Genomic DNA, 63,513 nt, shown 5'->3' on the forward strand with positions numbered 1-63,513 from the left:
GTCTAAAGGTGGAAATTTTGTAATTGCCTCCCATTACAAATTAATGATTCAAGAAGACCCTTACGTCTGTATTATTTGCAGGATGAGGCTTTGAAAATACTGTAGATAGCAGATTAGATTAAAAAAAGAAACAAAGCCTGTGTTATCCAAGAGAAGGATCATAAGGACCATGAAGTTGTAAGCTTTGAATTGTGTTTATTTGTTACTTTTGAAACTGGGTAATTTCACAGACTTAGCATAGCACACTTTCTTTATCATTCTTTGGAGAAAAGAAATGGCATGTTTCACAGGTATTGCTTATGTCTTAGGACAAATCTCCAGGAATATAATCTCTGGGGTAAATGTAGATACTGCTTTTGTAAGGCACTGCTGCAGATTCTTTCCATTCCTAGAAAATACACATTAATATAATATTTCAGGTACACACCAATGGCAAAATTCTATAATGTTGGAAAATTGAATTTGGGCCTTTTTGGCAGTTGATATAAGATGGGACTGGCATAAAGAAAACTTTTATTCCTTGAAAAGTGTTTGGTACTTGTCTGCTGTGTTTAGTTGCTGTCAGTCAGCATAAGATAAGGCAGTCTTTGGTTAGTAGTTCAGATGTAAATTAGTTTCAAGAAAAGGTTTTACATCAGTTCTTCTATATTGTGTTCTATCTTCCAACCAGGAGACATCCTATATAGGCTTCCATGTAATAACCTCTGTAAAAAGTGTAACACAGTCTGGCAAGTGCTGTGTACATTTTAAACTATGCAATGTGTGTTATATGTCTAAGCCATGCAGAGGAGTCCTTCCTGACTGCAACAAGAACAGAAATATCTAGATATGAGGTTTGGTGTTAACAGAACTCTATGGCAGTCTTGCAATTTTGTGTCTGAAGGCTTTGACCTTAGGGGAGTCTGCACCTGAACTACAGTGCAAGGAAGACTGTGTTCAGAGTTCTGGAATGTAGTTTATAACATGCAAAAAAGGAGATGTATTGCATGTGTGCTGTTTAGGTAGTTCCAAGCAATGAAGTGCTCTGTCAAATAGAAACCTAAATAATTTAATGAAAATGTTTAGTACAGAGTCATTAGATTCTAAACAAAATAGTGGAGGATGCTGAATTAAGTTTTCTACGTTAAGTAATCAGGCACTGTGAATCTAGAACAGATTAGAACAGCACATAAATTACCCTAGCAGGCTACATCATGTGTTTCCCAAGTAGGCTTCCTTATGTAATGTTCCGCTGTTAGAATAATTTTACAGTCTGTTATTCAAACCCTTACATTTATGACAGCCAGTGAGGATTGCAAACCATGACAAAATTCAGTTACATTACTGCTACATTATTTCTGTACTTGTAGTTATAGCAAGTTTAGGATGATGTTTAACTTATCTCCAGTTATGTGCATATCATGAAAAGAGTACTGCATCATCAAAGAAATGCTATGATGCGAATCAGTCTCATTTGCTGACAGACCTAAGCCAGAAGGCCTGAGTTTGCTTACTGAGCACTGAAAAGGCCAGTTCCTGCTTCCTGGAATCCAGTTTTAAAACTTCGAAGAACTCTGAAAGGAATTCAGAGGGATTTCCAAGCAACCCAAAATGTGGTGTGCATCTTTGCTTTAAGTCACACAGTGGCTCCTACTGGTTCTGACCTTCTCCTGGGGCCTACCAGCAGCTTTTTGGCTGTGAGTTACTCTACTTTTTCTCCTTGTTTACAAGCTTTTGGGGTCAGATCCTATGGTACAGTCAGTCTGCCAAGCATATGTCGATGGAACAAACCTGAACAGTGCACATCTTTGCTCATGAAGTCTGCAGCAGGGTCTGCTCTTTATTTGGTTTTCTAACTTAAGGACCTGACAGCTGTGAGTCTGTGTGAGGTCATGCAGAGGGAAGTGCAGAGGCTATTTCCAGAAGAAAATGGTGGGGTATGTTCTTTCCCAAGATTTTCAGTTCTAGGCAAAAGTTCTTCTCTTTTGGATAACTTTGACAGCACGTGAGCTTTCTGTTTCCCTGACTCACCTAATTATTTTTTAAGAAAGTGTGATCTAGTATTGTGTTGTCTTTGTTATACCGTGTTGTATGTATACTCTTAGAGATGTGCTTGCACAATGTCAGAGATATCTAGTACTGAGATAGTGTAACTAGACCTGAGTGGAGAAAGCAAGGCAGAACTATATTTCATCAGAATACTTTTTCCTTTGAAATAAGAATACTCCAGGAAATTAGGTTCCTTTCTTTTCCTTTGAGTTCGCAAGACTTTTTAGAGAGAAGGTTGAAATGTTCTATTTTTATCACTTTGAAATTAGAATTTTCTGTGTTTGAGCTCATTTCAGTGTTTAAAAGCTTTGTATTACAGTATTAAAAAATAAAGTAGTGGAGACTGCTCTTTAAGAAATACAGTGTGCCAAATTATTTTCAAATCAATTTCTCCTTGAAGGAAAATTCAAATTTTTGGTTCTTGTTTTGATTCAATATGGAGCTGCGTTTTAAAGTTCCTTATCTCCTTGCAAAACCTTTTCGTAAGACCACTAATATAGTGACAGTGTTTCTGAGAATTATTCATGAATGTTTACATATGCATTTCCTTACATTACATCTATTGCATGATATGGTAACTGTCATAAAAAGCATTTCCTATGTTACCTACATCTAGACACCTGAGAAAGTGTCAGATTTTAACACTTCTAGCATTTACTTTTTTTCCCTCAAGATGTTGCAATATATAGCTCATGCTGCCTAATTTTCATTGCTTTTGTGACTGCTGAAGCTGTAAAGATGTTGGCCATTGTTCAGCTCTGATTTGCCTGCATACAATCACAATTCTTCTAGACATTCAAATTCAGATACGTTATCATGCAGTCAAACAAATCCTCTTGGCTTCAGTAAATAAGCAAGCAACTTTTGGATAAATAGAAGTTATTTCTAATACTCAAAGTAATATATACACCTTAAGATGTTTGTGTAATATCCTTGGGATGAAGTCATGTATTTGTTGGTATCACAAAAGCATTTCACGTGGCAAGACATGATGAACTTTGAGCTAATTGTACATGGTACAGTGCCTTTGGTTTACAGTAAGGAAAGGTAGGACAGGAAGACATTTTGTTGCTTTCTGAGTTTTCTAAGGGTTATGACGATGAGAACACTGTAAAGTTTCAAATGAGACATTAAAATGAGTGGCACTCTGTTTTGTTTCCTATCATGGTGAATACTTTTTTTGCATCTCGGTGAAATCTTGGCTTTAAATTTTAATTTAAAAGGCTAGTTAAAATCAGTGCCTAGAAATGGCAAGAAAGAGAACATATCTCATACCTTTAGCTACAAAACAATAACTTTTCAGATTTTTTCAGGACAGATCTTCTGAAGATACTCTCAATTCTTGATTCTCTCTGGCTTTGTTTTTCCTCCTATCAAAAGTGGTTGATTCTGGTAAAACTGCATGATTTCCAGCTTTAGAAATGAAAGAATAATTAGGTTCTTTTAGCCAAGTGATATAGCAGAAGTTTTACGTGTGTGACTATTGCAAGGTCACAGTTTTCTTGCTTGAAGTTTTTATAAAATGAAAACCTGCATCTTGCTGCCACTAGGAAGTTCAGATTGCTAGAGTCCTACTTCAAAGGTACATATGCTAGCAGATAATGTACAAGTGATTAAAAGCCTTCTGTATTGTTAATTGTGAACTGGGCTAGTGATAAGCAGCATTGCCTTTGATTTTGAGCTTCCCACTTTGTGATGGCTCAGTGTGAGGTGACTTACTATTGCTATTCTGAAGCAAGGTTTTTTTAAAAAGGTAAATTTGTTGTTTGTTTTCAACTGAAGCTGGATTTGAATACTTAGTTCTGTGTAAAAGATGCTTTCCCACTCAGTATTCCTAGGAACGAACAGGAGACTCACATCTGCTAGTTCTCTTCGATGCTCTTGGCATTGAGAAACTGCTTTCATAAATGAAATGTTTGTGCTTAGTTTGCTTAATATCCTTTACTAAATGAGTCAGTGGAGCATGTGTAGGTAAAAAGTTGATATTTTTAGCATTTATGCTGTTCATTTTGTCTAATTTCCACTCAGACGAACTGGTGAGGATATTACAAATTATTTCATCCTCAGAGTTTAGCTGGCCCATTTTACAATGCCTGTCAAATGGGTTTTGTTTCCTGCTTTATTGCTTTTTTTTATCGGTTCCCTCTATATTCTTTTGACTTGATTCTTGGTATTACCATGCTACTATGTATCATATGCGAAGGAGGACTGAAGCCAGGGCAGGGAGGAAAGACAGGAAAAACACTAACAAATGTGTTTCCTGCTCCCATATGAGCTTCTGATGTGTGAAAACTACTCATGGTAAGGAATGCTTTAGACCTCCTCTACTCCCTTTTAACAACTCCCTTGGTAGAAAGCAAATCCACCTTCTTGTGAAATGCGTGTAAATACATTATTGATTGCAATCCCAAACTATCATGTGGGGTCCTCTTCCTCTTATCTCTTAATGACACCAAATGATAAAATGGTTAGGACTTTGAAAGATAGCTTGCTGTGGAATAGAATGAGTCATTGCTAGTTAATAACTCATTTAACAAGGTTACAGAATTTTCAGCTTCACAGCTGCATTTACAGATTTTCTTCTTTTCAAATTCTCTCACTCTTCTGTAATGGAAGATGAAATGTAATATTCCACTGGACTTCTTTCTTGGGAAAACTAAGCTCTTACTCTGGACAGTAATTTTCATATTTTAATAACAACATGAGATTATCTTATTGAATTCATACACTTAAAGGCAAGCTTTAATTAACTTCAACTGAATATAGCAGTTAAATTAGGATGTGATAATAAATAACTGTTTACAGAGTATGAGAAATAAAAGCTTGGCATCTTCTCAGAATAGCCAGCTGTGGTTTTAGGTGTGTCTAATAGGTATTCTATTTAGAAGTTGTATTTTGATAAACTGGATTTTCAGTGTTTTGTTTTTAATTCTAAGATAAATGTTAGTTTTATAGGGAAAAAAAGGAGCTCTCAGTTAAGATTTCTCAAAAGTAAAATAATGGGGATAGGGGCAGGAGGACAGTGGAGTCACTTCAGAAATCTTTAAATATTAATCTTACAGAATTTTTAGTTCATCGTACCTGGCGTGCAGCAGTAACAGCTCTGCTTCTCTACCTGCTTCATCTCTCCCTTGAAGAGGAGAGGCTGCAGTTGCACTGTGGGAAGTGCAGGCAGGTCATGCTGAGCCAGGGGCGTGGTGGGTAGATACATTCTGATAATGAGAGAATTAATGCAATTAATACATTCAAAACATTGAATCCAAGAGGGACCACATGAATGTGATTGCATCAGATATGGGGACATTGCAACTAGCTGGGCTTTCTGATAGATGCTGTGGCTTGGTTCAAGATCCTCTTGATTGAAGAGACAAACTGTACTTTAGCTTTTTTTTTTCCATGGTATGTTAAAGCAGTCTAAGCTGTTAGGATATAAAGGCTCATAGCTTTAATTTTGCACTATTGGTGCTGTTTAAGCCAGCAGGAAGCATATATGTATCAATGATAATGAATTCTTAATGATTACTAAATAAGAACATTTTAATTATTAAGCTCTGTTCCAAAAAAGAAAAATGGACAATAAGCTTATAAAAAGTGCGTCAAATTCTGAAATGGAAAATCATGACTCTCTCCATTCCTTAGAATCAGGTCAGCAGGTAAACAGTCATTCCACTAGCTGACAGACAGGAAGACAACGGTTCGGACAGTAAATGAACATTACTTTTAATTTTGGTCAATTTTTCCAGTTAAGATTGTGTGTAGACACCTAATGTGGTGGGGTGTGTGTGTGTGTACCTGGGAGATGTTCCTATCCTTTTAGCCGTGCTCTTTCCAGCTGAGGCTCTTAAGTCCTTTGGAATGAAAGCACCCTTTCGAACATCTGGGCTATTGTGTTGATCACACTGATCTCTGAAATCGGGTAAGTAACCAAGGGTGTCCTTGCTTGATTCAGTGTCTTGCTGTGTGATTATACCTGCGGTCACTAGAAAACTCTGCTTCCTTTTGAGAAACCTGAAGAAGGCTGCAACTTTATTCCTGAGACATTTCAATGTTAACCAAAAGATAATGTGCTAATTGAAGAAAAAAATATCTGCAGAGAGGAGATGATTGATAAAAGGACTTCTTGTTTTCCAAATGTCAGTTCTCTGTAAATATTTCGCATAACTTCTACAACCACATTTATCCTTTTTTTGGCATTCCTGTCTCAGTGGTAAAAGTTCAGTATCTGAACATATGAAGATAGTAGTTAAGTGCGGGGGCGGAATGGATTTCTTCTGAATTTACTGTTTGGTAAAACTGGGAATGAGCACAGATGGAATCTAGGCTTTAAATTCTCCTTAGTGAAAGAATAGGGGGGGAAGGAGTAACTAACTGGGGCACGTGAAGTGAGGCTTTCTGTTTGCTGTACTCCAGGACGCAGTTTTGTGGGTTTTTCTTTTTTCTTTTTTCTTCCCAAAAGACTTCAGAAGAAATGAAGTCAGGATGTAAAAACTGAAGAAATCTAACTGAGATACTTCATTAGGTAAGAAAAAGCTACATGATCACATACTTTGCACTGTTAGAGATGGGATTTGAAGTTGCCACAAGAAAGATTGTGTTCCTTCTCTTAATATATGGACAAAGAAGGAGGAAAATGTTCCCAAGGTGTGCAGGGAGATTCCGCATGCCACATGGTAATAAACTACAGGTGAAAAACAGGTGTTGCATCAAAATATCTTTGCTTTTTATAATGCACTTCAGAAGCACTGACATCTAACTATGCACTTCTCTCTGGCAGCAAGCATCTACTGAATGGCTTTCCTTTAGTAAGTAAAACATTTAAGTACATAAAACTGATTATCTGATTAAAATGAAAAACAAAATATAATTGCAAGTAATCTCTATGAAGAATTTAAAGAATTCAAGAGTGCTATTGATCTGCTTCTTCATTTGAGATTTCTTGTATGGGTGGGTCTCTGGGAACAAACAAGAAGGAAGAATACTGACAGTGAGATATACTGCAAAATATTATTTTTTATACTGGTTTCTAAGAACTTTAAATATTTTTCTTTTTTTCATAATAGCGTTAAATAAAATACAGTAGAGTTGAAAGTAGGTGTTTTTATTTTTGGAGTTGCTGTCTTAGTATTCACATAAATTATGTCTATATATATCTTTAAGTAATTAACTACTGGCATGTGTATTAGGTATCCTGTAAGAGGACTTAACATATACAGTGTTATATTCCATTAAGTTTCCATATTAATATTGCTAGCTTAATATGCAGAACTGATAATGCTCCATGATACTGTATCTGAGTAATCTAGGATTTGATCTGTAGTATCTGAGCTTTAATGCTTCTTTACTAGTTTAGCAAATATTGAAGAATACATTAAGGAGGCATAAAGTACTTCTGTTAATACTGTATATAGTGTATGACTGGAAGCTCATGTGATTTCATGAAAACTAAGCAAAATAAATGGTAAAAGTAGGGAAATTAATCTGTATGTATTTTAAAATCGCAATGTCTCTGCATTTAAAGGAACTGCCTGAAGTGTGATATCAGTTTGGGCTGTTGAAGGGGAAAGTAAAGAGCAAGTTGGAAATTGGTTCCCTCAGTGTTTAAGTAGACTGGGAGAAGCATTTCAGGCATGGTGTCTCTGACCCTAAGAACAGGGAACATTGTGAGCCCTAATGCTGGGAGAGGATGTAGGGAGCAAGTAGAGACCACAGCCATTAGCAAGTGTGGAGATAGATAGTTACATAGCTATCTATGTAATAGCTATTGAGCTATCTTACTGTGCAACTGTAAGAGAGAGACTATGGTACAAAACTGAAATGATTACTTCACAGAGGAAAATCTAGCTCCTTGCTAAACTTGTAACTGAAGTTTGTGTGTAGGACTGTAGGTAGTCCTGGAAGCATGGTGATACTAATTCCTTTGAGTTTTTTACAAACAGTGCTTTGCTCTGAAAACTTTCACCATTATAGTTAGGGGAAAGTGAAACTCAGAAGAATTTAATGGCAGGGAGGTTATAACTAGATGATCTTTAAGATCCCTTCCAACCCAAGCCTTTCTATGTTTCTATGATTTACTGCCAGAAAGACTTTGTTTAACATGAATTGTTTGTGCACATAACATCTGTGAAGCACATTCTGGCTCTCCTTCTTGATTTCAGTCTTCAGGAAATTCTTTGCTTCAGACTCCATGCATGGGACACTGAGTCTTTTATTCCTTGAAATCTTCACCTGGTGATGCAGAATAGTTTAAATATTCTCCTGTTATGTTAGTGGCAGTGTGAGGTTTTCTATTAATGCTATTTGTGAGGGCAGCACTTTGTATGCACATGTGGCTTTTGCTTCACTGGGTGGACCATCTTTATCTCAAACCATGAGTTCTCCCACTCCTAACTTCCTGACCCACTCTCCACCATCCCACTATGGAGCAGCTGCATGGTGCTGCCTAGCGGGGTTAAACCACAACAGATAATTTCTTTGAAGTTGCTGACCTGCCCAAGTGATGAAATTGGCAGGAAAATTATTGTTAGGTTCTGGGACAGCTCATCTTCTTGCAGAAGATGTTTGTGTTCTATTTGCTCCAGAAGAGAGAGAAATCTTTGCTTCTTTTACTTTGTGTTCCAGGGAGCATCTAGGAGAGTTATCAGATTGGCTAGAAATATTCCCTGTACTGATAATCAGGCATCTGGCTGGGCTGAATTGATGCATTGCTTCCTGGGTAAAGACTATGAGGGGGAAAAAAAAACATTTCAGAGAGCAAACTACTCTCTGCTTTTACAGTGTTTTAGATTACGTTAAATAGTTAACTCTTCCAAAAATTCCAAGGAGTCATCTTTCTATATGTCTGTCCTGTATGTCTGTCCTTCTGTACATTGTTTCCAGCATTTCAGACAACCTCAGAAATGTCTCCTGAAAAAATCTTTCACCTTCCTTTTTCTTAAATCCATTAATCAAAACTTCTGGCCTTTGTAACTGTCAGAATGTTTGAGATATGCTGCATTGCAGAGAATATTCTATCTATTTATCAGAAACAAGCAAGTTGATGATTCAAGTGAAGAAATAAGTGGAGGTCCTTTCATTCTTGAAGGTAGTAAGTGTATGAGTTCAGAGGTCTTAGAACCAAAATAAAACCTTGCAGCAAGATGTAAATTTGCGTAGGGGTATTTTCTGACTGGCGGGAGTTTTTCAAGGAAAAATACTGGCAGCATTTTACTTTACTGCCCTTGAATGCGTACTTGTCTAGCTGCATTGAGAGATGTACATGTGGCTTATTAAGATCACAAAATCGTGGGGGTCAGAAGGAACATTAGAGATCATCTAGTCCAACCCCCTGCTAAAGCAGGTTCCCTGCAGTAGGTTACTCCGGTAGGCATCCACATAGGTCTTGAGAAGGAGACTCCACAATCTTTCTGGGCAACCTGTTCCAGTGCGCTGTCACTCTCACAAGATCGTATAGTTCAAGATGCTTACTGTTCCTCTGACGCAGGTATTACACATCATATGGTAATAAAAGTTAGTGGTACTGATATTTTTGTTTTGGATGTCATTATAATATTTAAGTGTATCACAGAGTAAGATTTTTGCTGATTAAAGACTAAAAAGGAGGCTGTAATGAGATACAGTAGTGAGAATTGGTAATTATCAAAGTGATCAGGGAGAATGCTGAAGAGGTTCACTAGCTATCAGGGATATATATAGAAAATTTAATGTTCAAGACAATTTAAATGTGAAGATGTCATTTAAGATGTTGAAAAACTTATTTGGTATGGTTTCATATATGACATATCAAGCTTTTGCTTGTGTTAGATGTGCTTTTTAAAGAAAACTGCAATATGCAGAGGCATTGAAGGTTTCTACAAAGCAACCCAGTGTTTCTTGCCGCTTTTCCTTTTTAACCACCATTTAGTACCTGGAATTCCTTCTGGTGCATAGGGATGTTAGTTACTTCTAGTATCTCTGTTTTACGGCAGGACTAGTGATAGGTAGCATCCCTAAGTGACAGTTTTCTTGAAATAGATCAAAAGTGTTTTTTCTTCTCCCCAAAGATGTTCCAAAGAACCCTTCAGGAGCTAGAACAGAGCTTGCTGTGGTGATGCCTGGAAATGATATTTTGTTGTTGCTTGAGGGTAAAATATGAACTTGAGTAGATTTTTATTCATTTTTTTGTTACTTCCAAGACCTAGGATAATATTAAATGTCATTACTATAGGACACTGGGACTTAACCCTGTGCTATGATGTTAGACCAGCTGCAGCCTTTCCACTAGATGGTATTTGCAGATCCAAGATATAATTTAAAACTCAGTGTAAGAAAGTGTTAACTGCAGCATTTGGTCATTAACTTTGTTTTCACAGATAACTGGCTTGCTTTTTCGGTAGAACATAAATGATGTTTAGAATGTGACAAACAATCTGACTGGCTTGTTATCTTAACACAAAACTACAGATGGTTTCAAGAGAGATTAGAAGAATTTATATAAAGTATATTCCTCATCCAAATGAAATCGGGAAACCCTTAGAGCAGTCCATGATGAAGGCAGAATATTCCTACATTGCTTAACTTTCTTTTTGTACTCTTTCCTTAACGTAAGAGCCATTGACAAAGACAAGGGATTGGGCAAGGTGAACCTCTGTTCTGATCACTGGGACTTTTTTTGGTCACTGGTGGCATGCAGATGTTCATAAAACAAAACTGACAGAAATAAAGAAAATATGCATATATGTGAATATATCCTGCCTTCAGCACATACCTTTAAGATACTGAGAAGTCTAATCATAGGATATTAGAATCCTTAGAGTTGGAAGGGACCTCTGAAGGACATTTAGTCCAGCTCCCCTGCAATGAACAGAGACATCCCCAGCTAGATCAGGTTGCCCAGGGCCTTATTCATCCTCACCTTGAATGTCTCCAGGGATGGGGCATCAATCACATCACTGGACAACCTGTTCCAATGCCTCACAACCCTCACTGTAAAAGATTTTTTTCCTTATATGTAACTTAAATCTACCCTCTTGAAGCCATTTCCCCTTGTTCTATCACCAATGACCTTGCTAAAAAGCCTGTGCCCTTCTTTCCTGTAGCTCCCCTTTAGATACTGAAAGGCTGCTATCAGATCATTTTGCAGCCTAGTCTTCACCAGGCTGAAGAGTCCCAGCTCTCTCAGGCTGTCCTCATAGGAGAGGTGTTCCATTCCATGGATCATTTCTGTGGCTCTTCTCTGGACATGCTCCAACAGGTCCATGTCTGTCCTGTACTGAGGACACCACATCTTGATGCAGTACTCCAGGTGAGGCCTCAGCAGCGCAGAGTAGTGGGGCAGGATCACCTCCCTTGCCCTGCTGGCCACAATTCTTTTGATGCAGCTCAGGATATGGTTGGCTTTCTGGGCTGTGAGGGCACATTGCTGGCTCATGTCCAGCTTCCCATCCACCAGTACCACCAGGTATTTTTTGGCAGGGCTGCCCTCAATCCTTTCATCCCTCAGCTTGTATTGGTAATGGGGGTTGCCATGACCCAGGTGCAAGTTCTTGCATTTAGATTTGTTGAACCTCATGAGGTGCACCCAGGCCCACTGCTCAAGCCTGTCTAGGTCCCTCTGGTTGACTGTACCCCACAGCTGGGTGTCATCAGCAAACTTGCTGAGGGTGCACTTGACCCCACTGTCAATGTCATTGATGAGGATATTAAAGAGTATCGGCCCCAGCACTGACCCCGGAGGACATCACTTGTCACCAATATCCATCCAGACATTGAGCCATTGACCACCACTCTCTGAACTCAATCCTGCAGCGAGTTCTTCATCCACTGAACAGTCCACCCATCAAATCTATGTCTTTCCAATTTGGAGAGAAGGATGTTGTGGGGTACCACATCAAAGGCCTTACTGAAGTTGAGAGATGGATAACATCAGTGGCTCTTCCCTTATCCACTGATGCAGTGACACCATCATAGAAGGCCACTACGTTGATCAAGCAGGATTTGCCCTTGTTGAAGCCCTGCTGGTTCTCCAGTATCAGCTCCCTGCCTTCCATGTGCCTTAGCATGGTTTCCAGGAGGATCTGTTCCATGATCTTCCCCGGCACAGAGGTGAGACTGACAGGTCGGAAATTCCTGGGGTCATCCTTTTTACGCTTTTTAAAAAATGAATGTGATGTTACCTTTTTTCCAGTCACCAGGGACTTCACCTGATTGCCACAACTTTTCAAATATTATAGAGTGGCTTAGTGACTACATCAGCCAGTTCCCTTAGGTCTCTGGGATCCATCTCATTGGGCCCAACAGACTTGTGGATGTTCAGGTTCCTTGGGTGGTCACAAACCTGATTTTTGCTTACAGTGGGAGGGATATTGCTTCTCTGATCCCCTCCTACCAAACCAAACATGTGTGGGCTGTGTGGCAAACAGTAATCAGAGAAGACTGAGGCAAAAAAAATTGGTGAGTAACTCAGTCTTCTCCATGTCTGTTGTTACAAACCAGCCTATGTCACTCTCTGGGGGAGTACACCCTCCTGGACTTTCCTGTTCTGGTTGAGGTACCTGTAGAAGTACAGGCTCTTGTTCTTTTTGGCATCCCTTGCCAGGTTCAGTTCAAGATGGACCTTGACTTTCCTGACCCCATCCCTACACAGCCTAACCTAATGTGTGGATTAGCTTGTTATGCTGTAGCCAGAGCTTGGATGTCCTCTTCCTCATTTTAGATTCAATTCCATACCAGTTCAAAAGGGGAATATTCCCATGTCTGAGAGTGTTTTCTCCTGAGAATGATGATTTTTGAATTCCAATGAGAATGTCTAGGAATCCCTCCAGTAGCTGAGAGGGTGAAGTGGCTTGTTTTTCCTTGCTGCCTGTTTGCTTTTGTGTGCCTTCGCATACATTTCCCTGTCTGCTACTAATAAGTCTGGGCTGTATTCAAGCCAATATAGGTATTAGGCATTAAGCAGTTTCAGAGAGACAGATGCTGGGGAAATCTGTGTGCAAGTCAGCTCCAAAACTAAATTCTAGATAAGTTATTCTCATCAGAGTTCCAGATGTCCTGAAATAATATATTTTATTTGTTTATTAAAAAACTCACAATGTAGAGTTTACTGAAATTGTACTCAGTATTGAACGCAATCCTGTAATATAAGTGGTTTAAGCTATCCCTTTGTTTTGATCTGCATGTCTGCCAGGATGAACCAACAGGTTCAAACAGTTACCTGAGACAGAGCAATGTTTGGCTTATTCCACACTTCTGGTAGCTTAACAATGCTTTGTATAAAATTTTGGCTGTACAGAGCTGGTAGAAGATAAAGTTCAGTAGCCATACATCTCCCAGACCAATATACCTCCAACAGTAGCTGTGTATTAAGTATGAGATTCTTAGGGTGACCCCAGTGGAATGTTTTTTTCAGTTACTCTGTGTTTGAGGATAATATCTGAGTTATGTCAATTGGCAGATAGAATGTAATACCTCTTTCCAGAAGGAAAATCTGAGGATTAAAATGGTTATTTCCACAAACATGTCAGCTCAGTAGCATTCAAAAATATAATCAATTGCTAGCTGCTATTAAGAAAGGAGTAGGGAATGAAACCAAGATGATGATTATGACCTGGCTTGCCATTTCCTTTTTATTCTTTAAACTATTTAGTGTATTTGTGTTCTACAATTGAAAATTTTTCAAAACTGTATTGTTCTTCATTGTTTAATGTGCTCAAGCTTAATGTAGCTTAATTTTGTACTTCCTTGATGAGATTTTCATTCCCATTTCACCTAGCATTGAATTGTGGCGCTTCCATATAGCATCTTCAGTACTAACTGGCATATTTAACTTGTAAATAAATGCATGTTCTTATCTATGGCTACTTTATATAGAGGCACCCACCAAAATTTTCTTTTAAATAGTTGTGTGATTAGATAATTTCAAGGCTAGACCTGAATCTTAGAAGTTTAATTTCCATTAATCTTGTATTGTGAACAGCTTGCTTTCTCTTGAATTTGGGATTATAGTAAGTATAGTTGTGTGATCAGAAAAAAAGTATGACTGTGAGAGCAGTTCATTTCAGTTATATCCTGTACATCAGTGTCAAGCACTAACAGTTCTGCATTCAAAACATGTATGTATGTTGAACACAAGGGAAGAAACTAGGAATTTGAAATGGTACTTTATAGGAATAGAAGGCCTGTGTGATGTTAATAAAATGCACATGAAGCCACTTCACTCACAACTATCAAGCTCCTGAGAAATTATGCTCTGTATTTCTTACTTTGTTTTTCTAGGGAGACTTTCAAAATGGATGATTGGAAATCACTTCTTGTTCTTCTCTTTGTATCCACCTTCAGCACTATAGATGCTCAGCAGACTGGTAATACATTAAAGAAATGTATCATCTTCAAATTAATAGTTTTTCTTTTCCTATGTGTATTCAGTGCCCGAGAGACGATGATTAGTGACAGTTTACTTTTTGTTTAACTAGGGATGATATGTTTTTATGATGCATGCATCTAAACTATGATAGGAGAGTTTTCCTAAAAAGAGTAAAATGAAGTGCAGCAGCTCATTACAACTTATTTTTGTTCATGCATGCTGAGGTTATGTATTTTCAAAAGCAAGGAAGAAGTTTTACACTTAATTGGAAATTGCAGTGTGTCCTAGCTGAAAAATTTTGCAGCCCAGATATGTTATTTGCTGATTGCAAGAATGCAAAATGCAAGGTAAATCCAGGGCTCAGCATTATTATCTTAAATCTTCCAGAATAACTGACTACTGCTTGAGAAAGCATTCTGTTCAGTTGCAGAACACATTCATAGTGTTTCTTGGTTTAAGGAAATTGTTACCATTTCATTCATGCCCTAATATTATCATATGCTCCTGAAAGGTGTGGAAATGCATGAGTACAGTATTTCCTATGAGTAAATGTATTTAGTCCTCTTTAAATCAGTGTTGCTTGTTAGTAATGTATGCTTGCAGTCTGGAGTCCAAAGTGTATGAGTAACTTTTCTTTGTAGCTCACTTGACAGCAGGTCAATCCATTCTTATTGTTGTGGTTCACATACAGAAAAGACTACAGCAATTACCATATGCATTCTCTCCATATGACTTTGTATGAGCAAACTGAGTATGGAAGTTATGTTGGTGTGAGTTTCAGCATCCCTTCTTTGCCTAACAGTGATATGGAAATATATGCCATCAGACCCTCTGTATGAAGAACAAGGGAAAAAAGGAGCTTAATGTACCATGCACTGAATTGTTACTCAACACCTACTATAACAAGAATGCTATCTTAGAGAAGATAGAGAAATTGTCTTACTTGGGAGGAGGCACCAAAACTGGGCATATCCTTCAGTTTATCGTAGAGAATCACTTCATTACAAGTGCTGGTGGCAAAATAAATAAAGGGGTTCCTCAAAGTGCTTGCTGCGGTAAGAACTGGGCAAGCTGAAGATTATACTCAAAACTCATCCACAGCAGTCAAGGATGCATAGGCGTTAAAGATTTTGCTCTGCCTGAACTTCAAAAAAATAGTGAGTGAGCCAGCAGTTAAGCATGTCTATGAAGTGAAAGGTTTGCATAGTTTGCCTGATATGTCCTGAAAGAGCTATTTCTCCCCAGCTTTGATGTTTTTTTCTATTTGTAGATAAAGTATATAACTGCAGTGTATTGCCAAAATAGAGCTTTCTTCTTCCATATGTTGTGAATAATACCAACTCTAAGCATTACCAATTTTGAGTAGAAATCTACTTTTAAAATATTCAAAATAATGGGAGTGGGGAAAGGTGAAGAGAGGAAAGGAAAGGCAGAAACATATGACAGTTACAATTTGTCATGAACAAGAAAATGTATATTCATGAACAATGTTAGAGAAGAGATTATACTAATTTGTTTTTCTGTCATCTTCCTTGAGCAGCTTGCAGTAAAGCCACACTGGCAGATGTTGTCTTTATAGTGGATACTTCAACAAGTATTGCACAGGAAAACTTTCAGAAGGTGAAGAGCTTCCTCTCCTCCTTGGTCTCAAGTCTTGACATTGGCCGTGATGCAGTCCAAGTTGGACTGGCCCAGTACAGCAATAAAGCTTATAAAGTATTCTTACTGAATTCATTGAAAAATGATGTTTTGGAGCAGATTGGGAATTTGCCATACAGAGGTGGAGAAGCTTACATAGGAAGAGCTCTGGATTTTGTCAGCAGAACGTATTTCACAGAATCTACTGGTAGGAGAGCTAAGGATTATGTCCCTCAGTTAGCTATTCTTATCACTGGTGGAGAATCCAATGATGAAGTAGAACAACCTGCCAAGAAACTTAGATACAGAGGCATTTCCATTTATGTTGTTGGAATTGGTATCCAGAATATAACTGAGCTTCAGCAAATAGCCAGCAAACCTTTCCATAAATATCTGTATAGCATTGGTAGTTTTGATGACCTTCCAGATCTCTCCACAAGACTTTTGCAAAACTTCTGCGTTGCAATTGAAAGCCAGATACAAGGTAAGGAATTGTCCTTATACTTGTGCTATTTCAGTTGTTCATTCCATGTAATTGTGAAAATAAAATGTAGAAAGGTGGTCTTGGTTTTGATGTTATTTTATACAAATGTTGCTGTCATGTACCTCCTCTGAAAATAACGGGGCTAATTTTGAGTTAAGCCATAGTTCAGGATGATGCCCCTGTTCTTCTTAACACATTTCAGTGCCTATGTTGAAGTCAATGAAGTTTAATTGTTAAAAACAAAGATAAGTTTATGCTTAGTGCTCTCTGTAAGCAGAACCTTAATGGACTGCAAAGAAAGTGAGTTGGATCCACTGATTCAATTAAATACACTCAATTTCATCTCATTAGTGCTGGTAGAGCCAATAATAGAAAACTGTTTGCTTTTAGGTCACTGAACAGTTTCACAGAATTAGTTATCAAGCTATGCTTTTGGACACTTTCTCAATGCTTCTAAAAACCTAGTTCAAAGTAACCATTCTAGGAATGAGAAAAATGAAGAGAAGCCATATTTTCTAATCCTTTCAATATATTTTTCTGAACAGCAGAATTCTCAGAAAATGTGTTTTCTGTTTTGTCAAAAGCTGTCATTGTTGAATCATGAAACGGGATGAGATATAAAAATAAATAAATAGGCATGGTAGCAAAATTAATATCAAAACAAAGAAAAATGGAGTTTAAATCAGTAATAAATATTTAAAATATTAAATGTAAATTATAACTACATTCTGTTCATTTCTAATTCTGCAGAGGTCAGCATGGACACCCTTACTGCTTTTCTCGATGAGAAAAAGTTAGGTTTTACACACTACTGTTGGTACTTAGCCAACTGGCTCTAATCTCCTTTTCCATCGTAAACTATTTTCATTGAAAGACATGTTTAGGCCCAGTTTCATTTTTTTCTTGCATCTGACTTCCCCTCCCAAAATGTGCATATCTTTCCATTGACTGAAATTGAAGTTAGAATATTCTATTTTATGTTCTGGTGCTTCCTCTGATATTTGAAAGGATGTTCTGCCTTTTGGAAAAAGTCCTCATGGGATTGTTGTCAAGATGAGTTTATTCTGAAGCATTCAGATGGATCCAGTTCTTAAATGCAACCTACATTATAGCAGGGATGCAGAAGTCCTTGATAAATGGAATATTACTGGAATTAAATGATAAAGCGTGCAATCTCACTCCCAGAGTATTAAGTAGAATATTTGGTGGGAGGAAGGTGAAACTTTTTCTATATAAATACTGCCAGATATAGAAGATTCTCAAGACATTTTAAAGACTTTTTTAAAAAATGAGGTTGTTTTCATTAGAATTCTTTGTTTAATTTGTCAAAAGATAATATTACAGCTGTTATGTAGCATATTTAAATGGTATGCTGTAGACTTAAAGTTCATGTACAAACTTAAAATCATGAAGATCGATGACAAGGTTGCAGATCTTGTTTAGCTTACATTCAAAGCCAGGTATGGGTATAGGTGTCTCAGCAGCTCTTTTGTATTTTTTCCTCTATGCAGCATTCACAAAACAATATGCTGATGTTATTTTCCTTATTGACTCCACTGAGAACATGAAGCCTTCAGCATCTGAGAGGATAAAACACTTCATCTCCCAAATAGTCAGACAGCTAGATGTTGGCCTTAACAAGTATAGGATTGGCCTAGCTCAGTTCAGTGGTATAGGAAAGGTGGAGTTTTTACTGAACACGTATGAAAACAAAGAAGAGGTGCTTGACCACATTCAGCGCAGCATTGCATTCACTGGAGGCTCATTGCAGAATGAAAGTGCCGTGAAGTTTTTGCAGAAAACCTTTTTAGTGAATGGTGCTGGAAGTCGGCTCAGCGAAGGCACTCCGCAGGTTGTAGTGATCTTCACATCTTCTGGATCCAGAAACAGTATCATGGAGGAAGCCTGGATGTTAGAAGAGATGGGGGTAAAAGTTACCTCATTTGATGTTGATTACTTTGACAGGATAGAAGCAACTGTTAGAGAACCCTTTAGCAAAGATTATCAGATTCATGAAGTGGAGAGCATTGACCCTGTGCAAAGCATCGTCAGTGACATGGAAACTTCACTTCAGAAGCTTTATGACCTTGATTCAAGTGTGCCAGCAGGTACGATGTATCAGAAGAGCAAAACTGGCAGGCTGAGTAACTAACTGGTAATCCAGAACAATGTCTCAGGTGGCTGGGAGGGGAAAACAGAGTGCAAATAACTGGCAGCTTCACCTTTACAGAGGTGTTCTACTGAAAAAAAATATATATATATTCACCACTTTTAGTTGTGTAGCTGCAATGTTTGCCTGTGCATAATTTGTTGTAAATCTCTAACTTAGGAGAACAGGGTAGTGGTCTTAAGGGGTTGGCTGCAGTGAAATTGCCTGTTCTGAATGAGGGGACAATTTTGCTTGGATTTTGTTTCTAGGAAATGGCCATAGGGGATTTTGTATTTAACTGTAGTCCCACAGTGTGACCTACAGTAATCTTATCTTCCTTTTATTTACTTTGCTTTCAGTGTGTTCCAGTGCAACAGTGGCAGATATTGTGTTTCTTGTGGATGAATCCAGCAAAGTTGGGTCAAAAAACTTCCAGCTGATTAGAGCTTTTCTGTTAAAAATTGTTAATGCCCTAGATATTGGTCCAGGCAATGTAAGAGTTGGACTAGTGTTGTACAGTAATGAACCAAGACTAGAGTTCACTCTTGACACATTCAAGGATAAACTGGAAATCTTGAACTACCTGAAGAATTTACCATATCGAGGTGGGCAAGCATATACTGGAAGAGCGATTGAATTCCTGAGGAAGAAGGTTTTCACTCGAAAGGCAGGCAGCAGAAAAAAACAAGGCGTGCAACAAATTGCTGTGGTTATCACTGATGGACAGTCCTTGGATGATTACACTGAGCCAGCATCAAAACTAAGACGTGAAAGTGTTACAGTCTATGCTGTGGGCATCCAGAATGTCACAGAGGACAGCAAGCTTGATAAAATTGCAACTTATCCCCCAAGGAATCATGTTACCACCCTGAAGTTTTTTCTACAACTGCCAAATATCAAATGGAAAATAAAGAAACAGCTTTGTAATGAGATTGTGACAAAAACGTTTGTAGTCCCATTACAATCACAAAGTCTGAGGAAAGGTAAGAAGTATGCATAAAATTGACATTTCAGTGCTGCCAGCCTTATTGCTGATGTGTACAACATCTGCAGTTAATGCAAGGGGAAATTAAAATTCAGAAATTTTTTGAGATGTTTATAAAGTTCTGGTGGTGATGGACCCAAATATCCTCCAGCCAAGGTCTGCCCTGCTTGGAACTGTCCTCTACATATTCCTTCCCTTTTGGGGAACTGTGTGACAGGAAGCTTTTGCTGCTTCTCCTCGAGCAATTTCCAAATCTTCCTTATGATCAAGTGAATGCTATTCTTCTCAGGATTCTCCAGGTTAATTGTCTGTTGTAGTTTGCTTAACAATTGTTAGCTTAACAATATCTACAGATAGATTGAGTTGCTTCTCTGTTACTTGAATCCAGGTTATTTTTCTATAACAGTTCAAAATGTTACAATCATTTGTAGGGGTACAGTGATTCTGAATTCTGACACTGATGAAATAAAATGTCATCTCTCACCTCCAGAAATAACTAGGCCATGCTGTTACTAACAGTTCAGGAAGCTAGTCTCTCATAATACAAACCCTGGTAATATTTTATCTTCATACCTAAATTCTACCTAGTCTGTCACAAAAAAGCTTCTCTTACCATTCCTTTGCAAATTAGCTTTGGCTGTAGCTGCACTACTTCTTTCTTTTGTCTTTGCAGGCTGCCACACTGTTAATGTACCCCACTGTATCTGTCTTCTATTCTATTTTTCTTACTTTAATATCTGTTCCAGCCTTAACTTCTATCCCATTGTGCTTGCTGTCCTTTATTACTGAGTGCCAGTAACGATGGCTTTAGTTATTTTATTATATTGCTTTGATGTATTTCATTGGTGCAGAGAAGTCTGGTAATCTCTTATTCAATTTATTCAACACTCAAGATTTTACAAGCTTTTAAACTGAAGGACTTCCCAAATAAAATAACTAGTAGTGTTTAGTTATCTATTTTTTAAGATTGTGTTACAGTTAAGTGATTTTCTTTCTCCTGGAAATGTCAAAACTTCTGTAACCTTTTTTCTTGTTAATTAGGTTGTGTGGACACAGAGGAAGCTGACATTTATTTCTTGATCGATGGCTCTGGCAGCATATATCCATCTGACTTCCAGGACATGAAAACATTCATGAATGAGGTTATCAGAATATTCCAAGTTGGAGCTAACAGTGTTCGCTGTGGCGTGGTTCAGTATGCATCTGAGTCAAAGACAGAAATCATGATAGGCCAACACAACCAAATGATGAAGTTAAGAGAGGCAATTGAGAATATTGGCCAAATTGGTGGAGGTACCAAAACTGGAAATGCCTTAAGGTCTATGAAAAGTCTGTTCAAAATGGCTTATAGGGCAAATGTTTCACAGATCCTGATAGTGATTACAGATGGTAAATCTGAAGATGGGGTGAATCAGGAAGCAAGAGAGTTGAGACAACAAGGAATCATTATCTATGCCATTGGCATCAAGAATGCTGTTCAACAAGAGCTGGAGGAAATAGCAGGGACAAAAAATAGAATGTTTTTCGTAAATGACTTTGATTCCCTGAAACATATTAAACGTGAAATTGTGCAAGAAGTCTGTTCAACAGATGGTAAGATCATTTCTTAAGCTTAATCTCTTCCAAGCATCTAGTGTTAGAATGCGTTCATACAATTTTGGTTATTCTGGAAATGATATTGCTACATACAATAAATAGAGATTTGGATGTGGGTGATCTCAGACTTAGCCATGTCAAGACTAGATAACCTTTCAAGATACAAATTGTACTAGTCACCAAGCAAAATAAAATGAGGCCGAATAGCAGAAGTAAAAATTCTTCAGGTAAGAAAATGCCCTAGAGTAAAAACCTAAGTACTTGCGTATTGGCGTATCCTGACCCCGTGTCATGAGAACAGACATAAGACCCAGTGATAATTGCCTGCAGTCTAATATCAGGATACTTCTGGTTCTGAACAGGTGAATAGTCTGAGCATTGCAGAATGCTGTCTTTTAAATTCAGATTATTCAACGTATGAATCAGGGGATGTTTTTTTGACATGTGCAGACTACTCTTACCCAGGGATTTACAGGTCTTACTGCACAGCATACTAACTTGGAGGAAGCCAACTATATCAAATGGCAGAATTCTTTCATTTAAAACTGGGAGATGAAGAAAGGCTCTCCAGCCTTCCTTTACTTGTTAGCTATTAAGCTTCCTCTTTACTCTCTTCAGTATACCTGCTGAGGACATCTATCTGCCCATACTGTTATTTACAGCATTTTTTGGCTTTGATACAGCTAAAATGTTAAAAGTGCAGATGATATTTGTGATTTAGCCTATTCCTTTTTCTTTATTTCTTAGTCTGTAAAAATGTGAGAGCTGATGTTGTTTTCCTCGTGGACAGTTCAAACAGTATTCGTCCAGCTGAGTTTCAGAAGATAAAGGATTTCATGCAGTCATTTGTCACCAAGGTAGATGTTGGGCTTGATAATGTTCGAATTGGCTTGCTTCAGTTCAGTTCTGAAATAAGAGAAGAGTTCCAGCTGGACAGATACAGCACTGTATCTGATGTGCAGAGAGCCATTCAAGAAATACAGCAGATTAAATTGGGAACGCTGACTGGGAAAGCACTGACCTTTGCTGCCTCTTACTTTGATCGAACTAGAGGAGGACGTCCTGAATTGAAACAGTACCTGATAGTGATCACTGATGGAGAAGCCCAAGATTCAGTAAAAGACCCAGCCAAAGCTATACGAGACAAAGGTATCACTATATACGCCATAGACGTGCTCCAGGCGAACAATTCACAACTTGTGGAGATTACTGGCACTCAAGACAAAGTGTTCTTTGAGAGTGAAATGAACTTTTCAGAAAAGCAGATTCTCTTTGAAATTTGTAACCTACAGAAGTGTGAGTAGTGATGACAACCCTCTCTCTTTATTCTCTTTAGCTGCTTGCTTTTTTTCCCGTTAATTCTTTATAAAGGAGGATTTTGCTTTCCATGCTCACAGTGGAGTTTATCTGACCCCCCAGATGATACACAGTGTCAATGCAGTGAATTGTGGTATAAGAACCTATGTTCTTTTACCAAAAGAACTTGTTCTTTTTGCAGGTTGTAATCTCATTCTTTTCCTCATAAGCAAGTAAATAAATATTTCCCCTTCTCTGTAAAGATACCCAAGCCTTCATTTTTAGTTGTCTTCAGTGTCTCTGCGCTTTGTGGTTACAGCTGGAACATGGGAACAGAAATCCCTATACAAAGATTTGAAGGAAATAAATGAGTGAGGGTGAGAGACAGAATTTATAACCTTGTTTCTTTTTCTTGTCTTTCCACTAACAGTGTGCAAGAGAGCAGAAGCTGCTGATATCATGTTTGTAGTGCATGGATCATCTGGTGTTACAGACCTGCAGTTCAAAAACGTGCTTCGGCTTGTAGAAGCAGTAGTTAACAACTCAGTGGTTGGAAAGGACAAAGTTCAGTTTGGTGTATTGGTCTATAGTTCCAATCCAGAGGTGCAATTCTCATTGAATTCATATGCTTCCAAGTCTCAGATTAGAGAAGCAATATTCAGCTTGAAGCCTCTATCAGGCCAGCCCTTCACAGCAAGAGCTTTGAGCTTTGCCAGGCAGAGATTCGGTGTGATCTATGGTGGACGAGCATCATCTCTTGCTGTCCCTAGGATCCTTGTTCTCATTACTGATGAACCAACAGTGCCATCAGATAAAGACAACCTTCCCATGGCCATAAGAGCTTTGAAGGAAGATAGAATCATTTTAATTGCTGTTGGAGTGGGCAAAGCAAGCAGAGAAGAACTTGAAGAGATTACTGAACATCAAGAAAGATTATTCTTTGCACAGAGCTATGATGCACTGGAAAACATACATGAAAACCTTACTCAGATAATGTGTGAGAAATCTAAGCCAGGTAAATAGACTTTTGAACAGATCCTGTAGGTCTTTTTCTACAAATGCAGTGTTCAAAGCAAATATCTGTGTTAAATATTTTCTATGGACAGAATAGGAGGATGAGTGGAAAAGTCTGGAAAGAGTTCTATGCTTAAAATACAGCACACATGAAGATGCAGTCACAAAAGTTACCTCCTACCAATGGTCTTCCATCAGCTATTTTCAAGGGGTTTCTTACACTGATGGAGGCAGATGTCTTTAACTCCTAGCAACTATTTTTCATTCACATATTAGTTGTTTAGACTTAGGCAACTCTGCCCTACTATGCATAGCTCATCCTGAAGAGTATTAAATTTCAAAGATACAGATGTTCACATGTGTTAAAACAAATGTATCACCGTACTACAATGTGTTTAGGTGGTTCAAATGCCACCATATACGGGAAACTGTGGTAAGAGCATGAAGAGCCATAATAAACATGTACAAAAATTTTGCTAAAAATCCAGTGAACCTGTACTTAGTGGAAGTGCGGCCCTTGCTGACAAATGTATATGGTGGCTGATTCCACCTGCCCTGCACACAATCTTCTCAAAGTATGCTTTGGGCTTAGAGAAGGACCCAGTGTATTAGGAGATCTTATTTATCAAAACACTTATCAAAGCACCTGTGACACCTGTAGAAAGACTTCTTTTCTGTGGGTCATTTTGCATTGAAAGATGGCTTCTTGACCACCCTTTTTTCTTGCTGCACAACATACAGAGTCAGGTTCTCTCAACCAAACAATTAGATCCAATGAAGGGCACCTCTGACACCCTGAATGGAAACTGCCCATAAGTACGTGAAAGAACTCTACTTAGGAAATGAAAATGACAGGTGAGATTTTTCTCCAGGGAGAAGCTGTCTTTCTCCAGAGCAGTCATGTAGTTCAAGAGCTTTTTCCTCACAGTGGCCTTTCAAGTACAAAGAGGACAAGTGCCTCGAGTGTGGCAGTTATTCTGACTTCACTTCATTAGTAGGTAAAATCTGACCTTCCTCTGCTGCCAAATTGACTTTGTTTACAAGTTCTCTTTTTTTATCGTTCCCCTTAGACAGTCTTTTAGCTGATACGTAAAGAACTGTGATTTCTTCTGCAAGTTAGTGCTAGAAAGGGAGGAACTTTATCTGTGCATGGAAGGTCTGAAGGTTGATGTTGGATAGATGACGGGTAGATGATGTCCTTGTGCAGTCTCTTGGTGAACAGCATTTCTGACTAAAGGCTTACACTGAAGTTAATAAGGAAAAAGTTAAACAATGCTAAGAATGTTTCTCACTAATTTTTTGTTGTTGTTGTGTTGTTCCCTGTCCTTGCTTTTTCCCTAAGTTTGCAGCAGTCGTGTGGCAGACCTGATATTCTTGATAGATGGATCAGGAAGTATATCAGAAAATAGTTTTTCCATCATGAAGACCTTCATGAAGGATGTTGTGGACAATTTTATTATTTCTAGGGACAAAGTACATGTTGGGGTAGTCCAATACAGTCATGAACCCCAGAAAGAATTTTATCTTAATGAGTTCTATAGTGACACCATTATAAAGGAACAGATAAACAGAATCGAGCAACTGAAATCTTCTACATTCACTGGCAAAGGACTGAGGTTTGTCCAGAGTCTTTTTGAGCCTGACAATGGAGGCCGCAAGAGCCAAGGAGTTTCACAGAACCTTGTTGTGATTACGGATGGGCACTCTGAAGACATAGTGGATTATGAAGCAATGGCTTTGAGAAGCAATGGGATACATGTCTTTGCAGTTGGTGTAGGGACTGTAAACTCTTTTGAGCTGCTTCGAATAGCTGGTGATGCAAGGAGAGTGTTTACAGTAGAGAACTTTGATGCGCTGAAAACTATCAAGAGCACTATTATCAATGAGATCTGTGAACCTGAAGACCCGGCTAACCAGGGTAAGCAGCATAAATCTATGGTTGGTTATGTAATGGAGAATATCCACATGGCTGCATGCAGTTCCTAGCAAAAGTACCCAAGCATGCTGGGAAGCAGTGCAACCGTTCTACCAAAAAGCTCTGCACAAGTTACTCAGTTTTGTAACTTTGTAGCCTTGCACCTTTCTTCAGAAAAGAACCATTATGCTTTTAGCTGTGGTAAATTGTTTCTGAGGTGAGACAGTGCTTCACATCTAGCATTCACTGTCATCATTCCTCAGTGCCTGAAGGGCAGATGTGCCTTTGATATCACAAGAGAGAAAACAGACAATTCAGTGATATTTGAAGAAGAGCCTTTCAAAAAAACTGTGCTTCTTACAGCTAAGTATGACCGTCCTGTTCCAGTGGAACTGTCAGTAGCAACTGTTGACAAAAATTAAGTCCTCCAGAGGTACTGTGGAGAAGCTGTAGGGGGAAAATCCGTACAGAGTTAAAAAAAAAAACAAAACAACACTGTTCCCTGAAATGTTGATGGCCTTTATAGCCCAGCTATTCTCTGAATCTTGAAGTCAGATGGGCAACCTCACAACCTCTGGCTAACGGGCAACTTCACACCTCTGAGTGAGGTGTGTTTTTATATGTGTATGTAGATATATGTAACTGTTGAAGAGAAATACTTTCTTGCAGTGGACTAAACAGAAACACAATTCTAGGGCCTTAAATGGATTTTGTAGCTGTAAAAATGCATTGACTGTGACCTTGTACATTGAAGGTTTTTGTACTGCTTGGAAGTAAATCATACTCTTCAGAGGGCAGATAGTACTGCAAGTGGGAGTACTGAAACATAAGTTTGTATTCTGAGGTGAAATTATTTCTGGATTTATTTGGTTAAACAGCTGAAACACATTCGTCTTCCCCTTGGGCTTTTCTCCCTGTTTCTGTAATGACTAAAACAAATTTTAATTTCTCTTGTAAGCTCTGTATGTGTACTATCTGCATTGCGTTCTTTTATTACATACCCTTGGCTCCCCCTACAAACAGAGCTATGAATGACAAAACTGCAGTGAAATTGTTATGACGAATATGTCCGTATGAATTAGCCCAAATTAGCGAACATAAATAACAACCTTGTGTTTGTTAAGTGTTTAAGAGCTAGTGGGTGAAAGAGGAATAAAATTAAGGAAAGTGCTGTTTTCCTCATAAAATTACATGCCTCAGACTTCCTTGCAGATGTTCAATGACAGATGATAGTGCATCTGGGGACACAGAATAAAATCCAGCATGACAAGAATCAATGTACAGAAGAAATAATGGAGTACTTTGGCTGCTTTGTTAGGGCAAGATGGTTGTAGTGGAGGAATTAATCACGCTGCAATATTTGCTATTGTTATCAGGAGCTCTGCAATCAATTCTGTAACTAAGGTAGCACTCATTGCACAATGGCTATCAGACATTACACGTAAGGGGTTCTGCCACTATCGTTTTTGTTTTGTTGGTCTGCTGTTCTGTATTTGTATGTATTATCTGATCTTGTGATAAAATGATAAAGCACAGTTAGCTATCAAGCTTCAAGTTGCAGTTGGAATATGTGTTGCATATTCTCAGTTGTTAGCAAAGCTTACAGAAATATTTGCAAGACTAAGCCCTTTGAGGCCCTTTGGCAGCAGAAGAATAACAGTGAGAACAGTGAGCTGTTTTGCGTTTGTATGTGTACATACGTCCAGGAAATAAGATCAGTCCTTAGTAGCTGCTAGTCCATGTAGCCTCAGTGAAACTGATGATAGAGGATTAGGTTTTCTGAAAATATAAAATACCATCTCACTGATTCTGACTTCTGGTTTTAAATCTACTATGTTGAATTTTGCTCCACTCCCATGATTCTGTGTCTTAGTTTCAGCTGGGACAGAGTTGTTTTTTTCATACTGTATGGTACGATGATATGTTTTGGTTTTAGTAGAAAAACAATGTTGATAGCACACCAACGTTTCTAGTTATTGCTGAGTGTTGCTGTCCAGAGTCAAGGCTGTTTCAGTTTTCTCAGATTTTCCTACTGTCCTGCCAGTGAGGGGCTGAGGGGTAATGAGGAACTGGGAGGGGACAAAATCAGGACAACTGATCTAAACTGGCTGAAGGAATATTACGTACCATCTGACATCATGTGGGAGGAAAGTTAGAAGAAGGAAGGAGTTCGTTGATGGCCTGCTTGAGAATGAGCTGGGCATCGGTCAGCGTGCGGTTAGAAATTGCTTGTGTATCGTGTACTATATATATATATATATATTGTGATAACTATGATCTTTTTTTACTATTCCCTTTCTCTATCTTAGTTTTTATCTCAACCCATGAGTTTTACCTTGGTTTTTGTTTTTTTTTTTTCTGATTCTCTCTCCCATTCCACTGGGAAGGGGAGGAGTGAGCAAATGGCTGTGTGGTGCTTAGCTACCTGTTGGGTTAAACAATAATAGCATGATGAAAGACAAATATCAAATAGTGTGTATGCTTATAGCTTCCTGTTTCTTCTAATGTCTTTACAGATTGCAATATTGACCTTGCTTTGGCAATTGATATTTCAAAACCTACAAAGTCAGAATCTTCACTGCTTCTGACACAGAAATTGCAAACATTCCTCCCCAAGCTTTTACTCCAGGTGAAATCTCTTCCAAGTATCAGCTGTAATGCTGGCTCTCCAGTCAACATTAAGTTCAAATTCCAGGTATTGGCACGGACCAAGCAATTTCACTTCGACTCTGAGTTTGAGGACTACAACGAAGAGATCATACAGAAGTTCTTAAAGGCACAGGCTGCGGTGGATACTTACCTGAACGTAGACTTCTTACAGGCAGTTCAGGAGGAGTTTTTTAGTGCAACCTCTGCTAAAGTGAAGGTAACTTAATGGTGTGAATACTGGACAATGGGCACACTGGAAAAATTACATGGTTTAAAGTTTGCTGACTCTGATGCTGATTATTCCAGGAAAACAAAGGGTGGCTCAGGAACTGGTGAATCAGGAATTGGTGAACCTGAAGGCTTGACCTAATCTCTTCTGAAATGAAAGGATTCGTTCCATTTAAGTGAAAGAAAGCTCTCAGTGGAGTGTTTCAGAATCATTGCCTTTATTTTTATTAAGGTGCTGACTCAGTAGAGCTCTGAGCGTGTCCTGTAGTGGCTGTTTGAATATTTCTACTTGCTAAGGTCTCCATGCAGGAGGAACTTCTTAATGAGAAACAATAGTCTTGCCCTTGTAAAATTACATCAGTAACTTACCCCTTGAATGTTACTTTAACATTTATAAGGCAGTCACTTTAATCTGGAGTGGAAAGGCTGTATCATTACAAATTTCCCTGCTTTGAGATGAAAGTTGGCATCCTATTTTTTTCAGTATTTGAACAGGCGTGGCTTACCAACTTAAGATGTAATTTTTTGCATATTTAATATTTTTTTCCCAAAGATTTCTTAAAACATCATTTTCCTATAAATGAAGAACTTGAGCACGTGAAACTTACCGTTATCACATATGGCAAATTTCCCCTTAACCAAAGTAGTTCTCTAGAGTTTGCAGTGAAGCAAATGTAGGAAATGTAAAATAGGAAAGATGGGAAGAAGGGTGCTCTAGCTGTGTTTATCCCCTTGTTGCTCAGAGTTGAGGAGGACTTAAAGTCACTACCACTGGGAGTTTACCAGTGCAGCCTTTTTCTGGGAAATGTTATCCACTGAATGAGTCAGGTCTGAGAAGATTTCTCTTGATTTGGAGGGGAAAGGTGAGGAGAGAAATAGGAAAAGACTGGTAGCTTTTGGGGAACTGTAAGAAATTCTTTCCTAAGCCCTGAAAGAGGCTTGACAGTAACTCTTTGGCCTGAAAAGATAGGAATGTAGCCAATGAGAAGGGCTAGAATTAGTGTCCTTATGTGAGCTAAGCCATATGTCTTATCAGGGAGAGGGTGGAGCTGGATGGTATGGTGTGTTTGTGGGAAAGGGCAAGAGGACCTAAGCATCTGTAAAGAGGCAGGATGGCACCCAGAGATGCACTAGGTGCAGCTCAAACGACATCTAGCTGGAGGTGGCCTTGCAGAGAGAGAAAATTTTGCTTCTTCAGAGTTGTTTTCCACATTCATATATAGGTGAACTCCTCTGGCTTTAGGCAAAGCTCTTCGAGGGATAAGTCACAGCAGAATTGGTCTTCAGGCTAACATACTAAAAATACGGCAGATATAATACAACTAACAGCAGTGCTAAAAACTGATGGGCAAGACAGATCTCTCGAATAGGAATGTTTTCAGGAAAGAGAGGGTTTTGTATTCTTGCTCTTTTTCTATCACACATGTTCCAGGTCTACACAACGTAGTGGAATTTGAACTACCTCATGGCCAATTTTCAGTGCAAACTGTACTTTTTTACAGTGACATACCTTTTAATATCTCTTCTCAAGTGATTCAGTGGTACTCTCTTTATGACAGGTTCTGTTAGTATTTTCAGATGGGCTGGATGATTCATTGGAAGATCTCAGAAAAGCAGCCAATGCCTTTCGCCTCAAAGGTATTACAGCACTGCATTGATTCTCTGGCCTCTTACTGTCCTCAGGCCCAATATATTGCTCTGCTCCTATAAATTCTCTAAATAATGTGACTTACTGCACTCATAGCATTGCTCAGAAGTCACTGGGAGAGCGTTTGCTTCTCCATGTGAACCCATGTTCCTGATGTTCAGAATAATTGTGCATTCCAGGGCATTCACAAGGGTTTTTCATCTTTAGTTGTACTTCTTGAGCCGATCTCTTTAATGTATTAAATGAAGGCTGATATTCTAAAAATTATTTTTTGTTCTGTGGATTATTATTTTCTGGGTTTGATCTGTGTCTGGCTTGTACCTTTCTTTAGCTATACCATCAGAGGCTATTGATTAGAGCCCTTTCTGTCACACCACTGCATGTTACAAGATTCCCTCTGCCTTAAATGCAAGTGGTAGAAAAAGTGAAAAGCAAGGGAAGAAGATTTCCATTTAATAGAAAGAGAGGAACAAAGATTTCCTCAGAGAAACAGCACTTGAGGAAGGGAAAAGCTGACTTTACTTCACAGTACTGTATGATAGAAAGGCCAAAGTTGTATCTACAGTAAGAAGAAAATTTTAATGAATGATTAAAATGTGTGATATAAAATCCAATACAATTCCCTTGTGAGCTAAAGAGGAATCCTGATTTTTATCAACAGGACATTCCTGTCAACAGGAAAGGTCGAATAAATGGAAACTGGAGGAATCCTGAAATCTGCTTGTGCAGATATGTAATTTAGTAGGTAAATGCAGACAGATCATCTGAGATTGGCTCCCAGCTGAGAAAGTGGCTTGAGCAAGCCTCAATTTCCCCTTCCCACTCTTACTCATTTTGGTTGATAGATGATGATAGAAACATTTCTAGAGCGCAAGGAACCTAAGATGCTTCTGATTTCTGGAGTGCAACTCCAGCAGCTAGAGCAGCTATTCTTACTGACAAATGTATGAGATGTTAAGTCCAACTCTGGCATCTGCAGGAGAGAACACTTATACATTTCTGTTCAGGTACTGAGGTTAGCTCTTGAGCGGAAGCAGCAGTTCAGTCTGACAGCTGGGAAGAGAAGTTAATTGGAAAATTACTAGTCTTATTTTTTGTCTCATATGTTGTTCTCAATGGCTCTATTTCTTTTAACATAATGTAAACTGTAAGTTTTAGAGAACTGCTATTATTCACAATCATGTTGCTGATTAAATAAGGTAGTTCAGGCATTCACAAACTTCAATCTACACTTATTTTGAAGGTCTTGATGCACTTCTCTTAGTGGGCTTGGACAATACGCAGAACCTGACCGCGCTTCGTGAAATAGAGTTTGGCAGAGGTTTTGGGTACAATGAACCTCTGAGTGTTGGATTTCCAGAGATTGCAAGCATCTTGCAGAGAAACCTTGTAAGTCCTTTTGTTGTATAAACAAAGGAGGGGGCAGTCTTTGTTTTGTAATTTATTGTACATAAATGCTATGCTACTTTTCATTTTTTCCAGGATACTGTTGCAGAAAGGAAATGCTGTAATGTTCTTTGTAAATGCCTAGGAGAAATTGGTGATCATGGTGTCTGGGGAAATCCTGGGAGGAAGGTAGGATAGCTGTGATCAGCAAAATAATTACTTCATTTTTTCAATGTGTTTTTGTATTTTGTAGTAATTCAAAGCATGCATTCAGGTGCCCATAACCCTTGCCATTAGGACAGATGAAGATAAAATACATAATGTAATCATTTCTCTACTCCATGTTGCTATTACAAAAGTATTTTTGTAATGAAAATCATTCAGATACATCAATATCATTAAGCACTCTGCTTCACAGAATTCAGCAGAAAATAGAGAGGGATTTCAAAATGATTTCTGGTTAACCAAGAGCACTTCTAGCTAACTGTGAATAAGAAAATGGCAACTGCCAAGCTGAGAGTAGAAAATAATAATCCTTCACGAGGTGTGAGACCCTTGTGCCTGATCAGTACAGCACTAATTTACAATATTTCCTTTAAGCTTTTATATTGAGTCTTTTACTATCTATTTCAAATATTGTAGATTTCACCACTTCTATACTGTGCTAGTAGACTTCATTATTAGGGCTTTTTGTATATATAGTCTCTATTTGTCTATTATTACTTTCATTCCATTATTTCTTCTTGTTCTGGGAACATACTAAATAACTTGTCTTTGTATTTTACATTCTTCAGTTGTCTGGTTGCTGTTAAATCCTTTTTTACTTATCAATTAGCAAAGGTGTAGTCTTGTAACACTGATTTCTTCCATTACTCTTGTTGATACTGCTTTATTAAAATATCTAAATTACAGTGCTCAGGTGAAACTGTTCAGAATGTAGACACAGTTGTACTACAGGTGGACAGACATGATACCTTGGGTTGTACAACTTACAGTTTTAAAAACATTTTTTTTGTGGCACAAATTTGTTGCAATTTTGTTTCTAGAAACTCTGTTCTAATTCCTCTGCAATATATATGAAAATATATGTACACTACATAGATCTATATATATTTAACCTGAGGCCGTGAGGTTTGAATCACTTCAAAGTTTCAGTATTCACAAAGTCGTCTTACGCTATCTCAAAATCTTTGTCCTAACAAATGTTTTGCCTTCTTACATTTTTCATTTCACCCTAGAATTTCCTTATAGTACAGTACTTCCTCTTCAAAATCATGAAGAAAGATACTTGATTTGATGAAATAACCCACTAAGCTTTGTTAATCCATTAGGCAGTTTCCTGAAATAGTGTTTGGAACCTTATATTGAATGTTATTTTACTGATTTTCTTCTTCCACAACAATGTCAAGTATGCAGAACTCTGCAGAGAGGCTGTAATAGTGCAGATGGTGGAGCCTGCTCTCTTCAGCTTAACCAGATCTGATTTTCAAGGAATTTTTTTTGTTCGCATGGGCAGAGTAACCTGATGCAAATGAACTTGGTGTGCTTGCAAAAGAGTATTCTCTTATGTTCTTGTCTTTCAGGGAAGTACAGGTTACAGAGGATCTCCTGGCCATCCTGGTGAGGAAGGTGGGATAGTAAGTAAACATTCTTTCCTTCTAAGATGGTGTTTATTGGTTCCTGAACCTGTCTGCACTTATTCACTCAGTCTTATCGATACTAACCTAAAATGTGTTTAAGCAACAAGCACCTGAAGGCAAATACATGGGCTTGATTCTCTGTGTTTCTGAACTTCACCATAACAAATAATAGCTTATAATGTAGAAACAGCGTCAGTTAGAAAGAATCACAGAATAGGGTCTTATGTGGCATAGCTGTAACTCGTATTCTTATTTTCCATGACAGATTCTGCTGATAATTCTTGCAGAAAAGGCCAACCAGTCCCTTCTTAGCATAACTGAATATATTATAACTATCTAACAAAGTTAAATTTGGTAGTGTTTTGGTGTCTTCCTAAATCCTTTGCACTGTGCTGTTCCTGTCAAAGAGTTCTGCATAATGTGCGTATGCCAAAATCCAATCCCTTGGGAGTATTTCTCCTTTTGCAGTCTAGAAACAAAAAAATCTTGCAAAGTATAAGTGGCAGTTTTCTCAGTGCTAAAAGCATACAACTGTGCTTACAGCACTGCACGCAGAACATGAATATCACTCCTAACTACAGTGAGAAGTCTGCAAACCAAGAACCAGACAAGAATTTCTCTCTGTATTTAATTGTAAAGTCAGCATTGGAGTAGTTCCAATTTTCACAGTAGGTTGCTCAGTCTACATTTGCCCTTGGTTAGACTGCCTGCAGGAAGCCAGCACTCTTTTTAGAGGAAAGTGGTAATGGAAAGGAGCAGTTGTCATCTAGAATTATCAAGAAACTGCATGAGGATGGTGCTTTAATGATTTCTTTGGAAAACACTGTAGCTATTTGGGCAGCACCCACGGATGATTATTTATTTATTTTTAAGGTAGCCTCATTTCCTAATGATATAATAAAATTCCACTTGAGCAATTTCCAGAATAACCTAAAAATATTTATCTTGGTCAAGAATAGAGCTATATTCACAATCATTTAGTAGATATGAATGAGGCAATATAAGTAAGAATTCAAATTCAAACCTTGAGGTTGTTTTTTTTATAAAGTGAAAAATGTTCTGAATACTTTGAAATAAGAAATATCTGGATTTTTTTGCCATAGTATTTTGATTTGAAAAATTCTAGGTCTTCTCTTTTGAAGTTGTGAAGGGGTAAAAACATTTTTTTCTTGGCGTATGAATAGATGCACAATAGGATAAGGAGTTTAAAACCTAAAAGAGGGTAGATTCATATTAGACCTTAAAAATAAATTATTTACTACGAGGGTGGTAAGTTACTGGAACAGGCTACCCAGAGAAGTTGTGGATGTCCCATCCCTGGAAACATTCAAGACCAAATTGGATGGGGCTTTTGGCAGACTAATCTAGTGGAGGGTGATCCCATCCATGTCAGTGGACTGGGAACTAGGTGATCTTTAAGGTCCCTTCCAACCAAAACCTTTCTATTATTCTGTCATTTTTACAAAATCAAAATTCTACATTTTTTTTTTACCTTCTAAGAATCTAAAATGATCTTAGAGCAGATAAGTTACATAAGTCTTGCTTCTAAATTTTCTGGTTCCTTTGTTTTGTTTTTCTGTACTATGGAAGGATCTTGGAAGCTATCTCTATCTCCTGCATGCAAAGCCCAAAAGTGAATTTCACATTGTAAATTTTCCCTAGTAAGGGCTAAACATTATTTCAGCCATAAGATAAGAATTTTAAGCATCCCAAACATTTGAATGTCATAAATGCATAGCAGAAAGTGGGTAATAGAGTACATACATAATAGAGATGCCACAAACAAGAGAGGTTGCTGGAAAATTTTGGCTTATAATTGTGTATTATCCAGCTCAGATGTTAGTCGTAATGTGTCACATAGGCAATAGTCAGGCCAAAAAACAAAGGTTCAAACTCCTGTTTTATTCATATAGTATTATGACTCTGTAGTACTTCTGTCTAACTTAAGCTAGAATGTGATCCACGGTGCACTTTTGCTAGTCCAGAGAGAGACACATTTTTAATGAGAAAGGAAAGAAGAGGATGATCTCTGTTTTTCTGATCTTAGGATATCCAAGTTATTTCTTTTGCCTGATAGTACAAGAACTCGTTTCCTCTTTTTTTTCCTCATTTTATCTACTGTTGTAGTTTAACGTGGCAAGCAGCTAAGCACCACACAGCTTCCCCATCCCCATGGGAAGAGGGAGAGAACTGGGAGAAAAAAAAAAGTAGAATTTGTGGTTTGAAATGAAAACTATTTACTAAGGCAGAAACAGAAAGAAAAAATAATAGTAATGATTATATATATATATATTTTCAAAACATTTGATGCACAGTGCAATTGCTCACCACCAGCTTACTGATGCTCAACCAGTCCCTTGAGCAGTGGTGCTGCCTCCAGTCAGCTCCCCCCCAGTTTTTTTTGTTCACTGTTTTTTTTTCTTTTGCATGATGTCATACGGTAAGGAATATACCCTTGGCCAGTTTAGGTCAGCTGTCCTGCTTCTGTCTACAGTCAGCTCCTTGTGCCCCCCTCAGCACCCTCACTGGTGATGTTATTTTATCTTGCTTTAATCTTATCTAATTATTTAACCAGTAACTATCTTTATAAGGACGAGTTTTAACATTCCTTTTTGCTTCTTAGGGGGACAGAGGTCCAGTTGGTTTCAACGGGACTCGAGGAGATAGGGGGTGTGCAGGTGCCAGAGGCCGTAAGGCAAGTATGTCACTGAAGAGTTTCTTAATCTTGTTTTCCATAAAACTGTTTTGTGCTGTTTTCCTGAGGCATGGTTGGGGAGAGCAAGATCTCCAGTTGTAAAAGCATACAACTTTTGCTCTCCTTTTGAGAGGTGCTTTGTGAAACCAAAGTGTGGTCAAGGGAGTTTGCTGACTCACTTATTGTCAGTGACTTTTCCATCACCAGCTCTGGATTGGCCTAAGGTAAAACTACAAACTGTTATGGAATGGAAATAATAATGAAGGCTGTATCATCTTCATAAAGGAAAGTGGTCAATCCCTAAAGTGACAGTAGGGGGCTTTTCATTAACTGTTACAAATACTGAGCTCACAGTGCCTCCATACCAGGCTGGTTTATCCCACTTCTGAAGTTTGTCGCCAAATTTCATCAATGTTTATTTTCAATTTTAGGGACCCAGGGGTTATCAAGGAAGTCAGGTATGTGTTTCTATGTGTAATCAATTTTTCTTTGAGGAGAAGAGTGTTCTGCTTCATTTTAATTCATTCTACCTTGTAAGACAAAAAATTAAACAAGGAAGGAACAGGTTAAAAGCATCAAAGTATTTCATGTGCTATTAATATTATTGTATGAGAATTGATTTAAGTGTGAGCCGTTAGTCTTCTTTGCACTGAGAATTTAGGAGGGTTGCAGTCATAATAAACTAAGTTTAATTTACAGGAACGGAATTTATTCACTTGCTAGTTTAGTCATCTGTCAAGGCAGTAACTCAGGTCAGCCAAATAGCATATTCCTTTTGTAGATATGAATGAGGAATTTTGAGGAAGTGGAAGAGAAGGGGAAGGAAAGATTTTGACCAACATTTATTGTGGATTTAGACAGTTTTTCACAGTCATTACCGGTACTTTTTCAGTATCCAGACTTCTTACCAAGTTCTTCTGCTCTGTTCCTTGAAATAATTTGTCCTCCTTTAAGTATCTGAAACATCTTATTATAGAGAAGGCAGAGTAATTGCTGGTGATTTTGTTTCATTGCAGTTGAATTGTATGGTCGAATTTGACTTATCAGGAGTACAAACTCTGTAATTCAAATTCAGTGAAAATGTGTATTCATTTTGCTGTACTACTATATCCACTAATTTTATTTTAACTAAAAATATTAAACTTTCAGAATATTAAAGGAGTGACTCTAGTATTGTTAACTTAGTAAAGCTGAGGCAATTTATTGATGTCTGCAAGGCATTTTAGTACAGCTATTTGGAGAAAAAAGTGCAATACAGAATATTTAACACAGTGTAGTTTGAAGAGGTCTTTCTGAGGTAGGAAAAGAGTGAGGGGAAAAAGTAAAGACTTGAGTAAGAGTTGTGATTGCTTACTTCTGCTTAGAATACTTATTCACAAAATTCTTGTTTATTACATATGAATTTTTCCAAAATGTACACCCATCTGATTTTTCTTGTACTATATACTGTTTTTCCTCAGGGACTTTAACTAGGTGGTTTTAGAAATTCAGTTCAACATATAACCTGCAAAACAATTGTATCTGTATGCCCTGTCAGACTGAGACTCCTGCTGGTTTAACTGGCAGTTAGAATATCCTCTTGTGCATTATTATTCAATACCTTGTCAACTTTCAGGGTAGTAAAATGACTGTGGTCTTGGCTAATTTCATTTATTATTAAAAATAAGAACGTCACAGTTAATTTTTTTACTTATATCCAGAAATCATGGAATCATTAAAGTTGGAAAAGTCCTCTAAGATCCCTTAGTCCAACCATTGAACCATCCCCACCATGCCCACTGACCGTCTCCCTCAGTGCCATATCTACATGTTTCTTGGATATCTTCAGGGATGGTGATTCCACCGCTTCCCTGGGCAACCTGATCCAATGCCTTACCTGTCTTTCTGAGAATAATTTTTTCCTAATATCCAACCTGAAGTGAGTGAAAACTTCATGGAGAAGACCATGCAGTGGGCATGATAAGACCTGGGGTCCCTACATGACCCAAAATGACTACTTTTTCTCTTACTTCTGAACTAAACTAAATCACTGTTCTTAAAATATTTACATCTGGCCAGTCTTTCTTCCAAAGTATTATGTTTTTACAAAAACTAAGTAGAAACTCTGTCCATAACATAAACAGATGTAGACCAGTGGTTAGGGCTGTGCAAGTGCTGTGAAAGAGGAAAGAGACACTTCACAAATTATTGTTAAAAAAGGAGTATATTACTTGTCCAGGTCTGAAACACTGTGGAGCATGCATAAATGAAATTGTTCTCACAGCTGTCACTCTATTCAGAAGCCTTGTTCTTCATTTTTGCAGCAAGATACCATCACAAACTCCTTCAGGTTTGGATGGGTGTTTAGGGAGAAACTGACTTCTATAAATGGTTGCAATGTGGTGAATCATTCATGCAAAGAGAAGAGAAGGGCAGTGTGTATTTGCATGGGAACAAGGTTGCTCTTTTTGTTGCACAGAAAGCAGAATAAGCTGACATTGTTTTCTTTTAACTCTTTTCCAAGATCAGCCAGAAGCAGCCCTCCCACTTGCATTTACTGTGTTGTCTTTCAAGCTTGCAGTACAAGACTACAGTTAATTTTGTGCTAATTGTACAGCTGCTCTACTGATTCCATGAATACCTTGGCAAATAGTGCTCTCAGAAATTTGGGTGATGTTAACCTTTTGAATAATATTGTTTTAGATTGCAGATATCAGAACTGATCTTAATGGAAGCAAGCATCACATTGCCAAAACAGTTATGAAGTCTTTTCACATGTCCCAAACCTTAAGATAAATCTCAGTATCATAGAATGTCCCAAGTTGAAAGGGAGCCATAAGGATCATCAAGTCCAACTCATGGCTCCCTCCTGTAATTATTCTTATTGTAGTTATTCTTTCTAGCTTTTCAGTATACCATTCACAGTTATAAAATGATTTTTATAAACCCACAGTACAAACTTGTAAGATAGTTTTATTTTGGAATATACATGGATTTTGAAGGTACTGAAGTTGTGAAAAACTGTATAACAAAGTACATCTTAAATCCTGGAAAAGGTCTATAGTTTTAACAATTGTTCTTATTAACTGTTCTTAAATATGAATTCTTTTAGAAGTTAATAATTCTTTAAAAATTATTAATTATTAGTTCCAAGTTGTAATTATTACTTTAAACTATTCTTGCTATTCTTTTTCGAGTTTCCTAAAGCAGAGTCATCACTTTTTTCCCTGATCAAAGACACAAGTGAACTGATGCTAATATGATGGGTTTTTGTTATTGTTGTAGGGTGAACATGGTGAAAGTGGATTTGATGGCATTGATGGAGAGCAGGTAATCTTTCTTTGAATCAAGAACTGCAATTAGAGACACCTATTTCAGGGTTCAAAAGTACAGATTTCTGTACCTTTGGGCTTTAAAACTGAACAGAAATTCAGTTGTTTAGAGAGAAATTTAGTTGCTTGGAGTCGCATGCCTAATAGAGGTTGGATCCTGCCAAGCAGAATTTGAGAAGTACGTTTATCAGAAAGAGCATCTGTTATTTTTTTTTTAATTTCCTCTTTCTTCCTTCTTTGCGAGTTTAGGGAGAACATGGATCTCCTGGATTTCCTGGAGAGAAAGGCAGCCCTGGAAAACGGGTGAACTATCCTTCAGACAAATGTTTTCATAAAATCACATTCTTATAAAGTGTGATGCTATCTGTAATGCCTGTGACTTGTTCTCTAGTACGTTACAGTATCTAATACTTATAGCTACCTGTTCTCTACTGTGATGGCTCCTGTTGCAGATCTGTGTGGATCCACTGACTTAGATCTATGTTCTCTTATCTGGCCTTCCTCTACCATGGATACTGTCTCTACCGATACCAGAATTTCTTGTATTCTTTTTATGAATTCAGGGCAGAAAAGGCCCCAGAGGAGAACCAGGTGAACGAGGAGAACCTGGTCTAAGAGGAGATCCTGTAAGTATATTTCTTCATTTTTGTTATGTTGCACCAATTTTGTGCCTGGATTTCATGATGGAGCTACCTGAGACATGATGTGATACATGATTTGAAGAGTTTTTCACATTCCTAGATAGTGCAGTACTGTCCAGAAAGTATGGTACAATTCAGGAGTTCTGTACTCTTTAGTTGCGGATGGACCGGTCTGTTTTGATATATTGCCTGGAAGCAGATGTTTAAGCCTTAGATCTCCTGCAAGGAATGTTTTATTTATTTATATTTGTTTTTACTGTGAACAACATAACTCTTTTTAGAGGAATTTATTCCTCCCTTGTGGTTCTCATTAAAAGAGGAATTTCTCAATCACTTAAAACCCTTATTAACTGATTCCTGGTTAGAAATTTATAATGACAAAAAGGTTATTTACTTCTTCATGCTGACGTACCTTCTTTGTATGCTCCAGATCTCTGTATATAAATGACTAAAATTTCAGTGGAGACATTGTATTTATTGTATCACAACTTTGTCTTTGCATACGTATTTCAAAGATCTTTTTTTCTGAAGAGTTAATAATATGATGGCTCCTGTCTTCTAAAGCTTATAAAAGAAATCAGGTGTCATGGTAATTTGGCTTCTTTGAGGGATCAGGATTTCATGTGTGTCTAGCGTCAGGTGGCTAAATATAACTCTTTTCTAATATAACTCTATCTGAGAATCGGTAATTAGACACGATCTTAGTTCAGTTTACTATATTCAAACAACCAGAACAACTTCACATTTTCAGGGTGTGATTTGTTTGCCATTAGTAACATATATTTACACCTTTTTGCAGAAGAATCCTGTGGATTTGCAGAAGTGCCTATGTAGTATTCTTGCAAGCATGTTCTTTTAAAATAGCGTTTATGGATTTCTTGTTGGCTTCAGTGATTAATCTAATTAATTCTATTTCCATATTCTGCATCTGTAGGTAGAGTAGTAAAGGTGTGATTACTGAAAATGTTGAGTTTTCAACTTAACTTTTCCAGGGAGATCCAGGGATTGACAATAATATTGCTGGTCCTAAGGGTGAAAAGGGAAACCCAGCATGGCAGGTAAGCAAGTAAATCTGTATTAAAGAAGAATGAGGGTTTGGATAATTGCTAAGTTGTATTTCCTATCTAGTGACTAAGCAGCTCTTTTAATTTTGCCCTTAGTGCATATCTGCAACGCATAAAGGTTTAAAATGAGCTTGATAGTGATTTAAAAAAAAAAACACTAAAACTTTCTAGCAGCATACAAGAAAAATCCACTGTTTTTAAAAGTTTGATTCTACTTAAGTAGCTTTATGTGCATATGTCTATGCAAAATTTGCAGGAAGTAGTAGAAAAACTATGAAGGTTACTCCTCAGAGAATAACTGTTTTGATGACTTTCTGGCAACTAACCTCACTACTTTCTCATCTTAAAAAGTCCAGCTGAAAGACCAAAGTCAATAAAAATGGTTTCACAAAAGCTTTGACAAAATATCAACTATTACTAACTGCTTGATTGGAAATTCAAAGCAAGCGCATGATCACTGTGGCTTGTAATTTCTTACTGTAAATGATTTGCAGATAATGATTCAGCTGTTAGCATGATGCAACCACTTGCAGTGAAATCGCTTAGGAGAAGAATCAAAGAAGGATCATAAAAAGAAAAATGTGTAATTACAAGAAAAAGATACAGTATTTAAAGGTCATGTTCATTGTTTTGTTTTGCAGGGAGACCCAGGACCACATGGACTCCAAGGAGAGCAGGGCCATGCTGGTCCCGATGTAAGAATAGTAATCAAGACAGAGTGGAAATAATTGATCCAAGATAAAATGGGGTTCCCACTGAGAGGATGAATGAATCTTATTTTTTAATCCTACAAAGAAAACTCGTGCAATGAAAAGGAACGAAAATCTATCATTTTAACAGTGAAGCATACATGGCTTCAAATTTAGTAGCTAATGTGTATTTTCTGGTTTTTTTTTTGTTTTTTTTTTTATTGGGAATTTGCCATAAAGATAATTTCAGGTCTTATTCATGTGAAATTACAAGGCTTAAATTCAGTGTAGCCTTTTTTATGAAGCTTAATTGTTTTGTAATTTCATCACAAATGAGTTTATCCCTTCTTCCTTGTGACTGTAAATTCCATGCCTGCTGCGCTTTTTAATCCACTGGCGACTGGAATTTATGAAGGCACCTCTTCTAGTTTGTCAGAAAGGTCCCTAATGCTAATGCGTGGAATTGCTATCACTTCTAAGCTGCAGAACATTCTGAAGGCCTCTAGTGATGTGAAGTTTGATAATCACATTCACTAGTGCTGCTGAGCAGTGTGCAGAGGAAAGTTGTGCAGACCCTTTGGCTCAGAGGGAGAGCAGTGGACTCCTATTTTAGCCAAGGAGCGGCTGATGGGGAACATATGTTACAGAGTTCTGTTGAGATGTCTTCCCTCTGCTCTCACTAAGGGCCTTTTCCTTGATAAAGGTAATACTCATGTAAGGATTTTTTTTCCCAAGTCCATTCTTTTCTTATTTTTACCTTATACAGATGGGATTTTTCTTTGTAAATGATCTCTGGTTTCTGTAAGTTGAATGTATTTAATTATAAATGGTTATTTCATGTGTTTCTCAGTGTTCTGGATGTAATCTCTCATCCCACTCCTTCCTAGGGTGCAGAAGGTCGAAGAGGACCTCCAGGTATAAAGGTAAGTGCTGCTTTATCTGTATGCATCTATGGGTCCAGCCTGAGCTTTTGTTCCTCTTAAAGGAGAAATTTCCATGTGATCTAAGACACAGTGTTCTCAAAACAAAACCAAATAGTAGGGAAGGAAGGGAGAATAAAGTAGAGGATGACATAAGTGGGGGAAACACAAAAATTGTCTTCTGAAACAGATTCATAGTTAATTATCTAGAAACTTACTGTTGGCTTTGTATTCTTATGCATTGTGCCTAAGAAAAGTTTTCTTCTATTTATCCATTTTCATTGTAGTCAGTGTGATTTGATATTATTGTTGATTTTGGTGGAAATCTATTCCTATTTGATTTTATTTATTTTGCAGCTGTCAAAAGCCCAGCATCAGTCTGTAACTAGTGTTCTGTGTTACAATATCTTTACTCTAGCTATGAATGAGCTTGTTGAAATATAATGTTTTTCTTTATATTGATATTTTTCATTCTACTTGTGTGCTGGAAGATGGGAGTATGGCCTTTTGAATATAATTTTCCTCTGGGGATTCTTTCCATAACTACCTGTTTCCCAAGAATCTTCAGAGATGTTTTTATCATCTCTCTAGTGAAAGGAGATTTTCTGTAAGATCTGTAACATTTTGATATAAATCATAACAGTTTTACACAATCCTGACTTATCCTTAGATGGCAACTTTAGATGTGAGATGAAAGCAATTTTTTTTTTCCATCCCCAAGACAGACTGGGCTTATCTCACTGAGTGACCAGAATGAAAGGTGAGGTAGATAAGAACATTTAATTGGAGGATGAATTGTGAAGTCATGATTCTACTTCCGTAGGTGGTGAAGGTGCTCTATCCTCGTGGCCTTGACTTTGTCAGTTGATAAGGGTGATGCAGGAGTATTGCTGAGACCATGGTGTAAAATGCAAAGAAAATAGAACTGACCTCTTGTTCTGTACCTTGTGTGTTCATCACACATTGTATACCAATTTTAAAAAGCAACTACATTTTTTGCTTTTAATTGAGTTTTCTTCAGCAGGAAATTGAAGCTGCTTGAAAGCTACTTGGAAGAACTAAAATAAATAAACATTCTGTCAGCTAATACTATATGCAGACCCAAAATGATTCTGTTGATATGCATATGGCAATATGGCAGGTCCTAATTTCTTTTCAAATCTTTTCTTTTTGTGTGTGTGTGTGTGCATGTTTCCTTTTGTTCTGGCAGGGTGAGCAAGGAGAACAGGGGAAAAAGGGTTACCCAGGAGATGCTGGTCTTCCAGGCCCACAGGTAACTAAAAGTACTTTAGGGTTGATTTATTTTAGCAGTGGAGAAATGAGTTGTGAGTCTTGATCTTTTGTTTTTCTTTTGAAATGCTTTGTTTACTTCAAGTAATGAATATTATGAGGAAAATTCCTTGGCAAATATCCCCTGTGACCCTGAGGAAGTAAATGTACGAAGTTTCTCTTTACATTTATGCATGTGCAGCTTGTAGTGAAATCAAGAAGAAAGTGTGTAATTTAGTCAGTGTATTTCTAGCTTACAGAATATTTTCAAGCAGGCATCTTCAAAATGAATTCATTAGAAATTGCTAGTAATAAGTACAGTCTGTTGAATTTTGAACATACTGTATTTCCAGGCTGTGATGAAATTGTGAAAATTGTATGCTGATTGACAAAACCAAAGAGAAAAGTTTTGTGATTTTAAAAATGTGCTTGGTGGAATTACTTTGAAGAGAATTAGGGTGGTAGAGGTCTTACGGTAGCTTCCAGTTTTAACATGCTCCATCCACTCACTATGTAAGCATCTGGAGAAAGTATGCCTAGTTTGTGTTGCTTAATGTCTCTTTGGTATCGTAGATGCCATGGTGGCTCTCTGAATATGGCCTTCAGGCAGTGACCATCTCAGGTGCTTCACAGAACTTAATTCCTACAGCCAAAGAGCCAGAAGTTTCACCTGTGCATTAAGGCTTGCAAAACAATCTAATCTTCACTGAAAATCTATCAACACTGAACTGACTTTTCTTTTTTATGTTAGGGCCCAAGAGGACCACAAGGGATCAGAGGACCTCCAGGACCACAAGGCATGCCAGGCTCTCGGGTTAGCTTTAAATAATATCCTTGCTTCACAGCTTAAATTTCTGAGGTGGTATTATTTTTATAGTGAGTTTTTTTTAAAGACTTACAGAAAGAAGAAACTAAAAAATGTTCAGTATAGTAGTTAAGGAAACTGATAGTTGTATGAGGCTGAAAATTTTGATTATGCTGAAATTACAGCCTTGAAAATAAGTTCAGAGAGGTGAATAGGAAGTGAACTATAGCATTACCAATCTTTTGCATGGTTGCAATGAAAAGGCTTAGCTCTAGATTCATCTCTCAGTTCCGTAGAATCAAGAGTAGCACTATGGATTGCAGCACCTATAGGTCCTATATACACTGGAGCAGTTGAAGACAAAGTTACGTAATCAGCTTGTCATTGGTGGTAGAGAAGTGAAGTTACTGGAGTGTACTTATAGCTTGTGTTTTTTTTTTTTACTATTGACCTTAGTATTTTGGGGGGGAGGGAAATCCAAATCATTTTGTTCCAACAGTAAGATCCTGTTGCTGTTTGCAGTTGGAGAATTCAGAGGGATAAAAGAAGTTTGTGTAACAGTGTGCTTTTTCACGCTTATTACTAGTCTTCTAATTTGTGATGTGCATTCTATGAAAAATAGTTACATATTTTCTATGGGAACTGTTTTGAGAAAATAATTTAAAAGCAGAACGAAACAAGTAATGCACTAACAATTGCTTTCCACCCACCGAGGCCCAGCCAGTCCCCACACAGCAGCAACCTATCCGGCCAACTCTCCACCATTGTTCAAGTTTTTTTTTCACATGATGTCATATGATATGGATTATCCCTTTGGCTAGTTTAGATCAGCTGTCCTGATTCTGTCCCCTCCCAGCTCCTTGTGCCCCCTCAGCTCCCCTCACTGGAAGGACAGTACAAGAAGCTGAGGAACTGCGGTGTCCCTGGTTCCATGTAGCACTGCTCAGCTACAACCAAAGCATCAGTGTGTTATCAGCATTCTTTTTTTCTTAAAGCCTAACAATAGCATCATACTAGATGCTATGGTGGAAAAGTAAACTCCATCTAAGCTGAAACCAGGACATATCTAGAACTAAGTTATAACCATTGAGCCCTGACCACTGATCTTCCTCACTTGTACATTATGCTGTTGGCTTTGGGCTTCTTATTCTGGAATTTCACTGGTATAACTCAGAACTGGAACATCTGACTCTATCAGCTTTGGGTATGTGCTTTAGCCATATAAAGATGCTCGTGCTTAAACACTGATCCCATGTATATGTGAGTATATATATTCACTTGTGCATTTTTTGTTATACTGAAATATCTATGTAAATAGAAAATAATATTTCATATTAAATAACATTTTAAGAATTTTACTGCAGTCACACAGACAACAGGAAACAACCTGAATGACAGTGTGATACGTAACCTACTGTGGTCCTGAAGAGCTTTGGTGAAGTCTGTTTATGTGCTAATGTCTATACTGATTCTACAATAATTTCAAGTGGCAGTGAATCATTGAGTGTAGTGAGCCCTTGAGCTCTTTACCGTTCACTTTTTTACTGCTATTTCTGATTACAGGCTAGTCTGGGTCCCCCAGGTCCACCTGGCTCTGATGGAAAACTAGGTGCAAGAGGACCAAAGGTAAACACTTTTAAAGTACATGATCACAGCAAACTGACAGCATAATTTCTTCAAGAATCTGACCGAAGAACTATGAACTAACACCTGTGTTGTTCTTGTGGAGCATGTGAAGATTGATACACTTTATGTGAATTTTTAGATTGCATGGTAAGGCAAGTGATGGATGGAAGGTCACACATAGATGTCAGAGCTATGCTAAGAAGTTGTTAGTCACCATGGCTGCTTTTCTGATTGTTGTCATCATGGCTTTCAGTGGGACCTGGCTTTTCGTGAAACGCTGTAGGAATATGGCAGTGGTGTCAAGTGTTTTACATAAGATTCCTAGACTCTGTCCTATGCATTGGAAATGAGTTCCAGTTAACGAGGTGTAGTTATTCATTTTAACCTTTCTTTTCAAAAGAGTCCACCATATAAATTGTTAGTTTTTTTACAGGAATCATTTAGAATATGTGAAGTACTCCATCATACGTTCCATGTGCTCAGTCCAATTCTTTGCTGTTTAAGTTGGGATTCTTGATAGAAGAAAGTTTCATTAAAAACGTGAAAACCAAATAAAAGGAAACTTGCAAAAGAATGAAAAACACAGGCTAGACAACTTGCCTGAGAAATATCCTCTGCTACCAACAGATGCTTCATGCTGGTAGAACTCCAAGTTAAGTCCTGCTTGCATTAATATAACTTCTCCCAAAAAACACTCTTGCCACTGGGAGCTCTGTATAAAAATGGGAGCTTTTTGTTGAAGGAAGGCCCATGGGGTTTAGCTGCATGAATGCTCAGTATTTACTGTTTTGCCCAGTACTTTCCATTTCCACCCCAAGGACCCTTCTCTCAGACACGGTCTGTAACAGAGTGCATTTCATCTGCATCAAGTAATCTGTAAAAAAGCATAAGCACTTTTCAGTCTGGCAGACAAATTTGCATTTCAGAAATGAGTTCTCCTGAATGAGCCAAACTAATAGATGTTATATTTCAATTACGTCAGGGTGAACCTGGTGACCCTGGAGAGAAAGGCCCTGTGGGACTGCCTGGACCAAGAGGCATACCAGTAAGTCTTCCTGCCCTAGTTCAGGGCCTCTGTAGTTAAACACTCATTCAGCTGGATTAGTACAGTTAGTTCCCTTTTTCTGTTTTCACTATGTGGTACAAATAAAATGATCTCAGATTTGCTTCTTAGCTTTTATGGAAACTAGATTCCTTGTGGGCTAGAGATAATCTTTTCATTCAGGTTCTCTATCTGCTAAGAGAGACTGTGCTGGAAGTAGGTCATACAATGGAGAGGCACTGTGGCCTTAATCACTGTTTACTCTCTGCAGCTTTTTCTACCATTTGCTACTGTTTTTAGACTATGTCATGATAGATTGCCAAGTATCAAAAGCCTGGACGCAGTGGTCTAATGGGAAGTCTCTTCCAAAATGGAACTGGATATAAATCGAATCTTCTATTAAAAGTTAACTGGTAGTATGTTCAACCTATGCAGGGCACAGATGGCAGAGACATCCATGGTCCTGTAGGAAACAAAGGAGCAAAGGTAAGAATGTCTCTCAGTCTCCATTATGCAAGCTCAATTTTATAGGACCATCAATACTGATTTAAGAGAAATGTAAGATGTGGCTGCAGTATGTTCCTGATGTTCAGCAAGAAGCTCAGCCTTCCCACAACTTGTGAGAGGTTCTGCAATGAAATAGATGTGGCTGTAACTTCTAGTTCTCTTTCATGAGAGCTTAAGAATGCAGTTTGATATAAACATAGTTCTTTGTCTCTGGTGATATTGAAAACTGGATTGAGAATTATGCTCCCCTCTTGAACAAATGGTGATACATGATAACACACGGGAATGACTGGGAGGGAGCTACTCTTTTGATAACCACTCTCTTCTTCTTTCATTAGAGTGTGTGTGTGTTTGTGTTTGGATATGGGTTTGTAAGTTGTACTTTTTGTAGGACCAAGTGCACTCCATGCTGCCTGACTAGCCACTCCTGTTGGCAAGTGTTGATGAGCTAGCAGTGAAATGTCTACCTCCTTAAAAACATACAAGAATTTGGCAAAAACAAAAAGTATACAGAAAAGAGTGAGATCAAAATCATTATACCTCCATAGATACGTGACTTAAATGAGGTAGTAAGTAATCCATAGTAGGTTGATGGTTGATCATTTGTCTGTTTAAAACTTCTGTCAAACACTGGTAACTAATTTTGGGCTTGGGAAACAGAATTTAAATAAAATGGTGTTTTTGTCATAGTCTGAAAGGTTGTTTTACATCATAGATGCTGTTGATTTTAAATTAAAAAAACAAAACATAGCCAAAAAAAAAAACACCCAAGATTTTGTAATGAGTGTTGTTGGGGAAAAAAATCCCACATAATTTTATTGGGGATTAACATGTAATACATAAAATTACAGTGATATTTCTCCTAATCCTCATTGCTACTAAATCTGGAAAAGAAATGCAGTCTCTGAAAGCAAGGCAAAGGTGTATGGATTCTTCTTGTGAAAGCAGTGACAAATGGATTGGAAACAGTAAGTCAGACTGAGAAATAAAGCCTATAAACTGCTGGATAAGTATAATTGCACATCAAAAGCAATTTACTGTCAGTTCTGGAAGAATATTTCAGTTTCAGAGTGAGATTCAATGAATTTTGTCTCTTTTATGTAAGTCTTGAAAAACTAAATAATAAAAACAACTTCAAATACGGACAAAAAACAACCAACCAAGCAACAAACAAACAAAAAAAGAAGAAAAAAAGACTAAGAAAGGAATAACTTAATAATTGCACTTGGAATGATTTGCCTGTTAAAATGGCAGGCCCAAGCCTATGGGGTCATTTGAGACTCACTGTTACTTGAGTGGCCTGATATGCGAAGAATAACTTTGAAATTCTTTTTGGTTTAAAGATACCAAATACTAAGGAGATCACAAACGTCTGGATTCTTATGAAATCCTTCTTCTTTATTTTGGCAGGGAGAATCTGGATTCATAGGATATCCTGGTCCAGAGGTATAATTAAACAAGCATGTTTGCTTTCATTATTTATTGTTTTACACTGTTCTTGCTTGGAAGGGATTATCTGTCTTTGTCTATATCCTTCTTTCCTACGAAGTTCTGGATTTCATTGATTTTCAGGGAGAAGCTGGAGACCCAGGTGTTCCAGGAGCTAAAGGACCCAAAGGAATTAGGGGTAGAAGGGTAAGAATGATATACCTGTTAAGTCTGTGGAGAATTCAGTAAGCAAAGCCCAAACATCTCTAGTGTTTCCTCACAATACATAAATAAATAAACAAATAAATGATTCCTGCTCCAATCATTTATTGCCATAACCCCATAACCTGGGCAAGAGGTTTTGGAGAGAGTGAAGGCCAAAGTCTTTAGAATTGTTTGTTGCTAGTAATTCTTAGGGATAGTGGTCTATCTTTATTCAAATGCACAAACTGGCTCACAATGTAGTTATAAGGGTTTTTTTTTCTCTGCTGAAATTAGGTGCATGTGTGCAATTATAAAGAATAAAACTTGTATTCTTATTTTTAGGGTAATGCTGGCACACCAGGTTCCCCGGGAGATCCAGGAGACCAAGGACCACCAGGACCTATGGTAATGTATTAAAAAAAAAAAAATCTTCCTAGATAACTCTTGAATTTTTATTAGACTAACAGAATATTTAATAGTGTTTCATAACATATACAGTACATAATCAGCCTGCCAGACATATAGAACTGCATCTTGTCTGTGGATGTGTTCACACAAGAGCATTTGCTGTTGGAAATGAAACTACAATGGTACGATGCTGGGCAGAATTTCCTCCACAGTATTTGATGTTGTTTCTCCAGTGGGTAAAAATCTAACCTAAAAAGGTGAGAAAATTTAAAATGTAGAACAAGATTGTTCTGCTGAAATCCAAAGTACATTCTTATTTAAAAAGAAAAGCCACATAAAATTAGATTTGAAATTACATGCACCCATTTAAAGCTTCAGCTAACCATTCCCTGTTACTCCTTGTATACAGCTAGATAAATTGTTGTATTTTCAAGTGATTTTGATCTGTATTTTATACAAGAAAAGGTTATGTTCTTTATCAAAGCAGGTGAAAAGATAAGTAGTAGGCAGAGCTATCCAAAAAAGGGCTGTTTTCCCATCTTTCTTATCTTGTTGGTGTGATTATCTCTTTGGTCAAGTTTGTATAGCTAATTAGCTGAGGAACAAATGAAGATAAATACAGAATATCTGTGATCTTGCTAGCAGCAGGAAAGCTAAGGGGATGAGGGAAGTAGCTCAGAAAAGAGATGGAGGAATGGAAGGTTAATCTGAGGAGAAAGTAACAAATGTGGAGTTGGGATTCTTATTTGGGGATGCAAGGAAGTATATGATTTTGGTAAACTATAATGTCATGAAGGAGAGAGGCTAAAGTGAAGGTTATGATATGTGGAGTTCAATTCTTTCTGGTTTACCTGACTATTGCACCTTCTGACTTAAGGTTACTGAATATATGCTCTTGCTATACATTTGAATTTCACATATGACAAAAGCTCTCAAGCTGCCATGGGAGGAGAAAAAGCCATTTTCTCTGTTTTATTCCTACTATGAAGATTAAACAACTAATACGTCATTTTGAAAAAAGTTGTTTGGAATCCTCACATTTGCCCTCTTCTCCTAGAGAGAAGGCTGCTGAGTAGCCAAAGCTAGCTAGATTGGCTGAGCAGTCATGATGTGTGTATGGTCTGCAGGATCTCTCAAGGTTGAACTGTTGGGATTTTGCCCTGCAAGAGAGAGCGAACATGTTGCACATCAGAGGTTGAAAAGGACCCAAGCTGCGTATAACTGAACCACAACATTGTTTTAACTAACAGAGACAGCTGTTTAGAAAGGAGATCCAGTTCAGGTGGATACTGGTCCTCAAGAGTGATAGGTAGTGAGTGTTTATAAGAAGAAGGAGAGAAATGTACTGAGAAACAGATTGGACTAGTAGTCTGCAAGTCTTTCAGGAACAGGTCCACAGAAATTCACGCTGAACAGTGTTATCTTCTCATATCTTAAATTTGCAAGTGGTTGTCAGGGAAACACTGTATGCCTGCATTTTCTTTGGACTACAGAGTCATAGATGAAAAGATGTTATCAGAGTCTGATGCTCTGGATCTGTACTTAATTTGTTTCAGGGTGCCAAGGGACGAAGAGGCACTGTTTTAATGGAAGTAAGTAATTAGCTTACATCTAACTACATGCTACTTGGAACTAATTGTTTTAGCCATCATCTAAAGCACTTAACAAGCACGTTTAATTGTTAGGAAACAGTATCCTTTTCAAATACTTGTACTCGCTGTATTCTGAGAGTGGGTCATTCTGCTTGGCAAGTAATCAAGGAATGAGGAAAAAAGTGTGATATTACACCTTGTACAAACATCTACAAACTTTTGGGCCGTTAATGTTCCTTTACTTGTTACCTCATTCACATCAATTTAAACATCAGATACTATTTAGTGTTACGTCTCACCCTCTTGTAAAGGAAGACATTTCCTCAGCAATAGCTGTTCTTATTGTGAATAGCAGGGCAGGATTTCTTCAGAATTGTAACCTGTATAAGATGAACATCCTTAAATAAAGGCTTAATCTCACACTTGCGTAGACAATACCTGTAGGCAATACTACTGCAGGCAAGTTCTGTGTTCTGTAGAAGGGATCTAGTCCTCCTTTGTAGAGCTCCTTCTTTCTATGTGAGTTGGTACTGAAATTCCCATTCTCCTTTGGAAGCAACATTGCACAATGATGTCCTAGATAAGATTATTACGAAAAAAGTATAAAGAATGGCTAAATAGTTGATTCGTATTCCAGGGCATGGCTAAATGCCAACAGAGCATGTCTGAAATAACTGCATAAGGGGCAGAGCAACTGTAAAGATGAAATAGAGGGGAACTGGAATTTGTGAATCTAGACTCCTAGTGAGTGTTCACTAGCTTAGATCTGACCTTCAACTCAAACCAATACTAAGATCCACAGTCTGGGGTGGTCTGGGATTTATTGTTAATTGCTTTTTCATTTTGCTCCTGCAGCCTTGTGAACTTGTGAATTTTACACGAAAAAACTGCCGTAAGTAGGGAGCATCTTCTTCTACCTCTGAATCCACAGTCTTCCTTCTTAAAAGAAAAATCTTCCATTGGAAACCCTGCAGACTGGTAGTTTGCATTAAAGTTCTTGACTGGTAGTTTGCATCAAGTTGATGTTGACTAGTAGACTGTAACTGTGAAAGTTTTTTCAGCAAGTGTGTAAAACAGGCTTACTCTTTCTGCTCATTTTTCCTATCCCTCAATTACAAAAATTGTAACAAATTTCTCTTGTCCTCTTTTAAAATTAATTCTTTGGCATTGTGTCGATTCCCCTTTGGGGAATTCTCAGAGAAGAAAATATTTATATATCACGTATTCTCTAGTTTTGGAGTGTTCATTCTCTTTCAGCATTCTTTTCTCAGTAGAATCTAGAATAATCTCTTTAAACCTTGTCCAAATTTCACTGTTTTGTTTATTCAGTTGTGGTAAAGGAGCATTGTCTCTTGTTTCTGATACTTGTATGAGCTTTGAGTCAGGCTCTTTAATGAACATGAGTGAATATGTCTCTATTTTCATGAATACAAGTCCAAAATAATCTATCTCCTCTCCATTTCTTCACTGCAGCTTGTTCATCAGGTAAGCCCATCAGGCTTCTGCATGCCCATTCTTCATAGACTTGAAGAAAAGGAGCAGTGTTTGAATTGCTGAAATATTCTCACACAAACATTTTGTTTCAAGATACAGACACGTGTCCAGTTTATCCAACGGAGCTGGTGTTTGCCCTTGATATGTCTGAAGGTGTTAGTCCAGCTGCATTTGAAAGAATGAGAAACATTGTTTTGTCATTGCTGAAGACCCTTAAGATCAGTGAAAGCAACTGCCCAACAGGCGCTCGTGTTTCCATCGTTTCTTTCAATACCAACACACGCTATCTCATTCGTTTCTCAGAATTCCAAAAACACAACTTGCTTCTACAGGCAGTCCAGAAAATACCACTAGAGAGATCTACTGGAAAACGTAGTATTGGGGCAGCCATGCGATTTGTTGCAAGAAATGTCTTCAAACGGGTTCGTCAGGGCATCCTTACAAGAAAAATTGCCATATTTTTTGCCAATGGTCCATCTCAGGAAGATGTGGTCATCAGCACAGCTGTACTTGAGTTGAGTGCCTGGGATATCACTCCAGTGGTTATTGCCTTCACTGAGTTGCCAAATGTCAGACGTGCCTTCTCAGTAAGTAGATTGACTATAAAAAATTGAATCAGTTGTTCATTTGCTCAGTAGCTACCAGCATTTAAGTAAAGAACAATCTCCAGATAGTAAGATAGGTCTATAGGGGATGTCCAATCTCCTATTAAAAAGTGTTTTGTTAAAGGCTGCTGTTTTAACAGAGAAACACTGATTCTCACTTCACTATAATGATCACCATTTGAGCTCTTATTACACGCAAATTATTTCTGACTTGTGGTTTTAGGCCAAATCGTAGAATTTCAGTAGCATTGTGTTAATTTCACTTGGTTACCCATGCTATTTCTCTAACCTAAATTCTACAAAGAGCTGAAAGATAAAGTATAAAATAAATGTGCACAGATGTCTCACGTTCAACATTGTTCAGAAATACTTCAGCTAACTTTGGATGATCTATTATAGCTTTGAACAATATATTATGACTGTCTTAAATTGACTAATAAGCTCTGTTAACACAAGTTGTTATTAGTTGCACTAGTTTAGCAACCTCTGTATAGTGTGGAGTTAAACCTTTAGGAAAAAATGGTGATTTTGTAATGTTCAAGGGCAGATAGAATGCTCCAGATGGCAACTGAAAAAGTCTTCTCTATACCTGTTCAGTATTAAAATAGAAATGAAACCACCAAGCTAGGGACAAAGTCTATTTCAGAAGAGAATTAGTAATTATATTAAAAACAAAGAGTAAACATGATCTGTATTTTTTTTTATGTTACTTTTGTGTTTGCTTTAAAACCTAGATTGATGATACTGGAATATTTCAATTATTTGTTTGGGAAAGACAGCAGGATGAAAGTTTGGAGAGCATCACACATTGTACGCTTTGCTTTGGTGAGACGTTTTACTTACTCCAACTGTTGTATTAGTCTTTTTATTCTTTCAGCAACAAATCCTACATTTTTCAATAAAATAATTATTCTGGACAATATGGATAGTAAGAATTAGAGTTTTGAAAACACAAAAGCTATTTAATTCCTGTCTCAGCTGTGTGAAACAAAATTTTTCTATTTGACATTTCTTTTGTAACAGAAACGCACTTTAAAAAAATATGATGTTTCTGGGATACCATGCTCATTTATTATAAATATTGGATTTTGAGGTAAGAAAAATTGCTAGATGATAACAGTGTTTCAGAATGCTGAACAGTGGTCTGAGATAAAAAAAAAAAATAGAGCTTGTTTCAGTGTCCTTGGTCATGTTCAGATTTTGATAGAAGAAGAATTCTCAGGGGAATTCTGTTCATAAGGTAAAACTTAACATACTGGTTTTTGATCTCATCCCTGACTAATTTCCCATAGAATCTCAAAACCTTGTTCAGCAGGATTCATCCCTTGTTGCTTGTGAGAACAGTAAGATTTCTGGTCACTAAATTTATTTTTTAAATCAAATTTAAGAAAAAAATGGATGAACAGGACTTGCATTTTTTTTCCAAACTATTGCTTTTGTTGTATAGCTAATTAGTTTGCTGCATATTGGCTCTTCTTCTCTAGATAAATGCAAGCCAAGTACCAACTGTGAAGTGCCCATTTCTCCTCCTCTTCTGATGGATATGGATATTACTTATATCATGGATAGCTCTCGCAGCATCAGCAGTGAAGATTTTCAGAGAGTCAAGGACTTTGTGAGCAACATGCTAGATCAGTTTGTCATTGCTGAACAGCCAAGTGAATCTTTTGGAGGCATCAGAGTGGCATTGGTACAGCAGGCTCCCAGGGGCTTCCTACCTGACAGAAACAAAACCCCTGTGGCCTTGGAATTTGATCTAGAAACATACAACAATAAAGATTTGATGAAGAAACATATCCAAGAGTCTGTTCACCAACTGGAAGGGCCATCAGCCATTGCTTCTGCATTACAGTGGACTGTTGAAAATGTATTTTTTAAAGCTCCCAGACAAAGAAAACACAGGGTCATATTTGCAATAGTTGGAAGCAAAACAAGCACACAAGACAGAGAGAAGCTAAGAGAGATTTCACTTGGAGTCAAGTGCCGAGGATTTACCATGTTCACTCTTGCACTTGGCAATGATCTGAGTGACAGTGAGCTGATGGAACTATCAAGCTCCCCCACTGACCAGCACTTACTGATATTGGGTAGGACTTCAACTTCTGAGATGGTATATGCTCAGAGATTTACCCGGGCGTTTCTAAATCTGCTACAACGTAAGTAGCATGCAATGGCATTCACTTAAGTTATAGAAAGAATGAGAAATGTTTTGTAGAAAAAGGCAGTCAGTATATGTACTACTTCTCAGTTTCTAGTCATAATCTAACTACTTGGTATTTCATCTATGGTTTGCAGCTGATGCCGGATGCTAATGGAATTGCCAGTAAATACAAAACAATATTACATTCTAATGTTGCTTTAGGCCAAAATCTTGAAGTTTTTTCTCACTATGTTCGTATTCAATGTATGGCTATGCTGACTTCACTGTTACGAAGGAAAGACTATTCTTCAGACACAAAACACAGTTGTTCTCCTGATTTAGGCCTACATTTCTTCTGACTGTTGGCACCTACATTTCTTTTCTGACTCTTGGCAGGTCCAGATTTACTGAGCTGTTAATGCTTGTTTAGGCTTTTGGGCAGATAAAAGTTTAAACAGCTGATCTGACCTTAACCTCTCTTTACCGAAGTTATTCCTTCTCTGTAGGGCAGAGGAAGAGCTTCTGTAGTTTCTAAGACATGTTTTTGTAGATCAACAGTTTTTACATGCTTTGAAATGTATTCAAGAGAGTGTCAAGAAGGAAGTTGTCACTGACTTAAAATCCCCATCAGAAGCATGTGTTTATGTTTAACAAATTTGCTAAAGTGTATTGCAGAGGAAGACAAAAGTCTAAAGCATTGTTTCAAGAGTTGGTCTAATCCAGATGATCTCTGATGTCATTTTCATTTTTATTGACATCTTTCTAGATACTAAAAGATACAAACTCCAATTAACAAGAAAAAAAATCATTTTCTTCTACTTTTTCTTAAATGTACGGGGGTTTGGAGGAATTTAAAACTCAATTGTGACATGTTTGCTTTTTCCATAGAGGGAATGAACAGTTATCCTTCTCCTGAACTTCAAGAAGAGTGTGAAAACTTAGATCGGGGTGACACACGAGATCAAGCGTCTGTGACTGAAAGGTTTGGAATTGCCTATTAAATCTTACACACGTGACCATGTAGGGGATAAAACTATGTACTTACATTTATCTCCAAACATAAGATTTTTACCTTTTGGATTAGTCATATATTCAAATTAGCCTTGACGGAAGCATGATCAGGATCAACAATTTTTTTTCACAGTATTCAGAAGGAATGAAAAAGCCGTATTGGTGCTTAAATACTTTTTTTTTTTTTTTTTTCCCTCCCTCCTTTGAAGGATGCCTTTACCTGGAACTGATGAAACTGGCTACAGTGGTGATTTAAAAGACATTGAAACAACTGAAAATAGAGCCCTGGAAAAAATTAAGTTGACTGCCACAGTACCTGTATACACAATGCCAGGAATGGGATACAGTTTTAAGGAGAATGAGTACTTCACAGAGGAAGACACTACTGGAGAAAAGCCACAAGAGTATGGAGAAGCTCAGGGGAAAAAGGAAAGCCTAGCAACAATAGTAGAAACTGGACCTGACAATAGTGATTATGGTATGATTTTAGAGTATGAAAATTTCTTTGAATTCAGTAGAAAGACTCTAAACTGTGAAGGACTTAGTTGAATACTTGCCCATTGTGTATCATTTCCATTAATTATATTTTCCAAAACGTTTTGTTCCATTTGCCTGTTTACAGTCCAAATCTGTACATTACAAGTTTGTAATTATAGAGTGAACTGCTGATGTCATTTAGACGTTAGTTTTGATTTATAACTTCCTAAAATAATATAATAATAATATAGATTGCAATCCTCTTTACTAAAACAGCTGACTGTATTAAATCCTCAAGTTTTGCTATAATTACTGAATTATTCCTGCTTCTAACTTAACTCCACATGGAGAACTAAATATGTCTCTGCTACAGTGTGTTCCTGGGAAGAACAAGATTCTCCAGGAGAGAGATCCTGTCAAGACATGTATTCTCCATGTTTTTTACTTTGCCTCCTACTTATACGTTTCTTTCCACATTTGCCTTTTGATACAATAGGCACGTTAATCTAATGATTGTGAGATCAGTTTTCTCACCAACGTGCCTTTTACAGAATTGTGCATTTCTATTGCATGGGCTGCAATTGGAGATAACTTTTCTCTGCAACCTACTCTAGGGAACCTGCTTTAGGTGGGTTGGACTGGATGATCTCCAGAGGTCCCTTCCAACCACTATGATCCTGTGATTCTGTGATAAATTCTTTGGAAAAATGCAATAATGTCTGCATGACTTTGTTTGCTGTTGTTCATTGCTACAGCTTCCATCCCTCTTTCCAGTCAAAGAGGATTCTGTTGGATGTCTGGTAGCCCCTTTCCAGATGAGAGGGCCAATGCTGCAAAACTGTTTTAATACTGGAACTTTAAGAGCAAATATAACTCTGGAATCCTAGACATCCACAGTGTATAATTTACTCTGCACAGACAGAATAGTCCCATGGCCTAATTACATGTGTACATTTTCGAATCAGTGCTCTCCACTAACTGTGAAGATATGTTCCTGTTTACTCTTTGCAAGTAAATGTTTCCTATGAAGATGCAAACAGGCTAATTGCACTCATGTGAGCAGTGACACAAACTATTTACAGGAGAGGTGTGAACTGCCGTTCCCAGTTCTAGCTGCACTCCTAATAAGCAAGTCAACAATTTAACTTCTAAAAATATACAGCACAGTTTGAGAATTAGCCTTTTGAGAGATGTGGCTTGTACTGATCTATTGTTTGACCTTCTCTGGCCACTCTGATGCTTTTTGTTTGTGTGTGGACACTTGGTGAATCTTTGTGAGACCTTGACCACTGCCTAGCTTTCACATTTGCTAATTTGTACTGCATGTTACTTCCCATGGAAATTCTCATGCATCTCTTATTTGCCTTTTCCAGATGCGTGTGACCTGGTTCAAGATAGTGGAGAATGTCAGAATTACGTTCTGAAGTGGTACTACAACAAAGAGCAGAAAATATGTGGTCAGTTCTGGTATGGGGGCTGTGGAGGGAACAGAAACAGATTTGAAACAGAGGAAGAATGTGGATTCTTTTGTATAAAGTCTTCCTAGTGCAGAGACACTTAAACTACTTTGTCTTTGGTTGCACTATCAAGATGATGGGCAGAAGAGATGGAAAATTTTACATTGCATCTTACCTCCCAGATCTCAGTTCAAAGAAGTACTTGTTAGTGATGTTATTATCTATTATACTTAATAGTGAAAACTAAAACTACTGCTCAGATGATCTACGATTTTGAAAAATGAAAAACTTTTATTAGCTAACACTATGTTATTTTAAAGGGATAAAAGCACTGAAACAATTTTCTTCCAAAGACACTGAAGTGTACATTTTTAAAATGTATCGAATAAAATAAAACCACCACTCAAACGTTTTCATGAAATAATGTTAAATATGAACCAGTAATGTCAAAATTTTGATTCGTTTGCTTGCATTTGTCTTATGTGTAGGGGAAAAAAAAGTATTTAGCTCTCAAAGGTCATACACTTACTAGAACTTACTTCACTTCTATGTGGAGGATTTTCTACTATAATCACTCAACTTTTTAATGAATATTCCAATATGTGAATAAAATCATTCTTTCTCAAATCTTTATCTTCTGCCATTAGTTTTTGAAATGGAAGCATATTCTCATAGTGTGTCTTCTCATGTGTAAGCAAGTGTTGTTCTCTTTCTCTTATCACTAAAATTTAGACAAATGCATTTATTTTGGAACATTAGATTTTCATGGTTGATCTTGAGGGGAAAAAAACAAATAGATCCTGAGGACGCTTTCTTAGAAAAGACAAAAAATGCAGTGCTCCACAACATGGTGATACTTAGCTGAGCTTTCATGCTCTGCTGGCTTGCCTGAACTCTGCCTTTGCCTATTTTTATGCCTTTAGAAGTCACGGTACATTTCACTCTTACCACCTTAGTCCATTATTTGTAGAGGTGGATGAATTCACCTGGAATATTGTTCTTCTCTGTATTTGCCTACAATAATGTCAGTAAAAATATCTCTGATTTGCATGGGCTACTGACCGAGGACTCCTCAACAAACTTTTAGGGAACACAGATGAACTTGGATTTCCAGAGCCTGGTGCCTTTTGCTGTCAGTTAGAGGGGGTATTTTGTGAACTCTTGACTTTCAACAGAGTGGGCTACTATAAAGCTCTGCTAGCCCAGGGCTGTGATAATTCTGAACAACTTAGAGCTAACTCTGTCACTCTTAGCTCAGCTGAGAAAGGGTGCTCCTTGGTTGAAAAACCTGCAAAACATCTCATGGGTTACTCTACTGAACCAAACTGAGTTGAGACAGGTAAATTGATGAAACTCGTTGTCCTTTGTTTTGCAAGTGTCAGAATGCAACTGCTAAAACTACTGCAGGGGAATGAAAGCTATTCTACTCATTGTTTCTGGTCATCTTCTACATTTGTGGCTGGTACTTAAGGAGGATGCCTTAGATATCTTTTTGGGGGCAAGAGCTGGTCTACCTATTCTGAAGAATGGATCAAACCATGGTTTACTTTCTGCCGAAATATGTACTATGTTTTAATTCTGAAGTGTTTACTATCTAAACATCGAAATCGCTATTCTCTGTAATAGCTGTTTCTTTATGTATGCTGCCAGCTGGTGGTAGTTCCTCTCCTCTTTCAAAATGAATTACTCCCTCTCCTTAAGTCAGGTGGACATGAGGAAGGGTGTTTGCCTCTTTTGGAAAAACAGGTTCTGTTTTTTAGAAGAGACTCAAATAAATTCTGCCTCTAAGACAGGACCACTTGGCAATCTGATCTCCTAATCTCTTTAGAACTCTCATGTTCTCGTTTTGTTCAGGCAAGTAAATAATTCTTTCTCTTCAAAGAGGGAGGTCAAAAATCATGCATATCTACTCACGTCGCAAAGGCTGTTTCTGTTTTCTTAAGTTCTTTGGCCAAAGAGACGCAGAGTCCCCTGGGTGGCCTGCAATCCATCTCTTCCTTTCAGCTGGTCTTGCTTGTCATCTGAGGTTACTTAGTCTTGCTGCTGGCTCAAATTTATTGTTTTTCAGTGAGAGGAGGGTCTTAATGTGTTGGATCCTTTCTGCTCGATAAGGAGAAAACTGTGTCTGCATGAACTGAACTGTTTGTGCCTTCCAAACATACATCCCCCATCTTATTACTTCAGACAGGCTGCTTAATAACCCTCCTTCTGTAGCTATTCAGGATAAGACCAACCAACTGTTCCTCCTTGAAGGACAACTCTCAAAGCCTCCTAACCTGTTTGTTTTTTATTCGTCCATCCCTGGCATAAATCCTTTGGGCTTTTCCCTGAAGGAAGGAGTATGCTAGCTACCACAGGATGCTTCGGTGTCTGTTGTCTAATCCCTGTCTCATCCTACTGGTTGTGTCAAATGATCCATCAAGTAGTGTTTTGCAACATTGTTGTTTTTTTTTCCCCCTTTTCAGACACATGAAATACTATAGGAATTGGGAGCAGTTACACAAGGTAAGATATTAAAAGGCAACTGACCAGACTTCTCATGCTTTCTCTGCTGCCTTTCACTGAGGAACATGAGTGCTCAGCAAACAGTGAAATGTTTTTGTAAAATACTGAGTTCTAATGCTAGCAAAACATTCTGGTGTTGTTGCTTCTAGGCACTTAGCAGACTTCTGTGAGTGATCTAGGTGCTGAATGTCATGCATTGTCTGAGTTTATACTGCCCTTTTGGTATTTCGGGTGCTCAAGCTTTAAAACATTGCTCTAAGTAATGGAGCACCTAGCACCTACTTTTTTGAAACCCCTGACATTTTTTTGAATGGCTGTGGTGTAAACAAATGGTGGAACCATGAAAGGATCTCTGGTGTACTATAATGATCTCAGGTCAGGGAGTGCCCTTCCTCCCATCTACTCCCCCAGGTGCCTTTCTGCACTATGCTTGTATATTTAAACCACATGTTTGCACACACAGTTGGCTTCAATTTGAAAGGAGTTTGAACACTGCAGCTGAAGGCCTTTCTGTGCATGCTAATAAGCCCAGCTTTTTAAAGACAGATTAATTAAAATAGGAATAACTGTCCACTAACAGAATAGAAACTGAGGTGTTGCTATTTATATGGCTGTATGGCTGTCCATCCTGAGATATCATGTCCTCTATTGAGAAACATCTGAAGACATACCTACTGCTCAGGACAGCCTCTCCCTGCTCAATCACACATTCCTCCCAAAGTATCAAAGAAACTGCATGAACCTCTCAAAAGTAACTTACGGGTGCTGTCAGAGATCATCTTTAGAGAGTCCAGCCAAGCACTTAGAAATCTATCTAGGAAGCAGTGTGTTATGTTTGTGCTGTTGAGGGTGTTAGTAAAGATAAACTGTAGTTTAAAAAGTGCAACAGTGTAGGTATACTACTACTGTCATATGTCAGCCCAAACGCATATATTTCATCTACATTTTGTAATCCAGAATAGCTGAATTCTGAGACCTAATTCAGGTTTCCAACAAAGAGTAGGTGTTCTTGGGACCAAAATATTGCCCACAATTTCTGCTGAATGAAAGTGAGTAAATGTAATACCTTTTAAAATTATTTTTTGTGATGAGTTATAGCATGAAAATGATCATGATCTAGCATTAATTTCTAGAAGACAGATTATATCTTGGAATAATTAGAGCTAGAGATACATGTCTTAATTACTTTAAAGGGACCAAATAGCGTTAGAGAGAGAAAAGATTTAAAGCCTGCTTTAGGGAAAATACCCAGCATTACTGGCTTTGGGTTATTTTCTCACTTCTGTTACAGTGTTTGGCTGCATATCCAACATGAGTTGGCCAGCTTTAAAAACAGGAAAAGGGCCAAGCCCATCTAAAACATTTCATAATTAATATTACTTCTCTAACAAGACTAGTATATCTCCTGCCCTTAATTTGGGCCTAGAGCAAATGACATGCAAGTCTTGTGTTCTTCTAGGCACAAGGTGCATGCCATCGTGTCTTAGCCAGATGCAATACACTTGCTGAATTTTAATAGCAATGGCAGTATAAATACATAAGGAGTCGATAATGACACTGAAGCATCGTAAGGTGACTCTTGATAATCTCCCCAGATAAGATAGGCTGTGTTGTGCTAGACCCAACTGCTGATTTTTTTTCCCCATTTTAGCCACTGCTAAGAAGGCTGTCTGGGTATTAGGAACAGCTGCTAGCCCTGTTGAAGCAACCCCAGCAGCAGCTGATGACATCTTCAACCACTCTTGGGCAGCATGCATAAAAAGCCATGCTCCTCTCCCTTCTGTGTCCCACATGAGCATGGCTTCATCCTTCCCCAGCAACATCCCAGAAGCTGCCAGATCCTTGCTGGCACTGGGTAAAAAGGAGGGAAGGCAAAATCTGGGTCAAACAAATGGAGGCAGCCTGACAATGCAAGGAACTGAAGACAGCATTGGTATCTTTAAGGAGGTGCTTAAATGCAACTTTGTCTCACATATTGCTTGGCCAACAGAAAGGCATATGAAAATAGTAAGAAAGAGCTGAAAAGTTTTTACAATAGGCACCCTTCTTTCCTTTGAGAAAAGACATTTCAATTCAGATGATCATTATTTTTTAGAACCTGTTGACTCGACCAAAAGCACAAAGAGCAAGCTGGGCTAGCGTTAGCTGGGCTGCAGCAGGCAGTAAGAAGCAGAAGTGCTAACTTCAAAAACACTGAATTACAGGTATGTTTTTTACTTCTTGAAATATAGTTTGATAGGCCTGAGACATCAAGGAAGTTCTGATCTATATAACCCCTGGGGAGCTGCTATTTAGCTTCTAGTTAACTGGATTGTTGTAGTCTTATGGGAATAGCTTAATAAATTTACACATATACAATTTCTTTTGTGTGTTTGTGCTCTAGACAAAAGCCATAAAATAATTACCAAAAAGGCTCTAGCAATAAATGCTACCACCTTCTGAGGGTACAGGCTTTTAGTGATTTGACCCAGTTTTCCAAAATCTTGCAGCTGGCTGTCATGTTTTGAGTTGTTTCACCAGAGCCAACAGGCAGATAGCAAAGCACATGTGAAAACAGATATTCAAGTCGACCTCTACATTCACCTAAAACCAACCAAGCAAAAGCACGCATACAAAAGAAAATCCATCAT

General features: G+C 37.8%; 1 protein-coding gene across 2 annotated transcripts; it reads left to right on the top strand.

Moving 5' to 3' along the window:
- On the top strand, positions 6,238-59,005 carry COL6A6 (collagen type VI alpha 6 chain). Of its 2 annotated transcripts, XM_021387718.1 has the most exons (39): positions 6,239-6,547; positions 14,278-14,363; positions 15,906-16,487; positions 17,999-18,595; positions 18,996-19,619; positions 20,663-21,214; positions 21,965-22,513; positions 22,944-23,528; positions 24,870-25,445; positions 27,959-28,308; positions 29,879-29,957; positions 31,211-31,356; positions 31,450-31,542; positions 32,937-32,990; positions 35,617-35,688; positions 36,120-36,146; positions 38,953-38,997; positions 39,249-39,302; positions 39,563-39,625; positions 40,633-40,698; positions 41,346-41,399; positions 42,281-42,316; positions 43,524-43,586; positions 44,334-44,396; positions 45,951-46,013; positions 46,996-47,058; positions 47,491-47,541; positions 48,973-49,008; positions 49,135-49,197; positions 49,537-49,599; positions 51,159-51,194; positions 52,050-52,086; positions 52,668-52,679; positions 52,782-53,275; positions 54,028-54,118; positions 54,778-55,449; positions 56,322-56,415; positions 56,654-56,922; positions 58,295-59,005. In XM_021387718.1, the coding sequence occupies exons 2-39, from the start codon at positions 14,291-14,293 to the stop codon at positions 58,465-58,467; spliced, it is 7,620 nt and encodes a 2,539-aa protein (XP_021243393.1). In that variant the 5' UTR covers positions 6,239-6,547; positions 14,278-14,290; the 3' UTR covers positions 58,468-59,005. The 2 variants fall into 2 exon arrangements, with proteins under 2 accessions (XP_021243394.1, XP_021243393.1); XM_021387719.1 differs by lacking the exon at positions 52,668-52,679 and having other exon boundaries at positions 6,238-6,547.

The sequence above is a fragment of the Numida meleagris genome, chromosome 2, assembly GCF_002078875.1.
Source record: "Numida meleagris isolate 19003 breed g44 Domestic line chromosome 2, NumMel1.0, whole genome shotgun sequence".
NCBI lineage: Eukaryota > Metazoa > Chordata > Aves > Galliformes > Numididae > Numida > Numida meleagris.

What these genes read in the sequence shown, in the direction of transcription:
- COL6A6 (XM_021387718.1), top strand. Translation starts at nt 14,291, where the DNA reads ATGGATGATTGGAAATCACTTCTTGTTCTTCTCTTTGTATCCACCTTC. An exon ending in AAGGCAGCCCTGGAAAACGG is followed by an intron (nt 39,303 to 39,562) that starts GTGAACTATCCT and finishes TTATGAATTCAG; the next exon opens with GGCAGAAAAGGCCCCAGAGG. An exon ending in AGGGCCATGCTGGTCCCGAT is followed by an intron (nt 41,400 to 42,280) that starts GTAAGAATAGTA and finishes ACTCCTTCCTAG; the next exon opens with GGTGCAGAAGGTCGAAGAGG.